The sequence below is a fragment of the Pygoscelis adeliae genome, unplaced genomic scaffold (assembly GCF_000699105.1).
Source record: "Pygoscelis adeliae isolate BGI_AS28 unplaced genomic scaffold, ASM69910v1 Scaffold256, whole genome shotgun sequence".
Classification (NCBI taxonomy): Eukaryota; Metazoa; Chordata; class Aves; order Sphenisciformes; family Spheniscidae; genus Pygoscelis; species Pygoscelis adeliae.
In genome coordinates, this window is record NW_008824996.1 from 698,503 (window position 1) to 770,591 (window position 72,089).

General features: G+C 40.4%; 1 protein-coding gene across 1 annotated transcript; it reads left to right on the forward strand.

The window, feature by feature from the left end:
• The first annotated feature begins 13,160 nt into the window (after positions 1-13,160).
• PTPRC (protein tyrosine phosphatase, receptor type, C) lies at positions 13,161-54,410 on the forward strand. The gene is made up of 33 exons (XM_009326174.1): positions 13,161-13,291; positions 20,600-20,705; positions 21,062-21,215; positions 22,048-22,143; positions 22,502-22,528; positions 22,984-23,121; positions 23,900-23,986; positions 25,360-25,392; positions 26,172-26,384; positions 27,015-27,125; positions 27,971-28,117; positions 29,564-29,689; positions 33,736-33,894; positions 36,824-37,023; positions 39,423-39,483; positions 40,226-40,334; positions 41,561-41,592; positions 42,774-42,889; positions 43,440-43,530; positions 43,627-43,703; positions 43,931-43,967; positions 44,406-44,503; positions 45,475-45,600; positions 47,508-47,665; positions 48,143-48,278; positions 48,961-49,110; positions 49,513-49,603; positions 49,972-50,105; positions 51,126-51,260; positions 51,571-51,693; positions 52,112-52,290; positions 52,973-53,108; positions 53,893-54,410. The coding sequence occupies exons 1-33, from the start codon at positions 13,161-13,163 to the stop codon at positions 54,163-54,165; spliced, it is 3,990 nt and encodes a 1,329-aa protein (XP_009324449.1). The 3' UTR covers positions 54,166-54,410.
• Positions 54,411-72,089: the final 17,679 nt, after the last annotated feature.

The window sequence follows — 72,089 nt, forward strand, 5'->3', positions numbered from 1 at the left end:
GTTAAGATGTCAAGCAAATTTTGTGTTACTGCTGTAATGCCAAGGTAAGAATTAAGTAATAAAAGAAAATATTTTGGTCTCTTTGGGTCATGTTAGGATCCCTGCAGCACAAACTGATTTCAGTCTTTCTGATAGCCACCAGAACTAGTGCAAAGCTTAGCTCTGCTGACGAGTTAGCCACTGCCAACTGATTTGCTGCTTGGTCCCTTGTGTCCTGTCACCAACTCCAAAGCCAGGGAAGAGCTGGATTGGGGGCCCACAGTGGAAGAAACTGTGGAATCTGATAAGATTGTAATTCTGAGCACACTTATAGTCATGGAAATAATGTCCTTCATTTTCTTAGTGATTATATCTGATTCATTTTGAGGGAGAAGCACTAACACTCTTGAACTGATTCATCAAGATAGGTAGCATCTTTGTCTCTATATGAGTATGGAAAATTACCTGACCTTTGATGGATAATTTGATAAAAGCAGACACACAGGCCTAGGCTGAGTTTCCAGGAAGTGTAGGCAGAATACTATCATTCTTCCACTTATAACAAAGATTAAAGGCAATTCTTAAAGGGGAGGGGGAGGAATTCTTGCGTGGAGAAGTCGCTGAGAATGACTCTCTTCTCTAGAGAGTAAGCGTATTGTGCAGAACAAATGTAGAGGGGAAGAAGCAATGTCTAACTAAGAAAAATACATTCTTTTTCCAGTCAGGAAGGCATCTCGTTTGTATCTTAATAATGGTTAGAGCTGCACTACTGCAATGATTATAGTGTCCCTTCAGAAAATTCTTACCTGGAGAAGCTTTCAAACTATGTTTGTGAGAGTTTTGCCTGAGAAAAAATAGCTTGTCTTTAAAATAAATGTTACTAAGATTTTTCTGATTTTACTTATTTAAATCTGTGCCTTCAAGAAAGCAAAGAGTTATTCACTAGTTTAAATTTGAGCAAACTTCAGTGGGATTCTTTATAATGAAAGCAAAATACATGACTGTCAGGCTAGACACACAAAGCTTGATCCCTTAGCCACCCTATAGCCACCATTCAGGATTCCCAAACCATTAATAGGATGACAGTTCTTTATAGCGTGTGGTTTTATGTATGTAAGTAGAAACACAATAACTCTTCCTAAATGCTGAAGGGTTCAGAATAAATTTCTGCATTCAGGAATGTACCTGAACCTTGATTATTTCATACACATATAAGTAGTTTTGAGTGAAACATAATGTCAGTGACTGTCATTTTTATCTTCTAGGTGAGACAAAGAAATGTAATTTCCTTAAAAAAAAAAAAAAGGAACATTTTTCATTACAATATTACCTTGCAAAATGTTTGTGTCATTAAAGGGAAAAGTATGTATTTGCAGAAATCAGACCACGTATTTATTTTAGTAAGTGCTGCTAAACTTTAGTTATTAAAGGAAATGCAAAAGAAAAGAGCCTTGGGACACCTGTTCATCATAGCAAATTGTCACCTTGTAGAGCTGATATAAAATATTTCTGCTTCATAAATGGACTTCAATGCACCTTCATAAATATCTTGCTGTTACACAGAGCTCAAAACACTTTAGCAATGAAAAGTCATTATTCCCAGGTTAAATGGAAACAGATCCAGAGAGTTGACTTCTAAAGGTCACCTGGAAAGTTGTCAGACAAAGAGAAATACTCTGGAACTTTTGCCGAGTAAAAAGCAAAAAAAGGAGGGGGAATGAAGACACAAGAAGGAGCATTTTTTAACTCGAACTTTTGTTTGTTTGTGACTGTTATTTCCTAAAGGAAGTCACATATTTTGTAGCAAACTTGAGCAAAAAGTCATATTGAACAATACAAAACAAGAGGCAAGTGTAACATTGATTGTGCGAAGTAAACCATTCATTTAATGAATCCTGCTAGTCAATCAGCAAAGTGGTAGGAGCCCTGTACATCACCTCAGCTAGTTGCAGAAATCCTGGGTTAACCTTCTGCATAAAGTACTTGTCACCCTACCAAAGGATGGACACAAGAACTTAATCTGATATTCAGCAAAGGCTAGTGGAGGAAGACATGAGGGTATTAATCCTTCTTCCTGGGAGAAGGTTGCTGTCAGCTTCAAAACAAAATTTCTGCCTACTTCCAGGCAGGTGTATCAAGTTGAAGCACAAATAAAAGGGTTGCTTGCACAGTTGGGTAAGATCAAAGAGTGGCACCTTTCAGATGTTCTGGAGCATAAGCAAGAGTAAATCAAAAGCAGGGAAATAACAATAATGCACTAGTAGTTTTGCAGAAGGGCTCAGTACGTTTAGCAGCTGCATTTAATTTTATGATCTGGAATTATTGTGGTACTGCAGGAGGCAAATGCAAATGAGAATTAACATGGTCAGGACTGTAACTATAGGTCTTAGTGAGGCAGATTTCTATAAAAGTTACTATCTACTCTCCTTGTAAAAGAAATCCAAACCCAAAATCAAAACAGTTCAGCCGTGCTGGTGATGCAGACTCCTGATCTATGTCTTAGGTCAGTGACACATCTGAGTCCTGTTTCAATCTGTGCGCGTATAATAGCATTTTCACTGGAGGTGGAAGGTGTTGCAGAGTGCGTGTGGTTGCAGTGTTGGTGCAGTCATAGAGGCAGATGAGAAGTCTCGCTACAGGAAATGTGATCATTAGGGAAATGATCTGTCACGAAATTCATTGTAATGCCACATTTCAGAACAAAAAGTACTTCAAAGCTCTTAGCCCAAAAACAAACTCAAAACCAAATCCCTATGACTTCTTCTCATACTGAGACAGGAGATTTCACTCATAATTAAGAACGCTGGGAATGACTGACAGTGTGTGATGCTGAGTATTTGAAGTGTTGGATGTTGGCTTCTTGTTTGCAGATTCCACCTAGAAGCTTCACAATGCAGTCGCTGGAGAAGAAACCAGTTTGATTGCAAATAGATCCTAGCTTGGTCTCTCTGCTCATTATCTTTATGGTACACTCGCTTTTCATATGCCTGCTGTTGTTATAATATCCAAAATGCTTTCTGAATTTCAGTTCTTTGATGATTCTTTGCTAAAAATAATTAGATTTCATATTATTTAAGTGTCCAGGGCTTACAATCTTACTGGTGCATGTTTTTAATATTGCTTTTGATGCATTTATTAATGTAATGATCAAATTGGTGAGCACCAGCCCAGCTCATGCCTTCTTCGTAGGTGAAGCCTTGCTACAAGATAAATAGAGGAAGTCGAAAAGATTCCTTAGAGTTTCTCAACTCGGACAGGAGTTATCTGCATGCTACAGAAAAAAAATAAGGTTTAAACATCATACAGTACAGATTCTCCAGATCCTGGGGGGTTTCAAAGGATTCTCTAGAGATGCAAGGGTGGTTGTTCTCCTGCAAAACCCAATTCCTGCCACTTTCTTGGCTTACAAGGCCAGAGGCATTTCAAGGACACATCCAGGTTCATTGCACTAGCTTTGTACTGTCAGCAGACTAATAATTAATCAGAATGAACTTTCTGTATTTCTTTATATAAATACACCTTTAATCAGGGTAGGAACCCTTATTTTCAATGGCACTTATGATCTATCAGGGCAACTTTATTGAAATCAACTGATTTTTTGCTGTTCTTTAGTTTTCGTAATTCTGTTAAGGAGACAGAAAGAATTATTTGTTGGGCTTTTTTTAATTTAAATTGAAGAAACTTTGTATTGATAAGAATTTTTCAAAAGCTTAATAATGCAAGCTATGGGAAAGGCGGCACAGCAGTGTAACGGCACAGGGTGTTTGCTTCTGTGAGCAGTGGGGAAGAGAAGAAATGGGACCCATTGCCTTTTTTTGTTTGGTTGTGGTTTTTTTTTTTATGCGTGATTTTCTTTTAGGAAAGAACTCTGCATAAAGCTTGTGAATGTTGTCTTTAGGAAGTAAGCTTCAGAGCTGAATGATGCGGGATTCACCCAAAATTTCTTGAAGGACTTACGAATATGGACTTACAATAAAAATAAAAAACAATTCCCTAAGCATCAGTTGCTATGGTGGAGATAGTCAATGTACTACAGTAATCATCTTTTTAAAGGTGGCTTTTTGGGCTTTAGATCAATGAACCTTCAGTAATTAAAAAATACTTGAAATAGCAATAGCAGAACTAGAAAAGGAAAAATACTTTGGATGTTTGTAGTGGGCAACTCAGATCTTCCTAATCCAGGACAGTCACTGGATTTTCTGTGTACAGTGTAATGCTCGTGGAAGGTAAACTACGAACAGCCTTATTTCTAAGATAATAACTGTCTCATACTGTGATGTACCATGAGGCTTGTGTCATTGTAGAGGCTGCTTGTATAGTGCTTTGTAGCTAAAGCAGCATGCTAAAAATGAAAGATGAGTCACTAGGGCAACTACACTTTCTGGCAGTTTAGTTTTGCAAAACTGTATGTTTTCAAATGATGTAGGCTGAAGTGTTAATATTTTTGTATGTTGCTACTATTCACCTTACCTCACTGAGGAAGTTTTACTCATTTGCGGGTTGACAGGCAGCCTTGCCATGGGAACGGGAAGGTGCTTGCTTACAATGCAATCTGAGAGCTGGTTTGCTAAGTACAGACCAGTGCTCTGCAAAATGGAGATAAAATTAAGGCACCCGCATCCTGTGACACCATATAGTTCTTGCAGGCTGTCATTTACCAGGAAATTGAAAGAAGTCCATTGGTTGCAAACACTGTTAAAACACCAAAATGCTTGAAAAGTTATGCTTGATTTCCCTTATACTCTGTAGAGTTGAAAGCGTGCCTTCTGAGCTAGATCTTCTGCTGATGCAACTCAGCCTCTTCCTGGTGGTGTCAGAGGAGGAGCAAAAATCAGCTTTGGCTACTTGTCTGCCATTTTAGTTTTGCAGGTGAACATGAGTACGTTGCCATAATTCGTAGCTAAGGCAACTCTTCTTGTACATCTATAGTCATTATTTGCTGTTAGTTCCTGTGTCTGTTCTTATCCTTGTTCAAAAAACTTAAATATGCAGCCTTAAATTATTAAAAAAATTCAACTGTGTTCTATTTCTGGAATACGTAGACGTTTCAGATGAAGTTGCAGGCTAGGTGGAAACGGACATTTTATTCTTGTGTTTGACAGGAATAAGGGTAGGAACTTAAATTTTTATTTATTTTTAGCAATAAATATTAAACAGGGCTGACTGGTCTATTTTGGAAATTCCTCTGAAATGAGTAGGTTATCATCTGAAAAGAAACATAAATTTTCATTAAGCTTGCTAGTTTACCTGAAGTCAAACAGTATTCCCCCAGTGAATTCTGGTCAAGACTAGGATGATAAACATAGCGCCATGGTCACGCCACAGGCTTGCTGGACAAGCAGATCTAAATTACTATCTCTGTAGAAGGCTGAACCAATCTCTTTGATCTTGTCACCTCCGAATCTCAGAATTTCTGATCAAGCTGGCAGAGAGATAGCAAACTGTCGAGGCATCCCAGAATAGGCAACCTAGATGGCAATTCTGAAGCAACTGCAAGTTCATAGTGAAACTCTGGTGTAAGAACGGGTCAGCGTTTAGGCTGTGGAGACTGGACACATCTTTTAGATGGGGATATTTGTGCTGTGGAGGCATCACCAGAGTCATGGACCAGTTTCCTGGAGCGTGACATAAGCAGATGCGTGATGATAAGACAATGAACAGAGCCAGGCAGGAAAGGATCAGCCCCTTAGACACGGGACCATTGCACTTTAGAGGTAGGCTGCTGAAACGGCTTCAGAAGAAGCAGAGAATCAGGAACTTCTAACCATCTGGGGGTGGGGGTGGGGCAGGGAAGGCAAAGAAAAAAAAGGCAGGAAGTAGCCAATCACATACGGCTTTTGCAATTTTAGGCTTCCCAGCAGAGTAGCATTGTCTGGTGTGTGCAGAAAGCAGTGGAGCCCTGCAGGACCTGCAGCTAGCCCCAAAACTCTCTTTTAGCCCATTAATGTATCAGCACTGCATCATAAGCTGTTTTAAGCGTCGGCATTAATGCAGAGACATTTTGTTGGACAAAGTTACTACTAGAGACCAAACACATTTAACAACAGTTTTGTTGCTTTTAAGTGTTCAAATAATTCTTCTGCCCCTTCCTAGTGAGGTGGTGGATTGCAGTGGGTTTTATTTACTTTATGTGATATCTCTATATCTCTGCCAAACCAGCATATGAAGAGTAAGCAAAACTTCAGGCTGACTAATGGGTAAACACTAACATTGTCCTCTCAGTTTTGTCCCCTAAGGTCCAAAGGCAGAAACTTAACAAGACAATGAGAACCCTCCCATGGTTAAGCCACTCAAATCTAAACTGAAGTTGATTTATACTGAAATGGGAGTTTGACCATGTGGCTGATTAACTGTAATGACTCATAGCCAAAAAGGACGTGACTACAGGGTACAGCAAAGCAAGACAGAGAGGTCTCTGAACAAGCAGTAACGCAACTAGCTGAAGAAGCAGGATTTTTACATCCACATTTGGTAGCCTAGTGCCAAAGCTCATTAACATTGATGAGGTAAAAAAAGACTTTCATTAGCAACTGCCAATAACTTAAAACTGAAAGACAAAACATGCTTGGCGGTTAAGCCATTTTAGCATTGTGTACCTTTGCACAAGTAAAAGCAAGTGCACTCCTGGCTGGAGAGCAGATGTTCTGGCAAGAGGCCCACGTTCCTCATGTAATGTAGACCCTTGCTTACAGGGAGAAAGCCATGGTCAAATAGATTGTAACTGGTCTAATTTGAGAAGTTCCCCATGATACCAAGTGCAGTGGGATCCCACTTAGCCATCAGCCACTCACCTCTGCAGAGCCAGCTCCTCCGCTACAGCCAGTTTCGCAATCACCCATGATGGGGCGTTGAGCAGGGGGGATGTCAGCTCATGTAGGAGGTGTTAGGGACCTCAGTGTTGTTTCTTGCATTCTTTGGAGAATGCTTTTGTAAAAGTTTCATTTCCGTTCATCAGAGAACGATATTCCTTTGGGGCAGCTAAATGCCCCAGGCATCTGCCAAAATGAATTGACAGCCTTTAATTCAATTGTCTTTTATACCATCTGCCGTGGTCATAGAGGATTGGCTACTCATCCCCTAACAGAAACACATTATGTCCTGGGTAGGGACTTCCATTCCCTGATAACTGTGTTCCTTATTTTCTTGGGAGTTTACAAATCTTTGTAAAGGTTTTCTTTGGCCCTGTCAACCTAAAGGCGGCTGGTGGTTTCCTGCCTTATCTTTCACTACGCTATTTCAGATAGCTTTACACCGTCATTGCTGCAGGTGCTGTTTGCCTGTCCTTAATTACTTTGGGTCTTGGTTATGTAAATGTGCATAACAAACATAATTTATTTCCAAAAGGAAAAAGAGACATGGCATTGTGTTTACAATGCACAATCGATTGATTTTGCAGCAGACTTTACAATGAGCAGAGCATGATACACGCTTGACCATGGAATTTCCTACAAAGCAATCTTGTGCAGCAAAGTGGGAATCCAGAAGCTAAAATTTTACTTTTTTATAGATCTTTTTCAAACTTTCTGGATGTGAGGGTAATTTTGAAAATCCTAACTGAAATGCTGCAGCCTGTTTGAGTCTTTGGGTATAGTGGTCTCAATTGCCTGGCTAATGCTGGGCACCATTATAAATTGACTTTCATAATTTTCATATGAATGAAACTGCCTTTAAATTTTCAGTTTGCAGCATGACATGTTATAAAAACAGACAAATTGACAGAGTTTGGCTGTGGGTGCTTTAGACTGTGCAGAGTTTTGATCATAGTTCAGTTTATCCAAGTACTCCTAACAGCATACATGTCGGTGCAGAGCAGCCCATGGAAAGCCTGGTGATTCCACACTGGAGCTGGTCTACGTGCACCAAGTGGCAGGCAGAGAAAAGGCTCACGTGCCTTCCTGAGCCAGCAGAGCTGAATGCTGAATTAAGCACTGTCAGTCCCCACTTCCTATTTGTGTATGTTGCTGGGGTGATATTAGAGATCTGTTATGTGCTTACACGCTGGACCCTGTAGCAGTCCTGATTCAGAACATCATCTTAATTCAAAGTATGAGCTTAATTCCTACTGAAGTCAATGACAAATCTATGTGCAGAAGTGCTTTCTTGAACACCTGCCAGAACTTGTTGTCTTTTTTGGTTTGTTCATATTACCAAATTTGTGCGGCATACGTATGAAATGTGGTATAGGTGCTAAATAACATCTCCAAGTGTCTTAATCTACACAACTTAAAAATTTCTGATATATTTCCATAGTTAAAAATGAAAGAGCAGTTAATTTTACCAGGTCACGTGGTCATAAATTAATCAGCATTTCAACCAAATGCTGTTAAAGTATAAACCTTGAAAGAATAAAATCTTACCCACATTTGCACATACTGTGTCTTTCTGCTTCAGTTTTTCCATCTGTCCTCACAGAAGACATTACACATGCTACTTCCAAACTGCTCTGTCTATGTGTATACAAACTGATACTTGTTTCACAGATCAAATCGGGTTTCTGATCAAGAAGAAACTTTCCCACTTTCAAGTGGGAGTTGTTCTTGCTATTGTCATAAGATGTGTAATGCCACTATATACATCTTTCTTATTATTAGACATCAGAAATGTTTACAGGTCTGCTGAATTTCCTGGCTTGTGCGTTGCTGTGCCTATATTAAGAGTGTAAAATTATTTGGAGCATGAAATTGGATGTTCTCTTAGCTTTGGCCTGACGGCTTTCCCTGGGTCCCTATACTTTGAAAGGTCCATAAAATTCTTTTCCTAAATAAATTCTTGTCTGGCATCTTTATCTAGTATCTTTGATTTTACTTTTCTTTCTCAGACTGCTCACTTAATATTTTTAAAATAAAAAAGTATAATAAAAAGGAAAATATTTATGAAATGCTAATGAAAATTGCTTGCCACCTACAAAAGATGGAAGCATAGACTGTTTATGTTCCTTTTGCCTTGAATTATTTAAAGCGATACTGAAATTAGTCTTGTTCAAATCCTGAGGAACATGAGCTTTAGATTTCTCAGGTCCTTTGCTGGGATATGGGGCACCACAATGCCTGTGAGCAGGGTGGAGTCCTTCCGTTCTGAGCCTTTATTTTCATCTCCTGGAATATTAAGCATACACTGTCTTTCAGAAAAGAATGGTCAACACAGGATTTAAAGCACAGTCAGATGAAGTGTTTTCCGCTCTTTTTGCTTACAGTTATCAGATAGATTGTTAGTTAAACTCAGGGCTCACATCTCATGTTTCTTATAATGAAAATAGCAAATAGAGAAAGAGTAAAAAAAGGACACATTTAAAATGCAGGTAATTGCCCAGAGTTGGGCACCAAAATTGATGATCTGATTTTAAAAAAAATAAATAAAGAAGGAAAGGGGATTGAGAAACCACTTTCACTCAATGCTTTTATTGAATTCAGGAGGAGTTGTGTGTGCTCAGCTCTCTTCTGAAATCTGTTCATTGTTGCTTCTGGCATGACACGAAGTACAGGTCCCTTCTTGATAGCACTGGCTCAGCTTCCCTGAAGGGGCAGAGCCCAGGTTTTGCAATCCAGATTTTGAGCTTGTGAGAGGCTTTTGTATGTGTGTCCACGGCATTCTGGGGAGCTCGAGTTCTAGGAGTTTCTCGTTGCAGCCCTACGACTGTTCCTGTTTATGCAATCAGACAGATGTGAGCGTTTTTTTTTTTTTAATAGCACTTTCAGATCCCTTGTCCGCAAACTTCATAATTTTTAATGAATTTCTAATTGCAATATGCCAGTTTAGTAGAATAGTGCCATTATGTCCACTGTGCAGGGGATGTTACAGAGGCACAGAGATAGGGAGGGTACATCCGACCACTCACGGAGTAGTAAAATGTGGAATCCCTGGGTAGGACTTAATCACAGTCCCAACTTTCCTCATGCTGGCTGAGTACAAGATGGATTTCAGGTTATATCAAATATAGGAAATTTTGATTAATGTAAATACTGGTAATTTTTGCTTTTAAATAAAAAATGAATGATTCCATATTAGTTTATATAGGAAATATGTATAAATAATTTTTAACAGGCAGTCTTCCAAAAGATATTGATATGCTTCACTGAATGATTTACTTTTCAAACGATTTTTGCATGAGTAATGGTGGTAGAATCTGACCCTTATGATGCTTCCTATCAACATTTTATGTGTAGATTTTACTGTGTTTTAAATTGCACCCTAACAAATATATAGCTGATTTAGCTGTTAATCAGTGAATACTGTTTGTCACAATATTTTATGAACAATAAAAATGTTATTCAGTAGCATATTTGATGAATGATATTCAATTCTGATCATTTCTGGCCTGAATGTCTGGAGGAAAAAAAAGTCAGGATAGTAACCAAGTAAAATCACTCTCCCTTGAAACAAAAAGAGTTTGCTGGCTGCAGCGGGCAGCCCCGGGAGGGCGAGGAAGCTGCCCAGAAGGCAGAGTTGGTATGGGGACGGTTCTCCACTGAGCTGGCTGATTTTTTTTTTTTTCCTTCTGTACTCTCTATCCTTTTAGGAAACGGAAGCTAGATGTCTATCAGCCAGTGCTGGTTAGGATCTTCTCTTAATGCTGAAAGAAATCTGGGTCTTGGGAGATGACTGAGACTAGCAGGATAATTTAGGTGTTACTGCTTGGAGATGTGAGGCTGGGACTTTGGCTGATGGAGCAGAGGGACTGCTGAGGGTCCCATTAAGCTTGGAGCAAGAAGCTGTAAAAATACAAATACAAATGACAAATCACTGGAAAATGAAATTTTTGTGGAGGGTTTGCTATAACCCTTTGCTTTATTCTGATTTGTGCCCCTCTGCTGTAGTTAAGGATCTTTAAAAGGCTGGGGCTGTGCAGGCAGAGTAACAGCACAGTAAAACCCAGCGCTGTGCACTGGAGGTACAGAACAATGGCACGTGCATTACTTTGCTGTGAAATAAGGCAGCTAGCTTTCTTTAAGGCTGAACTGCACAATCATCAGAGAATTCAATTAAACAGTCATATCATTCTTGTGAGTACATAAAGTCAGATCCTCACTCTGACTCCAGCATGCTCATCTGAACCACGGGACCTGTTCTCATCAAAGACAGGAGCTGACTCCCCCCAGCCCCAGCCTTGGGCTCTGTAACAGGGATGCTTCAGTAGCAGCAAACATCACTGCAGTCCTCAGATCACCACTCCTGTGAGCCACTTGGCATCTCCTGCAAGTGTGAGAAATTTTGTATTCAGGGCACTATCTGAAATGTGTGATTTTTGCAGCAATGCTGAATTACTGGGAACTTCACCTTGGTGATGGAAAGAACTGTCCTGTGGGAACAGCGCAGCTAATGCCTGTGTGTTTACCTGTGTCACTAAACCAGAGGTATTCTGTGACTGCAGCTTTGGAAAGACTTGTCGGGCTCTGGGCTGTTCCTGTCCGCAGCCCCTACTGCCGAGGGTCTCGATAGCCAGGTGCTGCCAGAGTGTCAGAGCAGCCCCCAGGAACACCCCACTACACCCTTGCAGCAGTATTGAGTGTTGCGCTCTGGTGGAGTGTTGCTCTGTGGTTCATCACACTCTGGTCTCACTGGCATGAGGCTGTTTGCCACCACTCAGCCCTGCTTTCCCTGCCCTCAGCCCTTGGCCAAGGTGAAGCCATGGCACTCCTGTGGCACCTTTATATCCTTTTTCATTAAAAAAAAAATCTGCAATGCATAAAAAACAAGGAAGTGGTTTGTTAAGGACTAGCCATTTGTGATGATAAAAGGATGGATTTGTGAGTTTACATAGCACTAGACTGTTGTTTGGGGATCCTGTTTGTAGCATAGACTTTTTCTAAGAATTTGTGAATACCTGTCTCAAGTTTTGTGGTTGGCTGGTTTATTTGTTTTTTAATCTTAATATTCCCTTTGTAACACTGGAAATGTTCCTTTCCTTTTCTCCATCTTGTCTGACTGAAACCTTTCCAGGCATAAGTTGTCTTATACAGCATCCATAGAACATACCACCAAGCAGTTATGGCTGGGATTGAGGAATACTGATATTTCTGCATTATAAATAAAATTAAATTAAGAGGAAGCAACCTCACCTTGAAAGTCAGACTTCCATCTAAAACTTTTTACTGGCTCAGAATACAATGTGCATCTGAGGTTACAAAAAAAAAAAAGAAGAAAAAGATTAAAGGAAATGTTATGGTCTCTTTTCAGAGCCTATGTGTTTTCTTTCCATTTTTGATTGTGCTTTGATCCTATTTTGTAGGAAAGCTAAGTATTTGCAAACCCAGGTGATGTCAGTTGGAGACATAGATGTTCAGAGCACCTGAATACCAACTATCTATCTCTGTCATCTGCACTCCTCCCTCATCTCCCCTAGGCCAGTTAGCTATTTTTGTTTGGGTCTGTAACATGGCAATGGATCAGAGAAAAATGTTATTACATAAAGGAAAAGCTCATAGACAGATGTCATTTCTTGAAAGAAATGTTCATTTCTTTTTAAAAATCACTGACTGCATCTTTTTGAAAATCACTGATTAGAGTCCCCACTGATGTAATGCTCCCAGCAGGTACAGAGCTGTTGATCCAAGGACTTCATGCTAATAGATCTCTACCAAACAGAAGATATTTCTGAATTCAACAGGCTTTATATTACCAGTGGCTAAAATGCTGCTATTCATACAGCACTAAACTGTTCATAGTTTGACATTTGAGCTGATTAAAGATAGTTTAGAGAAATATTTCCAAGTTGTTTCTGTTTTGCACAGTAAAGGACCCATTTTCTATTGCTGGCAAAATTATGTAAAAAGTAATGTGCAGTCAGGAAGGGATCTACAATACCAGATAATGCTTTTATTTTGAAGGAACTCAGAGGTAGACAGAGAAGCAAGTCAGATATTTAAATAAATATCTGACTATCTTATGGTCCAATGAGATAGTCTGAGGTGAAGAAGTTTGCCCCTACCTCACACTCGCACCAATAGTCAGTCAGTTCTTGGCTGCAGCCTCCTTTTCTGGTCAAAATTCTCGAGAACTGAGCTGCCTTCAGCTGTGCTCAGTAGCTCCCCAGGACTAATAGAGGTGGCAATTGCAAAAACGTGGGAGTAGGAGTTGAGAGGACAGTGTAATAGCTGCATGTTCTTTCCTCCTCCTGCTTGCTGTAAACAATATGCATTCAGCAAATCCAGAACCAGCCTGTCGGTATCATTACGCAGAGCAATATGGAGCAAGTGTTTCTGTTCGTGGTAGATGTGGGAAAGGAAGATCAAGGAAGGTACAGCGGGGCTAGAAAAGTCGTAAGTAAAGTTAGGGACTGGCCCTTGACAACAGACAAGTTTAGCATGGTGTCAAGGTGAGTCCGCCTCTTGACTTCATACATGCACAAATACTGAAAACAGACAAAAGGCAAAGTAAACATTAACACAGTTTTTCTTTTGCACGTAGCACAAAACTGCCAAGCAAATATCACAGTCAGTCTTCCATTCCTCATGTATAGGTGTTTCTTAATGACTCTGTATAGTAGCTAGCGTTTCACAGTTGAAGTAACTTACATCAGGGTTTGATATTCTTCCCTCTTGCAGACAGTTCACATGGTGACAAGTACTCCCTGCAAAGCAGCCTGGACTGTATCCCAAAGATTGCCACCCCCCACTGTATCATAGTAATGAACCTGTACAACTAAAAATAATTACAAATGCAAATTTGGTGAAAAGGACTTTAATAGGGAAATTTCATGACTGCACTAGAGAAGTTGTGGTTTAGCACTAAGATAGGTCTGACTGCTTGAGCATGTGGGTACTATGGTAACTGAGTTTCACCATTTGGAAGCACTTAAGCTCTAAACCACAGTATGCTGCACCCTCTTCCTTTTGAGTAGGGTTCTGTAGAAGAAAAACAGAAGTAAACAGCATGAGAGAAACCACAGAGCAGCAAAGGCCTCGTTAGCTGTAGTCGTACAAGTGGGTTACTGTAGTTAAAGTCCTCCTAGGAAGACTGAGGATGTCATTTAAAGTGCAGTGCAATTGATAGAAATGCCTTACTTCTGCCTGCTAAATACACAATATTCCCGGATATTTATTTTAGGTTTGAAAGAACTGTGTAGATGGCAAAAAGTATTTGAATTGCTGCTTTTAGTTTTTGTTCTACTTCAGGTTTATGGTTTTGAGAAATTCTAGGTATCATTGGTAACAAATGTTGTTTTCATGAAATTAATATTTCTTGAGGGAAATTTATGTTTTTCTCTGTGTTTTTATTTTTCTCTGGAAAAATTAGACTCTTAAATTTATTTTGCATCATCAGAATCAGAAAATTCCTTTTTTTAAATGGTCAGAAATATTTCATTTGATTTCAGGTTAGTTGAGGAAAAAATATTATTTCAGTATTTTTCTTGTGCTTTTCTTCTCATCCTTTCCTTAAGACAGGCTCTGTATGTTAGCAGAAGTTATGCTTGGTATTAACTTGCTTTAGCTGACGAATGTTGACAAACTTTGATGTTCTTACTTCCTCCTCTTTCCTGAGCCTGCAACATTGTGTTCCTCCTTGTATCTGGCAGCTATAAATTCTTCTTAATTCCATTTCTTTCTTCTGGCTCTGCCCTTGCACTTGATTGCTGGTTGATTTGCATTTTTCACCTTCTCCAATGCTGTAACTGCTGCTTAATGCTTACAGTTGACTCTGAAATTGAGGAGGAGAGAGACAACTCCCATCCTGGAAGCTGGACAGCAAGGAGAGGGTCGTAGATGTTGGGATATCACCCACATCTACCACAAGCATTAATTTCAAAGGTCAATTTTCATTAAAAAAATAATACCACGTCCCGTCATATTTAGCTGTAGTGTAGGCCTGCACTTACGCTTGAGATGTGGTTTGCAGGAAGACTAGGCCTTCCACAATGCAATTCAGGTCTGAGCACTGGTAAGTGTCTCAGGAATGAAAAAGCCTTTGGCTCCCCGGGTACATACTTTAACCAAAGATTAAAGGTGGTAGGAAAGAGTCACAGGATCAGTCTCTTAGGCGATGACTGCAGTATGTTAAGGAGCCACTATGGGGGGCAGTTATTAATGAACTTGTATAAAAGGAAATATTTTGAGAAACTCAAATGGAAACGATTTCAATTATAATTTTGGAGAGTCAGAATGAATGTTACATCCTGATGCAAAAAGGAAACAATTGGCATTTCTCAATCAAAACATTACAGAATTTCAGTTAAATTAAAATTTATAGTTTCAACTTCTTATCCCTAATTTCTGGTGAAAATAAATATTGTAAATATTGCCTGTAGGAATAGAAATTCTAATATTTATTTCATTTTAATTCTCAGCTACAGTAAACATATAGCTTTCCTATGATTGCTGTAGGGCTATGAAGATTTTTACCAGTTAGATTATGGATTACTTTGAAGTCATTTTGTGGCTGCATCTTCGATGACCAAAAGCGTAGGCTTTTTTTTTAGGACCCTCTGAAATGTCCCAGTTACCTGAGAAGTTTCTACATGTTAAACTCAAATGAGTAATTCGATTTTTTGACTCAGAGCATGCAAAATTTCACATATTTTTAATGTGAACTTTATATGGCATTCTTTTAATCAATTTTCAAAAGCAACAGTTTGTCCAGAAACCGGGAACAATGTTGGTTTTTTTTTCTTCCCCAGAGTTAGTGATAAAGAATAAAGTGTAATTCTGTAGTCTGTGATTATGAAAGCACTTCATCACACATGATCCCACCTATAAAATTTGAGGGGTCCTCTGTGGTATAGTATTACTCAGATGTTTAAGTGTTTGCTAGCCTATTCATAGGTCTGCCCAGATTTATTTATAAAGTAGCAATGGATCCCTTTATTTCCTGTTTGCAGCAAAAAGAAGCAGTAACATCTCTGGCCCTGATGCTCATTTACTTTAAGGTCCCTTTAGCTGGTTCTGGAAGCACAAGGGAGCCTTAAAGTAGGTGTGAATTACATCCTATCCCACTTGAAGTTTAAAAATAAATCAAAGAAGGGCAACTGGCAGTATTTTGTAAGGCTCCTTGCCTTACTCACCCTTCACCTCCCACCAGGAACTGTTCTTTTATTGCAATTTAGTATTGGCTTGCAGTGGAGCTGACTAATGTCTGTGCTGTTTGCTAGAAGACCCCCTCAAAGAGCTTTACTCCATCTGAACAAGTAGACCACATCCTGTTGCTTTCTGTGCAGATGTGAAGAGCCCTGACCCCGCTGAAGCAGTGCCGTTCAGCTGTAAAAAGAGGGAAGACAGAATCTGGACCTACACTAGCTGCTTTGTGTGAAGTGCTGCTTGGCGGGGGTTGCTGGGGTCTGTCCACTGTGCCGAAGGGTGGAGAGATCCTGGGAAAAGGGCAGCAGCTCTGCAGAATCACTAAGCATTTTTCCTGGCAGAAAAACCCGGCTGCCAATGGTTTTGCAGACACGAGGCTGAGAGGAAGGATTACTTCCTCTGCCCCCTCCCCAGGTCTGGCAAAGACAGGCGGAGTGCAGCTGGATGTGAAGAGCCAGCTGGCATGGTACCACGCTAGATAAAACACCAAATGCACTATTAGCAGAAAGGGGTCCTCCTTTCCACATTTCTCTATGCTGTGTGCATCAAGGAATGCAGTACTGCAGCACTCCTGTGCGCAGAGGGGACAGCCTGAGCGCCTGGCATGCAAGCGCAGTCCCCTGCTCAGCCCGGCAGGAAATACAACACGGGGCCCATTTCACCCACTGTGCAAATTCAGCAGCAGAATGGAGTTAAAAGTTGTGTTCCCTGTCATCAGCTAATGTATTTTTGCCCGTATAAACATGATAATATTTTTAGGCTCTTAATGCAGATTCAACAGTATCTCCATCTTATCGGCTGAGTTTCCTTTAATAACACACGCTCACAGGAAATGTTTGCTGGTGCTTCCTTCTGCTTGAGAAGACCAGACCCTGGACTTACTTGGAACACAGTGTCTTTTAACATATCCTAGGTCTGAGTTGTTTTCTGTTGAGTCGCTTGGTCCTTGCCAAGTGGAAAGCATTTTGACATTATTCTGCTTTTCCTGAGAGGACAGCAGCGAGGAGTAACTTCTTATACGGGTGCGACCACAGTTCACTGCAGCAAGTGCAGGAGTAACTACTGCAGCAGCGATATAGCAGCTCCTGTACCTCCAAATGCGACCCGCACAGCCTGCTGTCCTTGGGGTTTGAAGTGTTCGGCTTTTTTTTGTGGCCTGGTTTCTTTCACAGTTTTTCCGTTTACTCTTCTGTTGAACATTGAAATGTTTCTTCAAAATACAGTAGTCCCATGTTTCACTCCCAGGGCCTGTACATCTTTGAGCTTTCAGGAGAAAGGGTGGCCAGCCCATCTGTTTTAGGTGTATGTCATTGACAGCCTATCATCCCATTTAAAACCTTTCTTTCAAGCAGCAGCTGCACTCTGTCTGCCAACTGGTAGCCAGGGAGGAAAGGGAATGAAAGCTATTAGCCAAGCTCCCGTCTCCCCGTGGGATGTGCTGGTTGTATCTTTCTGCAAGGCACCCGACTAAGGCCAGATCTGCTCAAACGCTACTGATGGGTTGCAAATCTTTTAGGTAAGTCAGTAGGAACCAACCGATGGCCAAATCGAGAGAAGGGAAAGGGAAGCTTAGGAAAGTTCCTTCGGTAGTAGGAACTTTTCGTATACTTTGATTCTTCCACTTACATTATCTGAGCCTATCCTATGCATATTATCTTAAAAATGTCTTACAGCTGGGTGCAGTTTAAGATTTGAGAAAAGGTTTGGGATAGTTTCTGTTTAAACCCAGACCAACTTGCTTAGTTTGGTAATCATAAGGCTTTCATGCCACACAGCGTGGTTTTTTGGGGTTGGGCATCCTTACTAAATTTTTAAAGATATTCTTAGATTTCAGCCTTCAAGATTCCGGAGATATGTTTTAGAACATAAACATGAGCAGAGAGTTTTGACTTTGAGGTTAACTTTGTTAACCCAAGGTTAGCTCAGACGTATTTGTTAGCTGTGGAAATTTTTGGGAAAAATAAATTAATTGTAGAAAAATGCCTGTTAATATTGCAGTAACAGTGTGGTGTGTTGGGATCCTTCTTTATCTTCCTTCAGTTTACCTAGTATCTCTCAGTAAGGTTATATGGGGAAATGTATCTGCTCTGCTGTTGGAGAGGAGTTTCTTTAGTGTTCTGGTGCCACCTATTGGATTCTTTTCAACCGCGTCCTATTTCATTGCTATAATAAATCATATAATAGACTAGAACCAGAAGAGCAGGAGACCTTTAAAATGCTTAGAAGGACATAAAACGGCCATGGAATTCTGCTAAAATGCCGGTGCTTATTTGGAGGGGAAAAAGGGCAATCTAGGACTATCATTTTCCAAACTGTTTTAAGAAGTGATCTGCTCTAGTTGATGCTGGCCTGAGCAGGGCAGTTGGACTAGACGATCTCTTGAGGTCACTTCCAACCTCGAGTTCTGTGATTGCGTGTAACTTTTAGCATCTGTCACCGTGAGTGGGCAATAAACTTCACGCTATATTTAAGCTAGTAGCATTATTCCTAACTTTACAAGGGAGAGGATGGGGAAAATTACTTTCATGGGAATCTTAAGGAAGTGAATGAGGCAACCAGAAATACAACATTATGACAACCTTATGAGCCCTCTTTTGCTCATATTATCTTACTTCACTTGGAAGAGGGAATCCTGAAGTATATATTTTTGTCTCCATCATGTTTGCATTAGAGATCAGTAAATAGCTTGGAAAGTATTTCTGAATGTTTCACTAATGTCTGAGTGGAGTTGCATTTAGGACTTTTCCCACAACTCCTTTTATTCTTTTCTTGGAAACAGTTATCTAAGTGAAAGTTGATCTGTGTATATATGCTCACAGAAAGTTAATTTTGGGCTTGAGGTATATTTAATGTGCTGAACCAAAGTATGATTTGAGAAGGAGGGGGGCACAATTGATTCTTCAGCTGATAAGCCAGTTGAGAAAGAAATATCATATTACGGAATTTAGAGTGACCAACTGCCTGCTTTCAAACACTGAATTTAAAAAACATGAGGATACATTGAAAATGAATTGCCTATGGCAAATATGAATGAATATACATGTTAGCTTTTACAAGGTTCCTTGGCAGTTTAATGTATACAGGTAGATGATACAATTGCTGTTAATAAACGTTCCAGTCCTTACTGGAGATTTCAGATGCTGAAGATATATTGATAGTTCAAAAGATCATCTGTATTTTTGTTTCTTATCTGTAACATCTCTCAGGTTAGGAAGCTTCATCTGCTAACATTCTGTAGCTCTGAAAAGTATACGTGGTCCCGTGTTTCAATGGGAATGTGTGTAGATAAATGGGTTAACATACTAGAGCTGTTAATATAGTGGCTTCTAAACCCATCTTATTCAGTCTGTTGTCAGTCTACTACATTTTTTACAGATTATATTCTTACAATTAAGAGCAATTTTATTTTGACATATTTCATATGATTTCAGACAAACTATAGGCGGGTCCATATCTTCATCTCATGGACCAGATTTTAGGCAACACACCTCCCCACTTCTATAAATTAAGAATGAAGTAGCTAGCTCTGCATTACTATTTTTAGCTGAGCTTCATTTGACTTCTGTTGATTCTTTTTCTTTAAAATATCAGATTACTGTCTTTTTCCAAATTTTAATTTGTAGGAAGAGATCTTGAATAATGTACAGTCCACAACAAATTCAGCTGCTCACTAGGAAAGTACTTCCAAGATTTTAGGGTTTTTTGCATTCATTGCATGAGTGTTTACATTCATTTATATATCATGGCTTATGCACATTTCATGACAGTTCTGAGCATAAAGAAATTGGTCACTCTCCACAGGTGACTTTGTCGTCACTGGTCGTGTTTTTTTAATGGCTGTTGTCAGTCTTCTGAACTGTCCATGTGGGGTGCAGAGTCCATGGTGGCTGTTGAGCAGCCAACTCGTGTGCTGTTGCTTCCTGGATCGATGAGGAGAAAATCTTTGGAGTCCTGGGAGATCTACCTATGCTGAGCTTCTGTGTCAGAGATGAGAGACATGGTTTTGACCCTGGCACATGAACAGGGCAACAGAACATGTATCCTTCATAAGTAATGCAGTTTTTCGCATAAATCTGGATTTTTGTTTTAAAGGTTGAAGGAGTTTATTTTCAAAAGAGTAGAGCTACAACAGTTGTGAAGTACCATGTGGGGAAGCTGAAGGAACAGGGAAATTATAAACAGTGAAGTACTATCTGAAAAACACACATGCCAAAAAAAAAAAGAAATCCAGGAAAGAAACATAGTGGGAAAGAACTAGTAGAAAAAGGGAAAGAAATGAAGAGCCAAACGAGCGGATGAAAGTTTGTGGACAGTCACAGCAAGGAATGTGTGAACAAGTGCAAATTTGTTCCTTGCTGAAAGCATAGTAGGCTGTGTTAGAGAGAGACGTCTTGAGGGAACAGGCATGCTTTCAGGATTCTTATGTCAAAGTGGAAGCTTCTAATCCTCAGAATGAGTAAAAGATATAGTGATGAGAACAAACTCATGGTTCCAGCCATTGCCATTTATTTTTGTCTCTCTTTCTTGCAACAGAAATTTTACATTACACAAATACAAAATGTTTCGGGTCAGGATTTCAAAGCAGAGTGTAAAACTGAGGCTTGTTTTTATAGGTGTGAAAAGATCGTAGCTGCCAGCTCAAGTCAGGATGTAATTCATAACCTGGAGATAAGAGTTATTGGAGAGATTCTTAAATACCAGCAGGATGGTCCAGGAAGGGTGCTGCCATTCAGAAATTCATATTAGGGAAAGTAAATGGCCTTCAGGAATGACGAGGCTTTTCTTTCCAGGTCTTTTATAGTGAGGATTACAGACAGGTAGGACTTTTCTTGACGACAGAATTGGTGTTGGTATCTCTTCTTAGCAGTAAACTCATTCTTCATTCAGCAAAAAGTCACCCTCTATTTGTTGACATTGCTTGTACTTGTATACACAAGATTTTGAGGGTTTTAGCTTTTGGTATTGCAAAATACATTGTTAAACATGAAAACATTTAAGTATCCCCCAGTCAAATCTGTATTGAGAAACGTGATTCAGAGAAAGCCGTACAATCCATTGGCCTTTTTCTACTATAGATTAACTTCTCACCTTCATGCATTGCTCACCTGGTGATATCTTTTCCCCACTGTGCAGCAGGAGATGAAAATCTGTCAACTGCCAGCTCTCCCTCCCTTATGTCACCTCCACCTGCACGCTCCACATCACTCTCACCTCCAGGCACCACTGAAGGTAACAGTGAATTCAGGACCACGGCATTGCTGCTCTTCTCCCGTTTTAGCTGAACTGGCATCTACTTCTATCATACATTGGTTAACTCCATCACTGTTAAAGCAATCTGGTGATTTATGTTGTCTGAGGTCAATTATATTACAGCAAAATTTGTTAATGTGATGAGGACGTATTTAGTTTTTTTATTTTAATTAAATCAAAGGTGGGGATTTGAAACATGCTTTTCAAAGAAAGCGATTAGAATTCAAGCTATAACATGCTGTTGTTATGAGTACGTGTTTTCCTTACGGACACCCCTTCCCCTTGAACTCTCAGATGAGAGTTTCATGCTGAGCTGTCACAGTGGCACTTTCCTGCAATTCATGCAGAGCTCCTCGGGCACCACAGCAGTATCTGATGATTGTGGGAAGAGGGTCCTTCCTGGGTCAACAGCACAAAACAAGAACACCCCAATCAGTCTGGGATTTTTGCAAGCTGCATGTTAATTCACCCCCTTCAGCTGGTGTTTTCAAACACCCGAAATCAGTGCATCCCCCACACCTTGCTAAGGGATGATCAAATCTCTCTGCCACAAAGGCATCCCGGACGAATTGGTGGGAATTTGGAATTAGTGGTCTTGCGGACCTAATTGCAAGCCATGCTTTTGTAATAAATCCAAACAGATGTGTTGCACAGCCTGTGCAGGAACTGGAGAGCAATGGAAATGTGTTCTTTTGGCCAGTGCTGGAGGGAGAAATATAATTCAGAGAGCAGCTGGCAGCCTTTCTGCTTGCAACGAGCTTCTCGCTTTCATGCATTGCTCACCTGGTGATATCTTTTCCCCACTGTGCAGCAGGACATGAAAATCTGGCAAATGCCAGCTCTCCCTCCATTATGTCACCTCCACCTGCACGCTCCACATCACTCTCACCTCCAGGCACCACTGAAGGTAATGGTGAATTCGGGACCACGGCATTGCTGCTCTTCTGTTTCAGCTGAACTGGCACCCACCGCAGCCTTCCTGATGCTGTCTCCACCCCTCAGGCTGCACAGCACAGACTCCTGGCTCAAGGAAGAGAGATTTTTAATGTGGACAATATCAGTCCACATTTCATATGCTTGATATTTTGGGGGTCTGGTTGTTGCTACATGCCACTAAATATTACTTAAGAATGTGTAATTCCCTGGGGACAGCTCAGCTGATAGTTGGGAGGAAGGTATGTTTCTTTTTATATTTTTGGCATATGATTGTATTTAATTCCTTGAAAGTTTAATTTACACTTTCTCTCTCTCTTTCTGTTTTTAAGGAGTTGAGTCAGCAGTGACTACACCTGGTAAGAAACTTTAAATTTACATGACAGATCTGCGTTGATGGTTTTTTCTGATAAGTTCTTCTTTACTTTTCCTGCGCACAGTTATCTTGCAGAGTGTGTAATGCCTTTTCATTCAGCCCAATGAAATGAAACACACTGTCCTAAGAGGCAAGAATATCAGACAAGTCTGGTTTTGAGTCATGAATTTGGGTATATTTTAAAACACAACATTTAGCATGAAAGAGGTGCAGTCAGTGCCAAAAAGGATTATACTTACTGGATGTTCAGCTGACACCTGTTGGACCCCCCTAACACGTTGAGCGTTCGGTGTGCCTTTGCTTGCTAACAAATTCACAGTGCCTCAGTACGAGATCGCTCCTGCACAGCAGTCCTGTGCTGTGTGCAGCTTTGTGTCCCCCCTCCTTGACCGGGCAGCCTCTGAAGCGTTAATGAAACTGCTGTACCTCTCACCACAGGTGTGTCTCCTGCAGACAGCACATACCTCTCCACGCATGCAGGCTCCGTCCCTGCCATGGGACTCAGCAACCCACCACGCAGCAGCACTGCTGCCCTCACCACACACAGTCCCATTGCCTTCAAGAATGCTTCATCAGGTTTGCCGTCTTCCTTTAGATGCCACTCACTGCTCTCTGAACTGTAGGGGAAAATGAAGTAATTCAGCCTCAGGGTAGCATTTTCCAGCTTATGGTTCATCAAAAGGGAAAGGTATCTGCAATTTGGCATGGTGGCAATACCAGATTTCCAGGATCTGGTATCTGATGGCCAAGTCTTGTAGTCATCACAGTAGTATCAAAATGCCAGCTGCTGTCAACAAGCCTATTGCCAAAGCAAGAGCAATAGGAATGGACCTGAAAGAGAATGTAGATACCTGTCAGTAGTTTATAAGCAGGGAGATAAATACTGAGATACAGTAAGTAATATAGTGAGCAAGGTATGTGATCTGGCAAATGAACACTACTGGAGTGCTTGTTTCTGAAAGAGCACAAGCACTATTCATAATTGTGTTTTACTGCAAGAACACAGCAAAATGTTCTAGTTTTTCCCAGTTCACAATTATTAACACCATTTTTATGTTGACTCCATCCTGGATTATGCCTAAATAATGACAAAAAAAAAATTGTCTGTACATTGCAAAATTCATTAGTAAGTGGTATATTCCTAAAAGCTTGCTTTCTATTTAAATACTCATTTTCTGTTTTATTGGATATATTAACATGATTTTTCTTTCGGCACTTTTCTCTAAATTACAAAAATCCTGGAAGGAAAAAAAAAGCGGAGAAGGGCTGTAGTGTAAGACATTACTGATGACAGAGCCATGTGAAATAATGAATTTTACTTTTTAATGCTGATATGTTGTTTATTTCCTTACAGATGATTACAATTCAACATCCTTGCACAGCACCATCTCACCAGTCAGCACGCGAGCAAACACTGGGATCATCCCCACTCACACAATAGGTGACAAACTTGCACACAGTTACCGCAATTATGATACTGCAAGCACAGAAAATGTGTTAGAATGAGGGAATTCGTTTTGAATTTCTTTTATCAAACTTAAGCATACAAATTAGGCATACAACTGCATTAAACTTAAGGGTGTTTTTAGGAATCTTATTAATAGTTTGTGAGTAATATTAAAGATACCAGATTTCCTACTTGTCAAGCAAGTGAAAAATAGACATTATTTCCACACAGTGGCATAGTAGGAGGGTAAATCTGTCAATTCCTGTGTCAGTACTCCTCTTGATATTCACAGAAATTTGCCCAAGCAGCAAAAAAGTATGAATACATCCACAGATCTGTGTGCTTCTCTGTTTTCTGGTGGCTTCCTTTTTGTTTCACTCAGCATTAACATTTTCTTGGGATCTAACACTGCAAGCACTTACACACATTATTATTGCAATTGGGCTGTAAGGAACTACTCAGGTCAGTAAAATACATGTGTGTGTTTGAGCAAAGTACATCCAGGAGTTGGACTCTTACCATCTTTGTAACTGCCCTTCAAGTAGCTGTAGGCTGCTGTCAGTTCTTTGACAAACTGAGCTTAGCTTTTACTTGTGGGTCTTCTGCCCCTAACCATCTTGGTAACACTCCCCCGGACCCTCTCAGTTTACCCTCTCATTAGGGGCACTGCTCAGCCAGATGACTCCCAGCCTGGAGGGATGCAAATCTAGGGCCTATCTTCTATGAACAAAATTGGCTATCAGTCTCTTTTGGTAATACTTATACCTTACCATATTTTAAGTAATTGTTTTCAGGATGAAGTTCTTTGCTCAAGCTTCCGTACAGGTTTTCTAAATACCAGCTGATAATTTCTTTTGGGTATTTCAGTGTAAAAATAGTTGTAAAACGATCTGTACTGTTGCATAAATCTCTTTCCAAAGGTAAGAGTAGCTGTGCAAAAAAGTAGGTAAATTTTGTTTCTTTAGTGACATTGGATACTGTTCAGTTAGCCATTCCACAGCCTATGTATCCTGGGAAGCTGCTATAGCTTATCATACGGCTATGAGAATGTGTGACTTTGGCATATCCTTGTGTAACTTTGTATGCAGAAATGTTATTAATAACCAGTTTGATTTGTAGTCAGTGGTGGCATTGGAAAATGATGAAAGACACATGATCCCTAAAATAACTAGTTAAAAAATGGGGTTATATGTAGCTGATGTTTTCTTCCCTTTTTCAAATGTGAGTGGAATGATAAATACAATTACTTGTATTGAATATATTGAATGAAGAGTTTTGGGCAGTACCAGTCACCCTCCTGCAATGCTGTGTCAAAAAAACCCCAAACCTGCTGAGCTACACATTAATTTTGTTTTCTTTTCTTACAGAAGCTCCCATAGTGACAACTGAAGAGCCTTGTGGTAAGAACCAAAGCCTTATTTTTCTCAGTCCTGAAATTTGACCAAATCAGTAAACTGAAATACAGAAAACTGATCAGTAAGCATCTCAGGTTATTTTATAAACTGCCTTCCAATTCTGGAAGAGGAGGATTAAAGTTACTAAGATTTCTGGTCTTCTCATCTCCATTTACAGTTCTGTTAAATTGCCCTGCACTAGGCTGTTGATACCAGGGCTGCAGAAAAGATCTGCCTTCATTCCACTAGGCCCTCTCTAATTTTTCCCCGTCATGCTGATAATCACATGCTGCAAACTGCAATTCATAACTAAAGTTTGGACATCGGTTTCACTCGATTCAGAATTCGACCTCTCCTCTCTAATTTTCAGGAATAGACTATAGCCATTGTTTACTAGATGGTTATGAAATGCTTTGAATAGGAAAATTTGAAATTTCTGTTCAACCAAATGATTCAATGTGCCAAAACAAAGTATTTCACTTTGAACTGACATTTTAAATTAAAGCAAATCTGGTTCTGGAATGTTCATCCTTTTAATTCTTTAGTTTTCCTAACTAGAGAATTATTTAAAAGAATATTTTCCTAAGGAAATTTTCTGTTTTGACTAAACAATTTTTTGAAGTAAAAGATAAATAAAAAATAAAAATAAAGAACAAGGGGCAGCTAATTTTGCTGTATGTTATGATTCTTAAAACACATATGGTGCTGGGAATGCCATAAAACATATAATGGTTCTTAAAAATTGCCATAAAATCATTGTTTGCTCTTTTATCTTTTTCTTTTAGATAGTGATATTAAGTACAGCATAAAAAGTGTAAACGATACGAATAACGTGGCTGAAGTTACACTGGAAAATCTCAGAGAAACTGGAAAATATGTTATTTTGGAGGCTAACATCAGTGTGGATTCCAGCAACTCTACAGTACGACTTCAGAGATGCATGAGATACAGAGTTAGATTTAAAAATTGCACAGAGAATTATCTTACTATTCCACCTGGTAGGTATAGAAGTGTTTTAGTAGTTTCTTCTTTCTTTTTTTTCCTTCTTCTTTTTCTTTTTTTTTTCTTCTTTTTTTTTTCTTTTTTTTTTTTTTTTTTTTTTCATGCAGTAATTCAGCTTTCCTGGATTTCTTAGTCTATTCTTGTCTCTTTTCAGAGAATCAGACAGAAGATTTTCATACTTTGTGCTTGGTTTGCAAGATATTTTGCATTTTGAAGTTGTATTTTAAAACCTTTCAGTATTTTCTTATAGTAGGATGTAAAAAATGTAATTTTCTCATTGTAAAGGAAAAAAGGGAACTTTAACTACATTGGCCATATGCAGCATGGTTAGCAATAGCAAGACCAGCCAGCACTTGAAAGCTACTGTTTATGCTGGATGTTTTGTTCACTAGAGAGATTGTTGGATTAAAAGTTTCATTTATTATTTGAGTACCAGCATTGTCTTTATTTCACGTAGGCTTTTTCAATTTTTCCGTTCCATTTCTTGTTAAATTCTTGGTATATTATTCTGTGCCACTCGTATCTTCATATTGCAGAACAAGTCAACAAATATAAAAGAACAAATTGCTATTTAAAGAATCAATATAGCCAATGTCACAGTGACATGTAATATTAATCCTTTTCAGACAGCGGCACGAATCCTTTCAGAGTTGAGGATGAAACCAGCACGTCTGCAAGGTTATGTTGGAACAAGTCACTTGCCTGTGCTAATGTGACTGCGACTGTTAGCTGCACAGGTAAGACATGTCTAAGATATTTTAGAAGTTGATTATTTATTTATTTATTTATTTATAAAAGCAGTGTTGATGTCTTTTGATGAGAGACTGGCAGATTTAAATTAATTGTGCAAGTTTGAGGGAAGGGCTGTTTAGAATTTCCGGGTTGGGGACTACCACCCCCATGCACTGCAGATCTAGGGAAAGTTCAAACCCAGAGCGCTCATTTCCTGAGCTTACCAGCTTCACAAATTGCAGACTTCCGAAGATTTTAGGGTTCTGCTTGATGGTCTGAAGGGGAGCTGAGGGTTTGGAAATCCTGCAATCTGTGGGTCTGCTGTGAGCTGATCCTTTACAGACTACTCGGGCAGCTGGCTCTGCAGGCTCCCGGATGGCGAGAGTCCAGGCTCTTTGCTCTTGGAGCCGGCCAGCATGAAGAGATGCTGGCTCAAAGGCAGCTAGTGTGGTAGGGAAGATAATGGATGCTGGATGTCCCCGAAAAATGCATGATGAATGTCCGGGGCTGGAGATTTCACGTTTCAGGGAGCTGAAGAGCTAAGAAGCCGCTCCAGGGTTCTGCCAGACTCCCATGAAATGTTTTGATTTCTGTGGGAAAACTGTTTTCTTAGAAAGTCAAATCATAGTGATTTGATGATGAAAAGTAAAGATCTCTGCAAACTAAGTTAGTATAAAAGAGCCTAAAACCTAGTAATTGGATTAGGTTGTACACTTTTCTGTTTCGAATATTTTGATAGTTTATTACAGATTATATTGAATAAGTATGGTAGAGAAAATCCCAGTTAAAGTGGTACCATGTACTTCTGGAGTTGTGAAAACTATTGATAAAACTCTTTTTGTGTCTACAGGTTTACTAGACTTTCCAACTTTAGAAAGTACTTGTGAAGAGCTGAACCCTTTATCACCCAACCATAAATACAACTGCACTGGTAGTGTACGTTTTTTTGAAAAAGAGTTTGTCAAGCAAAGCTTCATCATAGTAACAGATTATGGTGGTAAGTGTAATGCTTATTTTTGCTTTATGTTCCACATATTTCTGGAAAACCCTACTATGAATCCCACTATCTGTGTTTCCTGGGGTTGAAGATATATTTTGAGCAGCATGCTCAGCCACTCTCAGATTCCCCTCCAGCTCCTCCTGCCTGGTCTCCTGCCCTTGTGGTTGTTCTTTGACTGCAGTCACAGTCTTCCTTTCCCTCTCCAGCCCCAGTCTCAGTCTTCCAGTGTGATGCCTTACTCTCCTTCTTTCAGAGTTCTTTTTTTTTTTTTTTTGAGGGTGAGAACATCGCCAAATGTAAGAATGTTTGAATGAAGACCAAAAAAAACCCAAAACAAAACAAAAGTGCAGGCCTAGTCAAAAACAAGTGTTAAATTCTTGATTTGAAGAAAGATGTGGTAGAATAATTGCAAAGAATGTCTCCAGATAAAATGATGTGTTTTTCCAAAACATTGTCCTTGGAAATAGCTTAGCTTTTTTTTCTGAATTAAAAAGGAAATCAACCTAAATCAAGTAACCTGCAAATAAAAATTCAGGCCAAACATTTAAAGTTTGTTAAAATTATAAGGAAATCAAAACAATGTATAGTATTTGGAAATGTTGGACAATTTGAGTAATATGTATCCTGGTTTCGGCAGGGATAGGGTTAATTTCCTTCCTAGTAGCTGGTACAGTGCTGTGTTTTGGATTTAGGATGAGAATAATGTTGATAACACACCGATGTTGTAGTTGTTGCTGAGCAGTGCTTACACTAGTCAAGGACTTTTCAGCTTCCCATGCTCTACCGACTGAGAAGGCTGGAGGTGCACAAGAAGCTGGGAGGGGGCACAGCCAGGACAGCTGACCCCAACTGGCCAAAGGGACATTCCATACCATGGGACGTCATGCTCAGTACATAAACTGGGGAAAGCTGGCCGGGGGGGCCGCTGCTCGGGGACTGGCTGGGCATCGGTCGGCAGGTGGTGAGCAATTCCACTGTGCATCACTTGCTTTGTATATTAGTCTTATTGTTATTACTATTATTATTAGTAGTAGTATTTTATTTCAATTATTACACTGGTTTTATCTCAACCCACGAGTTTTCTCACTTTTACTCTTCCAATTCTCTCCCCCATCCCATTGGGGGGGGAGTGAGCGAGTGGCTGTGTGGTGCTCAGTTGCCGACTGAGGTTAAATCACGACAATGTGATATTGCTCTATTCAGCTTGTCCTGAATTAATTAAATTTATGAAATTACTCTAATATGATGCTTTTACATATACCGAGTTTACACTTATGTATAATTTCTTTGAATGAAATAGACTACGAAAAATATTACATGTTGTTGGTATCTTGCTTTAGTATCCAATGAAATTTAATTTAATCAAAGTGGGTAAAGAGAGGAATATTTTTCATTTTCATTCAAACATTTCCTTCCCTCCCCGTTATTTTTCTTTTACAACAGCTCCAGAAGCACTAGAAGACTTTAAAGTAGCTTACGATGCCAGAAATGTATCAGTGACATGGAAAAAACCTAGCAACGTTTCAAAGGGTCCTATAGATGGCTATATGGTGCGATGGGGTAAGACAGGTAAGTATATGCCCCTTCAGTATTGAATAATTCATTGCACGTTTTAATATTTAGAGAGCACCAAGCATGATGCACTGTCAAACCATATTGGAATCTTTTCAGTCACCTCATCAGGTTGTAGCATGGTGCTCTGTGTCAGAAAATGCTGCTATAGCTGGTTAATATATTCTCTGAGAAGACAGGGACCTGCCTTCTGAGTAACAACAATGTATGTAAAAGTCAGGGGTCCTAAGTACAGCAGTTACCATATACATGTTTAGACAGGTAAAGCCAGGTGGTTGTCTTCTACTAAACGGTCACTCCTTTCAGATATGCTGTTTTAGACCACCTTACATTTAGATGGATAAGTCTGTATCTGTTATACTGGGACTGTGTTTTCCAGGTGTTAGCTTTTCTTCATAACAAGGACTGGAAAATGAAGAGGAAATTCAAAAATTTCATTTTGAAAATGAAGAGCTTGATATGTGATTCCAGGAAATATATGTCAGGTTTAAGCTAGTCCTGGGTTAGTTCATTCTTTCTGTTCACATACTGCATGTTTTGTAAACCTGGACTGCCACAGAAACCAAAGGCTGTCATGCTCATGTGCTCCCCAGGTACAAATAATCTCTCCCATTCTCCATCCTCAAATTTGACCACTACCCAAAAGGGTGGCAGCCCCATGCACCAGTTTCTGTGGCTGGTCTGGTTTGGCCAGTGTAGGAGACCGAGGTAGGCAGGTCACCTCGGAATTAGCCAGAAGGAAACATGGAAAGGCCATTGTTCCCCGGTTCCCCAAGCCACCAAAGCCCCAGCTGCAATGTGGGCAATACCTTCACTCATGTTGCTTCTCGTGCAATTCCTTTCTGCCCTGCTTACCACTACTGAAAGCACACGACGTCTCTCACATCGTACCAGAACAGACTTGCCCAGTGTTCAGAGTGACTTTTGACATCTGTCTACTAACCCCTTCCCAAGCTGAACACAGAAGAAAGTATCAACCTCTTTGTCAATGCGCTTTATGTTAGTTTTTAGTGACACCAATTTAAATGACATACTGAGAAAGTAAAAAACAAAACAGAACAAAACCTCAACTTTCTACCTTTTTGGTTGGGGAATATATTTCATATATTCCGGGAGAGATAGGACTTAGTCGCCATCACAGAAACATGGTGGGGTGACTCTCACGATTGGAGTGCTGCAATGGATGGCTATAGACTCTTCAGAAGGGACAGGCGAGGAAGGAGAGGCGGCGGGGTGGCTCTGTATGTTAGGGAGTGTTTTGATTGTATAGAGCTCAACGATTGTGGTGGTGATACGGTTGAGTGTTTATGGGTAAGGATGAGGGGGAAGGCCAATGAGGCAGATATCCTGCTGGGAGTCTGTTATAGACCACCCAACCAGGATGACGAGGCCGATGAAGCGTTCTACAAGCGGCTGGCAGAGGTCTCTCGATCGCTGGCCCTTGTTCTCGTGGGGGACTTCAACTTCCCGGACATCTGCTGGAAATACAACACGGCAGAGAGGAAGCAGTCTAGGAGGTTCCTGGAGTGTGTGGAAGACAACTTCCTGACACAGCTGGTAAGTGAGCCTACCAGGGGAGGTGCCTCGCTCGACCTGCTGTTCACAAACAGAGAAGGACTGGTGGGAGATGTGGTGGTCGGAGGCCGTCTGGGGCTTAGCGACCATGAAATGGTAGAATTCTCAATTCTCGGTGAAGTAAGGAGGGGAGGCAGCAAAATTGCTACCATGGACTTCCGGAGGGCGGACTTTGGCCTGTTCAGGACGCTGGTTGAGAGAGTCCCTTGGGAGACCATCCTGAAGGGCAAAGGGGTCCAGGAAGGCTGGACGATCTTCAAGAAGGAAGTCTTAAAGGCGCAGGAGCAGGCTGTCCCTGTACGCCGCAAGAAGAACGGGCGGAGAAGACGACCGGCCTGGCTGAACGGGGAGCTTTTGCTGGGACTCAGGAAAAAAAGGAGAGTTTATCACTTGTGGAAGAAGGGGCAGGCGACTCAAGAAGAGTACAGGGATCTCGTTAGGTCGTGCAGAGAGGAAATGAGAAAGGCAAAAGCCCAGCTAGAACGCAACCTGGCCGCTGTCGTTAAAGACAACAAAAAAAGTTTTTACAAATACATTAATGACAAGAAGAGAGCCAAGGAGAATCTCCATCCTTTATTGGATGCGGGGGGGAACATTGTCACCGAGGATGAGGAAAAGGCTGAGGTACTTAATGCCTTCTTTGCCTCAGTCTTTAGCAATCAGACTAGTTACCCTCAGGGTACTCGGCGCCCTGAGCTGGAAAACAGGGATGGCGAGCAGGATGAACCCCCCATAATCCAAGAGGAAGCGGTCAACGACCTGCTACGTCATCTGGATACTCACAAGTCTATGGGGCCGGATGGGATCCACCCGAGAGTGCTGAGAGAGCTGGCGGAGGAGCTAGCCAAGCTGCTCTCCATCATCTATCAGCAGTCCTGGTTAACGGGGGAGGTCCCGGACGACTGGAGGCTGGCCAATGTGACGCCCATCTACAAGAAGGGCCGGAAGGAGGATCCGGGGAACTACAGGCCTGTTAGCCTGACCTCAGTGCCGGGGAAGATCATGGAGCGGATCATCTTGAGGGCGCTCACAAGGCAGGTGCGGGACAACCAGGGCATCAGGCCCAGCCAGCACGGGTTTATGGAAGGCAGGTCCTGCTTGACCAACCTGATCTCCTTCTATGACCAGGTGACCCGCCTAGTGGACAAGGGAAAGGCTGTGGATGTGGTCTACCTGGACTTCAGTAAGGCCTTTGACACCGTCTCCCACAGCATTCTCCTAGAGAAGCTGGCGGCTCACGGCTTAGACAGGTGTACTCTGCGCTGGGTCAAAAACTGGCTGGACGGCCGGGCCCAGAGAGTTGTGGTAAATGGAGTTCAATCCAGTTGGCGGCCGGTCACGAGCGGTGTTCCCCAGGGCTCAGTATTGGGGCCAGTTCTGTTTAATATCTTTATCAATGATCTGGATGAGGGGATCGAGTGCACCCTCAGTAAGTTTGCAGACGACACCAAGTTGGGCGGCAGTGTTGATCTGCTCGAGGGTAGGAAGGCTCTGCAGAGGGACCTGGACAGGCTGGATCGATGGGCCCAGGCCAACTGTATGAGATTCAACAAGGCCAAGTGCCGGGTCCTGCACTTTGGCCACAACAACCCCATGCAGCGCTACAGGCTTGGGGAAGAGTGGCTGGAAACCAACTAATATATAGCACTTGTTTGTCATCGTTATTACTCAAAGTGCTTTGCACACTGAGCCGGCAGTGTGCCCAGGCGGCTAAGAAGGCCAATGGCATCCTGGCCTGTATCAGAAATAGTGTGGCCAGCAGGAGTAGGGAAGTGATTGTGCCCCTGTACTCGGCACTGGTGCGGCCGCACCTCGAATACTGTGTTCAGTTTTGGGCCCCTCACTACAAGAAGGACGTTGAGGTGCTGGAGCGTGTCCAGAGAAGGGCAACGAGGCTGGTGAGGGGTCTGGAGAACAAGTCTGATGAGGAGCGGCTGAGGGAGCTGGGGTTGTTTAGCCTAGAGAAAAGGAGGCTGAGGGGAGACCTCATTGCTCTCTACAACTACCTGAAAGGAGGTTGTAGCGAGGTGGGTGTCGGTCTCTTCTCCCAAGTAACTGGCGAAAGGACGAGAGGAAATGGCCTCAAGTTGCGCCAGGGGAGGTTTAGATAAAGAGTGGTTAAAGATTGGAACAGGCTGCCCAGGGAAGGGGGTGAGTCACCATCCCTGGAAGTATTTAAAAGACGGGTAGATGAGGCGCTTAGTAGGCATGGTGGCGTTGGGTTGACAGTTGGACTCGATGATCTTGGAGGTCTCTTCCAACCTTAATGATTCTATGATTCTATGATTCATCCTCTTCCTGAGCCTTCACTTAGCATTAGTAAGCAAGACAAACCAACCAAGTACAAGGTAATTAAAATAGAAGTACACATGTCAGTGGTTTCAGGTAGCTCTGATGAAGAGTTCCTGTGCTCCTAACATAAATTCCATTTATTTCATTAATTAATTTCATTTTTCATTTTTTCTTAGAGAAAGAATTTAACACCACGAATACCTCTGTTTGCCGTGAATTTGAACCTTATACCACAAGTTCTGTATCCGTGACTCCATATACAAAGAGCAAATATAATAATAACACCACATATATGGGAAAAACTGAAGAACGTAACTTTACAACAGAATCAGCAGGTAAGTCTCTTGTTTGCTAACTGTTACGAACAAGGCTGATAGTAGTACAGGGAATATGTACTTTCTTACTGTACTTCATTATAGTTTATGTGTTATTACTATTAGCCAAGAAACTGATTAACATTAAAAGACTTTTATTGACATTCATATCATTAGTGCTTCTTTTTTAATTACTTGATGTTAACCTCTTTTTAATTATGCATTTAGTATTAGTATTCTTCTTATGTATACTAGATTTTTTTTAAAAAAAAACTGCATTCATTTGAAATTCTTGATAAGATTTTAGAAGGTATTATGTCCCAATCTAAAGAAAAGATTCAAATTAAACAAAAAGAGAATGAAAAACATTTGTCTTTTTCTTTGTGGCATGAAAGGTACAAAGATGTGCAGGAAGTACCTTCTGTTCTGTAGTTGCCTGTTTGCTCAAAGCAGAGCTGCATTACCCGGGCTACACCAATACTGATGTGGGTACCGGGTTTCGGTTAGTTTGGATGTACATGTACACAGTCGGCTTCTAAGAGTCCACATTAGGTTAAAGCCAAATGTGTGCCAACCCTTGTGCTGTCAGAAAGATCTGTGCACCTTTTTGGGGCTATACTTTCAAAAGCTCACCCCTGTGGTCCTGATTCTTTGTTTGCCATACGTGTTCAATTGATAGAACTACAAGAAAAGCTAAAAAAAAAAAAACAAAAACAAAACCCAACAGACTTTGCAGATATTTTCCTGATGCAGACAAGGTGTAATAGAGACGCAGTCCTTTCTATTTTGTTGGGTGGCTTTTTCCCCTTTTAATCTTCAGATGTAGAGCCTCGTACTGTTTTAATTCCTTCTTTGAGAGAAAATAAAAACAAACCACAAAACCAAAACCACCCAAACCCCCATGTTTATCTAATTTCTTCCAGTACTTATTTAGATCTAGTTCCACCACCTCCAGACTCAGCTAATATAGAGATACAGCTATAGGGAAACTATGGTGGTTTATACCTGGTAAGATACTAAATTAATATTTCCTTTAATTTCACTGAATAAGCAAAAGATTATATTTTTTTAGTGAAAAAAGAAATATTATTCTTGTGCTAGTGATGTAATGATAGTTTAAAGTGGTGATTTTTTTTTTCCCTAATAGCAGGAATAATTAAATCTTTTGTTGCTTTTAGCGCTCCTGAAAAGTATGTAGAAATAGATATATAAGAACATTAAACCCGACTGCTGTTTTTATTAAATGTGTTTCTGTAGAGAAATACAGGGGCTTCTGGCAGACTATTGTTCTGAATTTGAATCCTATCTCTCTGCAGAATATACAGAGCTTTTGTATCCAGTTTTGTAGACAATCCATAAAAACATTGGAATCTCCCTACTCTGGGTCACGGAGCTACCAAATTTTAGTTTCTAGTTGGAAGAATACAGGGATCAAAATTATCACCTGAAGACCCATGGAAAAAAAAAAGCTGATAAAGGAATTGATTGATAATGTAAACCATTTGATCTGAGACTTAACTGTAACAGAAATTGAAAAATGTCTTTAATTTTTAGACAGCCCTAATTTGAGCATGATCATGATTTTCCTCTCCATGATAATCGAGTTTGAGCATATTGTATTTTGGAGCCCCCACTTTCTGGGGCTCCACTCATATTTTAATAACTCAGGTGAAGATTACAGTCCACAATATAAGTTTATGGGTCTGGAAAACAACCTCAGTTCCCTTATTTTTTGAGAAAGTAACAAGTTGCTTGCCTTCATGAATTAATGGTATTTATTAAACCTTTTCCAACTGTTACAACAGCTGATAACATGATCAAGCAGATAGTGGAAGAGTTTTATGGCTTCTTGAACAAGAGAATGTATCAGTAGAGCACAACTCCTTGGAAGTAGAAAAAGCCTACATTTTATAAAATATGTTTTCATCTTCAATAAACACATTGCCTCCAGAAATATTCACTTTCTCCTTGTCACAGCTCTTTCAGTAGTATGCTGAATAGGCTGTTAGGAATCTAACAAATCTGCCCTGTAGATAAAATTGAGCAGATACGTCGTAACCGCACACTCAGCCACATAAAATATCCTGCCACTCCCCACATGGGATATTTGATCTGCTCATAAAGCCTCACACATCTTAGCTCTTCATATGAAGAAAACTGCAACTGCCTTTTACCTTTTTGGGGTTTGGTGTTTTGGGTTTTTTTTTTCAAATATGCTAGCTTGCAAATTGAAGTGATTTTGAAGAAAATTTCCATGGTGGTGTTCTACTGAAATGTGACTAATGGAGCTGCCTTACGCCGAAGGTTATTTACTTTCTGAAAGGTTTTATAAGCTCTCAATGAAAGGTCCCTTGGGCTGTGCCCCCAGTCTGAAACCCATTTGCTACAACATACAAAATTAGAGTTAGAAAACGCAGATTAGACTTAACAGATTCCTTATCATTAAAAAGTAGCAAGTTTTTGTAGTTTTAGGCCAGCTTTAAGACAATGTGACACTTCAAGCAAAAGGATACTGTTCCAAATATTAAAATATGCTAGTAACTCCTGATAGGAAATTTCATTTACACAAGTTTTGAAACATACACTCATGCAGAAAACTGTTTGTTCCCCTGTCTCGTCTGTTGTCCCATGTTCCTCAAATGAGAAAGTGATGTCAAATGCAGGAGAGTGAGTTGCCATCATACTGTCTTTGCAGTCTGACTGTCAGTAGAGCTCTGATCTTCCCAGCCTTTTCAGTTCCACTTCACATCTTTTCCAGTTCAGATAAGCCTATGGTTAACTCAAAATCGATTTTATTTATCTTGTTAAATTGGGACTGAAATTTTTAAGGCAGAAAATGTATGAAATTATTGAGAGAGAAGATAACAAACAGACATGAACATATACAGCTGTTGAAATGTTTGGTTTGAAATGATGAGGATAGAACCAGTAACACTTCTTTTGTGAACAGAACCAGAGCCAGTGATTGATGTAAATGCAAGATTGACAGCTGATAATGCTGTCCAAATTAAGTGCAAAAGTCAAAAAGTGTATGGAGCAAAAACAGTATTTGAATTGACTTGGGAAAATGATGGAACAAGGGACACCAGTGGCAATCATTGTGATTTTAGAAAAGAAAATCTCTCGTACTTGACAAATTATACATTTACGGTAAGTAGGCTTATTAAATTAAATACATAAAATATCACTGTATTTTCATTGTTTAAGCATATTATACTTGATTTTAGGGAAAAAGGCAAATATAGTGGCAGAGGAGTTAATCTGTGGATCTGTAGGCCACAGATGTAAAGAAGTAGCTATTACTTTGGAAATAAAATGCATAAGTGCCTAGCCTATCAATCAGTCCCTTGTGTGCTATTCCACATAGGTTCTGACAGCGTGAAAAATACAAGCTGAATTGATTGTTTGTACTTGGGACAGAGAGAAATTTGGGGTTTCCATAAGTTTTAAAATAGTTTCTGAAGTATAATTGATATTTTAGTGTTTAAAACACACTTCATTTAATGAATGTGTGACTGTCATTTCAATCAAAGGATAAATATGGGATTCAAGTCTCGAGATAATTGCTCAGAAATAAATTGTTCAGAATTTTTCACTGTGAAGATTTTTGATGCTTCAGGGACTAGTTAGCGTAAAGCAGTTCAGAACTTTTTGCATGTCCTTACATCAGCCTTTTACAAGCCAGTCCTCGTTTCCATACAAAATATATCATACTCTGTTTACAAGCTTCACTTTCCTGAAGACCTCCTGCTATTTTCTCTTCTTTCGGGCATTTCAGCCTTTTGGCTGCTTGCAAAGGCAATGGTCTTGTGTGATCCCCTTAATGTGGCGAGTAGGAATATGTTTTTATATCCTGATAGCTCCTCTCAGTAAAGTTTAGGTAAGAAAGTAACCAGTAGGAATGACGGAGTTTTATTACTTTTAGGAACCAGTTTCACTCATTTTCCACAATCTTTTCCTCTTTTCTCTGTATCTTCCTGAGGAAATGCAGTATCAGAGAACTTGAGTAGTCTAGAATTTGTTCCAAGGCTTCATCAGTGTTTTTCCGACAGATTCTGCTCAGAAAGCTTTGTATTTGGAAAATAAAGGCAAGGTCCTGTAGGAGCAAAAGATGCCTGCATTGCCCCTGCACTCTTGTAAGCTTTTTGTACGCTGCCTGCAGTGAGCAGTTCGCCTTACAGAAGAAATCAGCTTCTGCTTGGCTCTAAACCCTGGCTTCTGCTTCAAACTTATTTTGTCCAATTCTTACTGGAAAAACAGAGAAAGCCTTATGGCCTTAACTAGTAATGAAAGGATTCTGGGTCAAGTTATGGAAGGCTCAAGAAAAAAACCCAGATCACCTGTGAGAGCTGGCAGATGTCACGATTCTATCTGCACACTGAGTTGTTCAGGGAATAAACAGAAGCTTACCAAGCATACTTTCTGGTTTAGTGACGTTTTGACCCCAACTGCTGCGCTAGGTTTCTGGCTTTCACTATTTGAGAAGATTCTTGCTTGTTTTCTCTGTCACCTCTGCTACTCCTCTGGATGTTGTCACCTACCATGGCTTTCTTCCCAGCCGCAGAATTCGGAAACCACCAACCCCCTGAACACATCGGCCTTTTAGAGCAGTGTGGGAGCTGGGTCACAGTCCTCTGAGTCTTCGGGAGAGGTTTCTCTTAAGGGATCGGGTAGGCTCTCAGCCTGCAGTCAGCAATGGTGCTGAAAGCCCATCTCCTCCCCTTTTGGATAATTTGCAGCAGGAGAATACTACTATTAAAATGGCTGTTATTCAGTCCTGTTTGTATTCTCCACTGTTTAGTATTAAATTTTTAAGTTTAACCGTAAGATTAATTTTTCTTTGCAAGAAAAGTGTGAAATACTTGATGTACAAACTTCAAGCTGTCTATTAGATCTGATAGGAATTTCTATTAAGGAAATTTAAAACATCGGATAAATGTAAAATATATTATGAAATATAAACACATCTAAACAAAGTTAGTATCTTAACACCAGTTAAAGTACCCAAAAGTTAATGTTGCAAGAAAGCAGCTTATTTAAAAGTTTATTCTGCCTTCTATAATTTAACCTTTTATGAGTTATGTCCCATACAGGAACTTGTATTAAATATATCCAATTCAGTTGACTATTTGTATATTTAGTGTTGAAGCAAATAAAATAATGATGTTTTATGACATATTGCATGGTTATTTTTCAGATTTTAGAGATTTGATTTTGATTTGATAAGAGATAAATTTGATTTTTTTCTTTGAGATGCATCTGATTTTGATTTTGTAAAACGTGTCTCCTATTTCACTAACTTTTTTTTCCAGTCGTCCACATATTTTTGGATCCAGATCTTGCTGTAACTTAGGTGGAAACCTGAGCTGCACTATAAATGGCTATACAAAGATTGACAGCAGATCCTGCTGTCAATGAGGTTGATTCATTGAAAATAGATGGATGTATTTTGAATATCCATTGTGCTTTGCTCTTTAAAAAAAAAATTATGCAGAAATTTTTACTTGTTATATCTTAACATCTCTATTATCCTCACCCACTGCATGCAGATCTTAGTGTTTAATGGAGAACATAGAGGGCAGCCGGTAAAGAAGAGTATAAGAACCAGTTGTAAGTAAATATATACAGCATTTTTACTTTTAGACTTTAGCATAGTATAGAGTAATAGTGTAAATTGTGAATTCTGTTACAATTGCTCCTAATTAAAAATCCAAACTGCCAGTTTTTATAGTTAATAGTTGATCTGCATTTGAAAAAATATCCTCATTCAGCATTAATGTAACAGATCATGTTGACGAGTCATTGACTGTAATTCAGAATTATTACACAGCTGTGGTTTCATCAGGAAACATTCGAATGCAACTCGAAATTCATTTCTCTAACTCAAATTATTCACTTTAGGATTATTTTCCTGTGTTCAGATCCTGCGTTTCAGGAGCTGAACATCTATGACTTGTCAGGGATTCCCAACTCCCAGATCAGGAGCAGCTGAGAGCTCCACTGCTCAGATGTACAGGTCACACAGAGCAGGAGACAACCATGGTAATGCCGAACCAGTGAGTGGGTGGTAGCATTTTGACAGGTAGACGTGGAGAGATTAAGTGAAAGTTTTCTTAATGAAGAAATAAAATTCCCTCCCTTTCTGTGAAGTTAAAAGTTTTTGGCTCTTTGGAATAACAAACTTCAACTAAACACTTAAAAATAATTGTTTAGTTCTTTTCACAAAAAAGAATCAATAAGCCCTGGTTCTAGGAAGTATACAGAATTAGAAAAAAAGGGAAAAAAAGTAATTTTAAAATGCCATTAATTATGTGTTCAAGAAATAATAAATGTATTCTTTTTCTGTGGCTAGATAATTCTAAAGCCCTGATTATATTCTTGGCGTTCTTGATCGTTGTGACATCAATTGCTTTACTACTGGTTATGTACAAAATCTATGATCTTCACAAAAAAAAGCTTGGGTAAGCTTCGTGTTTCTCTCCCCCTCTTATATAAACAGGGGGCGGGGGGAGGCTTTCTATTTTTCCACAAGATTTCCCAACGGGTAGTGCAAAAATGTTACAAGTTTGGTGTTTCATTAATACTGGGAAAAGACATCCTTTTACCTTTTAATCCTTTCAAAAGAAACTCAATTTTTGGTGATTTGTCTGGCAATGCAAATACAATGAAATAGATTTAAAATCTCTCTGCTATACCCTTTCTCAGGGCACAGAAGGACTGATCTGCTAGAACAAAATGTTTTGTCACTAGTTTTATGAAAAAACATTCACAAAATCTGGAAAACCTTTCCTTCGTGATTTAAGTTAAAAGTAATGAAAATAGTACATGCTTTCTTGCAACTCTTTCAAGTGGTTGTTCACCTGAAACAATATTTCAGGGAGGCTTTGTTTATTATAGCCATCTCTAGGTGACTTGACAGTTCTGTAGGACAGCGGATGGCAATAGAAGAAGGGTCATTGCCTTCCCTGACGACTGTGCCAGAGCCCTGGAAAGCCAGGCTGACTGCTGCTATTGCTCTGAAGGGAGGTGCTGCAACGTGTGAGGGGGCATTTGTTGCTGGTAGAGATGGAGGAGTTAGGGAAATTTCTTCAGAAACCTCTCAGCCCTCTGGCAACAGCAGAACTTGGGGACTCATCTCTTCCAACCCCTTTCCCCCCCAGCTTTTCCCCTTAGGGGGACAGGGAGCTGCTCTTGCTCAGATGCGAACTTTTATGCTTAGGGAAGCAGAACTAATTTTTGCTTGTACAGCTCCAGAGAGTCTGGCTTGTTCTTCGCTACTTAGCGTTTAAACTTAATTTCATTATATTTTATGTATGTGTTAGTTTTTTGTCACTTATTTAGCAAGAGAAACAAAGATGGTGTGAGCAGCCACTCCAGTGAAGAAATTAAAGAAATGTTTGCTGCAGGTGATATGGACAAAATTATGCAAGCGGTAAAGTTGTTTGATGTGGTTCCCTTGTTTCTCCCCCGCAGTAGTGCTCAGAGTAGGAAGACAAGGATCCCAACCACCTCTGAGTAGGGCCTGTAAGTCCCAGTTGTAGCACTCTTGTTTCACAGAGAGCTTTCAATGCGGTCTGCTGGTTATGAACAGTCTTGGTGTTCACATACAAACCTGCTTTTATTTAACTCATTATCATATATGTGTCTTACTAGTCAAAGCATTTACAGATGCTTTTGCTTCTTACAGCAATTCTTCTGAAGGCGTGAACCTTGTTGCAGGTGAGTATCTTTATATATTTAGCAAGTGGAAATAAAGTTAGTCACATGTCTTGCTGCCACCTTTGGATTTTTTTACATTCTAGGTTGTATACATAGATTACAGATATCAATAAGATAACACCTCATTTGGAGGAAAAAAGCCCAACTTCAATAAATACACAACAGAAGTATTTATACTTAAATGAACTGAAAGTTTATCAGTGTTTGAAAAACTCTTATTTGTTATTTAATTACAAACCCAATTTTGTTATCCCAGACAACAGTTGTGATAGGTTTAACCCTGAGAGTAAGTCAAGAATCAAATACAACTTCAACCAGAATTTCCCTTTCCTGTGCACCTTTTTCAAAGCAAGAATTTAAACATAAGCCAGTTGTTTTTTACTGCAAAATTTTGAAGGCTTTCAAATCCCAAAGACTGAAACCGAACATTACGTACAACTTTTTGCACAAGATTTCAAAGCCTATGAAGCAAGACAGAATCAGACAATACCAGAAAGCTTCAAGGAAAAAAAATTATGACATTCAAGCCCACAGAAATTAACTACATTAAATGGGAAGTAATACTGTGTTGATATTCAAACCCATTTGCTTAGACACACAGTTGTTAAAAAAAAATATTTTCAATGTAAATGAAAAATGAATAAAAGTCTAGTTAGAGGCGTTAAAACTTGTTCAGTCATTACTTTATCAAGATGATACTACAGATTATTGCAACTCAGAGAATAAGTTGGAGAAAATTTGAAAAAGGAGGCAATACTTGTTGTTACGTTGGTAGGTTGTTCGCACAGTAATCCATTTTACCACTGACGATAAATGATCAGAATTGAAGTAGAGGGCAAGGCCATGTAACTGTTGTGGGTGTTGGGGCTGTTGCTGTGACCTGAACGTGACAATGACCGCTTTGTACAAAAGTGCTGTTAATGCAACAGCCCTGCACGTGGCCTCCTCCTGAGACGTCTCCTGTTAGGTGGCAGAGCTGAACAAGTTCTGTTATTCCCGGGGCCTGTTTGCTTACAGCTGCCTCAGGTGACACAATTTTTTTTTAAAAAGAAACATGCTCAGTTAAAATACAGGGGTTTGTCCTTTTGTTAATTTATCTGACAATTCGAGAATCACATTTACTGAAATGTAATTTACATTTTCAAAGTCAGTAACGATAAATATTCAACGTATTTACACAGTTAAAGATGATGACAGGCAACTTCTGAACATAGAGCCAATACCTTCGGAGCAATTGCTGGACACATACAAGAGGAAGATTGCTGATGAAGGAAGACTTTTCTTAGATGAATTTCAGGTTTGTCGTTGGCTCAAAATATACCACACATTTGTAGCCAGGTGGTTGGAAGAATTCTGTTCAAGAGCATGTTTGAAGTATAGGCACTGGTTATAAATAAATAAGAAAAAAAAAAAGAATCTAGAGAATTGAGTGAATTCTCATCTAAGGTCAAATAGCCTTCAGTTAATTTTGCTACCAAGCTCTCCTCATTGTAAGATGATGGTACTTTTTTTTTCCCCAAAGGTGTTTTTCAGCAGAAGTATAAAATACACAGTCTAAATACTTCTCATTCTAAAGTACCTTTTAATGCATATTTTTAATACTCTCTCTTACTGCATAGCCATGGGGATATAAATAATATATAATTGTGGAGATATATATTATTTATATTAAGGGAAAAGAAATTTGTTTATTTTAGATATAAAAAATACATGAAGTAGTATCGTGTGAAACAGAATGTTATCTTCCAGACTCAGTAGTACCAAATTTTTTCCATATGCATTTGACTGTAAGTAGAAGCTATTTTAAACATAGGCTTACCTAATAAAAGAAACTTTGTATTTTACAGAGTATTCCTAGAGTTTTCACTAAATTTTCAATAAAGGAGGCCAAAAAAAGCCATAATCAGAACAAAAACCGTTACATTGATATCCTTCCATGTGAGTATTTGTTAAAATTTTCGCATGTTTTATAAATATTTGTTTTCTTAGTGCCTTGAGATAATATCATTATTTTGTTTTAAATTATTTAAACAGATGATCATAACCGTGTTGAGCTCTCAGAGATCCCAGGAGACCCAGGATCAGACTATATCAATGCAAGTTACATTGATGTGAGTGACTTCTACTTAAAATGTCTTAGGCACTATTGACGAAATTCTGTAGTCTGTACCTTTCATGCATCAAAGACCTTTGAGGATTTCCATTTGAGTTCTTTCCATCTTTGTAGTGTGTTTGGTATTATTGGACTGTTGCATACTGAATTTGTTTTTAAAGTTGCAAATCTTTTAAATTGTTCATGCTTCCTTTCTAAAAGTTGATAACGTTGTACTTCTTATAGGGCTTCAAAGAACCAAGAAAATACATTGCTGCACAAGGTAATTTTTAACTTTAAAAGAATATGCTTTCTTTATTTACCCATTTTTTTGTTAGAGAGTAGTAAAAAAGTATTAGTAAATTTGAAGAAAAATTGAAAATCTGACATTTGAAATTAAATATGACAATGTTGCCAATGAGTTTTTGCTTAGGAAATTTTGTGAAGATGAATAAATTGTACTTCAAAGGCAGATTTCTCACGATGTATAATTTTACACCAAAAGTTTTCAGATTTCACAGCTATGCATTAAAGATATATATGAGACTTTTAAAATGTTGTAGCCTAATGGCAGCAGTCATAATGAAATCAAGTGTGTGGCTGTTGTTTGCATGATCTCTGGTTAGCTTTTCAGACTGCATGGCTAAGCATGTCAAGAAGGCAAGTGTTTTTTCCTGTAGCTACACTCTTTGAAAAACTCCCTTAAAATATCTCCTGCTAGGTCCCAAGGATGAAACCACGGATGATTTCTGGAGAATGATCTGGGAACAGAAGGCAACAATTATTGTCATGGTGACTCGCTGTGAGGAAGGAAAGAGGGTGAGAAATAATCCATCCATCCATCCATGCATCCATCCATCCATCCATCTTTCTGTCCTTCTTTTGTCTGAAAACAGAAAGGGTTGCTGTGCTGGTGTGTGAATTACATTTCCTTCTTAGTACTTTGTTTTCATTCTTTGCTGTTCTCTCGTTGTGGCGGAACCTATGTTGGAAAGCATGCCAAAACAGTGTTGCCTTATGGAATTACCAGTCTTATCAGAAAATGTCACTTTAGTCACAGCTGTAAGTAGCAGAGGGTAAGCCTCCAAATTACAGCTAATAAATCCAGAAAAGGGCTCAAGGTAGAATTCTAGCTCCTCACAGGCTTGTCATAAAAGGTATGGTTTGTATTTTTCTCCTGTCTATTACTTTCTGATATCCTGGCAATGCTCTCAGTAAATCCTAGACAGAGTATTTTTTTTATCCATTCTCTTTGCCTTTCCTTTAACTGGAAGGTTGGGTGCTTCTGGCTCGCTTTTGTGGCTTATTCCAGGTGGAGCAGGAAGAAGGGGAACTGCTGTTTTAACTGTTTTTAAAGATGAAAAAGTTGGCAGCATGCAGATTTACAGCATCCCCAAGTTAATGTTATAGGCAGGCAGGAGCAACGTCCCTCACTAAAGACTGGAAAAGAAGCCGTAGAAGTAGCTGCAAAATTTTCTACCGCCTTCAGGCAACAGCAAGAGTAGCTGTTCACTTTTTCAACTAGTGTACAGGATTTTTTCCCCACTTTATGTTCCATGATAAATTCCATGGACATAAACTTCAGGTCAGAGACCTAAATTGTTGGATATTTGGAATTACTTAGCGCTGACATCCTAAGCAGTGACAGCCTTTTCAGGAGAAGACAAGACCTGTGAGAAGTTGGAAAAATTATACTGAGTTGCCATCTATTTTAAAACAGACTTTCTTCTAGCTCTCAGCTCTCTGCCACTTTGCTGTCATGCTGCTCACCTAACTTCATATCTTCATAGAACAAATGTGCCCAGTACTGGCCGTCAATGGAGAATGGCTCTGCAACGTATGGGGACATCATTGTGAAGATCAATGAAAGTAAAACGTGTCCAGACTATGTCATTCAGAAACTACACATCACAAACGTAAGTTGATTCAAAAGTGTAAGACTGACTGGAATTGGAATGTCTATTTGGAGTCTGTAGGTATCGTTGAGAGATCCTTTTAAGAGGAGAAGAGTCAGCTGTCAATGAAAGATGCTTTGCTGTTTTTCCCTAAGCAACAAATAGTTTAAGAGAAAACTTCTTAGATGTAGGTGTCATTCCTTACAAGAAATATAGACATAGATTTCCCAACGTCAAAATATATTTTCCTTAGTACTCTGGAATCTACGTTTAAGAGGAAATTGTTAATATGCTGTTAAGTATGTAAAACTTAACACACTCTTGTTTCCTTAGATATTTAGTTTGTTCTTTAACACATAGATTTTACTCGTTTATGTGTATCTCAGCATAACCTTCTGCAAGTAAAATCAATGTGACTCATAGAGCACCGTTATCTACCCTCGTGATAATTGTGCAGTGGGACACTTACCAATTCTGGTAATCTCAAGTGCATTTATAAACATAAGTGTTTTAAAATTACCATTTGGCTACATGTAGAATCATTAAGGCTGGTTAATTGCTCTCTTTTATACATCTGAAATCACATTAGTTGCTCTGCGTGTAATTGGGAACAAAATTTGCCATCTAAGGCTAAATGCTTCTCTCAGGCCCTTTGTGAAAATATTTCAGCGAGGGTAAACGGAACGTAAGTCATAGCTAAAAGCATTAAGACTCAACGAGTAAATATGCTGACAGATCTTCAGCAAAATAGTCAAGCAACAGACTCCACCCATCCTGATCCATGATTACAGCTGGAAGTTCCTATTCTGCTGTCTTATGTTGCATTAAAATTTACTCCGGAAGCAGACTGATTAAAAGAAAGTTGTAACTTAGTGTGAATATGGTGAAAATATCAGGATGTTAAGAATTAACTATTAACAAGGACATTGCTCTGTGACTAGAACAATCTGACATTAGAGATGAGAGATTGCTGCAGACTGAGGACTGATTTTTATATGTCTGCTCTCTGTTCCACTGACATCATATTAATATAGATAAAACTGATATTGGTTGTGGAATTTAAGAGTGGTCCCTGGCGAGAAAGTGGAGACTTCTGCAGTTCTGGTGGAATAGTGATGTATAAGTACTGAAACAATGGAAAATAACTGTATGAATAACCATGCCACAACTGGATAATTCAACTTTGAGTAAGACTTTGGGGGTTAATTACTGGGGAAATGCCCGTATAGCCATACTAAATCTTGGCCAGTAAAAGAACGCCATTGAGATCTTTCTCATTTTGTTTTATAATCATGGTTATCAAAATGTATTCCTCTCTTTTAATCTAGCAGCAACATATGAAAGTAGGACTCAAGACTTGACATGCTTTAATCTTTAATCAAGTGACTTGAGAGTCAGTCTCATTGAAAATCATAGGTTTTCTTGTATCTATTTCTGAACAGTAGAAGTCTGAGTTACAGTTTGTTTCTTTTCTTCTTTTCTTTTCTTTTTTTTTTTTAAATTCTGTTGTATCTGCAGTAGGCTACTCCTAGGAGACATAAAAGACTTACCAACCTGTACCCCTTGAAGTAAGCAGAGCTATACACTGGCCAAGTTGTTTATGAGTGGGGAGACATATTATACTCTGAATCATAGGCTAACCTGAGAAAAAAGTATTTTTAGCAACACTTTGAACCTCCTGCTTGTCCTCTGTTGGAGTCGTGTATTCCTGATCCATAGATATTTTTAAATTAAACTTGAATATGAAAAATGTCATAACCTGAGAGACAATTGGGGTTACAACATTACGGCACACAGTTTGAAATTTCTATTTAAACATTTGATAGCTGTTGCCTTTATTTTTCTTCTGCTTTGTATGTCTGCACTTGATTTTGGCTTTGTGTGTGTATATATATATTTTTAAAAAACTCACACTTCACTTTGTCTAGGCAAGAGAAAGGACAGCTGGAAGAGATGTCACTCATATTCAGTTCACAAGCTGGCCAGACCATGGAGTCCCTGAGGATCCGCATCTCCTTCTCAAACTCCGACGCAGAGTTAATGCTCTCAGCAACTTTTTTAGTGGCCCAATAGTGGTTCATTGCAGGTAAATATATATATGTTTTTTTTTTTTAAATTATGTTAATGTTAAATGAACATGACGTGAAGCTATTCAGACAAGGGAGCTGGCAAAGGTGTTTGGCTGATCCCAAATTTTGTGATGATTACTTGAAAGTGAAGCAGCCAAAGATGCATAAAAAGGCCTGTTTTCTGAAGGATATTCAGGTCGATAAAATCTGAGGATACGTAGACTTTTGGAAAGCAGCCAGATAAATGTCGGGCTACTCTGGCTATAAGCACCACGTTTGGCAATATTGGCCTTACATTCATTAAAAGATATTTAAAGTACAAACTCATCATTGTTTGTGTTGCCAATTAATTTACAGCAAGAACTGTTTTCAGTTGCTTCATATCCCGTTGTTACACATTTTCACTTTCGCTCTCTCACTGACTGCTCCCCTCTCAGAGCGGGACTGGGACATGCCATTCCCTCGTGATAACCAAATCCCTTTGTGCTTTGCAGTGCCGGTGTTGGGCGCACCGGGACATATATAGGAATCGATGCCATGCTGGAGGGGCTGGATGCAGAAGGCAGAGTGGATGTTTACGGCTATGTTGTGAAGCTGCGTCGGCAGCGGTGCCTCATGGTTCAAGTAGAGGTATCTCGTTAAAACTCCTGTCACTTAGAACTCTCCTTCGCTAGGGCTTCATCAGTATTTCTCAGAAGTGCGCTGCTCAGTCGTGGGTACTGCTACAGTTCAGTTGAAGTTGTTCATAGAAAATGTAGCTCTGAAAAATATTAAGAGAGAGAAAAACTTCCAGCGTAGTTTTTCAGTTTTAGAAACTTCAACTTTTTAAGTTTAGGCTGTAAAAAAAGAAGCCAAGAAGAACATTTTAGATTTGATAATCCAGCTTTTGGCATACAATTCACAAATGTAAAATTGAGCTTGCATAGTCAAACACAATTTTCAAATTCTAAAAACTGTCTAGGTGGGATTTTCAGATGAGTTGAGAGTACAACAAAAGTTATAGACTGATGCAATGCATGTTTTTAACTTATTTAAGCGTTTTGCAGATCTTTCAAATCTCAATTGCATGTTTCTTGAATGACATTACATTTATTTGCAAAACACTTTTCATCCAACACACTAAATGTGCTCCAAAATGTCTAATTTGATTTTTAATACTTGTATTTAATGCCTATTTGATGTTAATGCTTAATATTATTAACACTAATAACATCATGGGAGTAATAGTTTCTTATAATGGTTTTAAAAATGTTTTTTTTTTTTTAACTCTTTAATAACTTCATTTTTAAACTCTTCAAATGGGAAACACCAGTCACAGTACATCCTTATCCATCAAGCCCTAGTGGAATACAATCAGTATGGAGAAACAGAGGTCAGTCTCTCAGAACTACATTCCTATCTTAACAATCTGAAAAGAAAAGATCCTCCGAGTGATCCTTCTCTGCTGGAGGCAGAGTTTCAGGTAAATAAGCATTGCATTCTAGTGCCCTTACCTCCCACTTACATTAGAAAGTGCCTTGCACAATAGTCATGAGATGGAGATACCATACATGACAACATGATAGATTGCTTCTGTGCTATTTTATTTCTCTGGCACAGAAACAGTTTCTTTACCTTCATGAAAAAAGCTGTAAATTAATGAAATTTTATTCCTGTACTTGTGTCTACGTGCATGATTTTCTGTGCCATTGTACATGGTATAATAGGCATTTTTAAACTATAGTCGACATGTGACCAAAATTTAAAGAATTAAAGCAAGAAGTGAGGCACTAGGGCATGAAGACTGGGTGTGGATGTCCAGAGGGGACAATGATCCCAGGAACCATTTTAATCAAGCGTAATACCAAACATCCTCTTTCTTTAGAGATTACCTTCCTATAAGGGGTGGCGGACACAGAACACTGGGCATCGGGAGGAAAATAAAAGCAAAAATAGGAATGCCACCATAATTCCATGTAAGTATTTTCCATGAAACTTCCCTTATTTTATCTGTTATCTTCTGTAAGAAAACCTACTAAATTTTGAAAAAATGAGGACAGTAAATTACCTTACTGAGATGTATTTGATTGATTAATTTTCTCAACACTGTAAAATTAGAAACTTCTCATAGTGTTTTAAAAAAGAAGAGACGAGTTTTTAAAAATGTGAATTATTGGGAGTGTTTAAGTTTATTTCAAATAAAGTGGCCTTTGTTCTGCAGTCTGTTGTGAAAGGACTGGCCTTTTTCTGTCTATTTCCCCCCCTGCACATGTGGGGACACCCCCCCTCTAATGCTATACCTGACCAGCAGTGTGGCGTGACGGTGACACTGTGTCTCATGCAGATGACTTTAACCGAGTGCCGATCAGGCACGAAGATGAATGCGGTAAGGAGGGTGAACACGATTCAGATGTTTCCTCAGATGAGGACAGCGACTGTGAGGAATCAAGCAAATACATCAATGCTTCCTTCATAACTGTATGTATTTAGAGGATCCACTATAAGTATTTCACAAGCTTTCAGCTAAAACTATATTCTAGCTTGAGCTCTTACTCTCTTATTGGCTTCACAAATAGAATAGGATTTACCTGAATAAGGGAGAAAGATCTGACAGTCGATTGGCAAATCCATTTATAGTTTTAATCATGAAAATAATTTTGCTGCAGTAATAAGATGAATCTTTTTCCCTTACATGGTTTTAGACTGTGCAATCTCAAATAGTGAGGCCAAATGTAGAAACACTATTTTTTTTTGCGTGTGTGTTTGTTATGTTTAAAACCACTAGCTTTCAGACTGGCCTCATGATAACATGTATTTCTGTTAGTGGGCATCTGCCTGTGTACACGCTGATCCGTATTAATATTTTCCCTGTTAGTGAAATGCAAGTATAGTTATTCGCATATGCAAAACCCTACTAGTGAAAATTGGGGCCGTCAGTTTTTTGGCATCATATATACCTCCAAAAGGAGGAGAGCAGTTACTGGTCACTAATGAAGTAACTGATTTTAACGGAATTACTAGCTAAATTCGATTTATCTGAATGCTTTAAAATGCTGCACAGTTAGGATATATATTCAGAGTAAATGTATTTTCACTTTTGGGTAGCTCAGTGTGAACTGACTGGTGCACCAACCTTGTGTGGTATAAACTCAATTTCTTGGTGGTCAAATTAAAGAGCTGTGTAGAATTAAATGTTTTAGCCCTTAAAAATATGCTTTGCAGAAAATGGCAGGGTGAGGTTTCACCCACTGCAGCATGAGTATACCTTGCTGTCAATCTGGAAGTGATACTGTTGTTATGAGGATTGAGTTTAATGTCATTTGGCTTGTACAATTCCTGTAAGACCATTACCTACTGTGATAGGCATATTTTCCCTATAAACAAAAGGCTTCATTAGTTTATTTCACTGGGTATTCTTTAAATGACAATGAGTTCTGTTGCTTGACAATCACATTTCAAATGAATTTAAGAAAAAAATATTAAAAATTTCTTTTATAGGGTTACTGGGGTCCAAAAGCCATGATTGCAACACAGGGACCACTGCAGGAAACCATCTCTGACTTCTGGCAAATGGTCTTCCAAAGAAAAGTCAGAGTCATTGTTATGCTGACAGAGCTGAAGGAAGGAGATCAGGTGAGGGGATCATCTTCACACTGACATACTAGGGGTCCTCTATATGCAAAGAAAACACCGGACTGCACTCTCTTATTCCCTTTCTCCAGTTAAGCGTGTTTCATAGGATGAGGAATTTGGATTTCCAATATAATTTGTTCTGTTATTTACCTCCATAATTTACTTTCTACTGAATTTTTGAGGGCTGTATTTTAAAATGCAATGACACTCCCACTACTTTAAAGTCAATACATTCTGTAAGTGCATATGGAAGATAAAATAGAAGGAGGTTTGAATGGTAAGCACTGACTTGTCCTTTTATCCATTTTAGGAACTCTGTGCACAGTACTGGGGAGAAGGAAAACAAACGTATGGTGGCATAGAGGTTCAAATGACAGATGTCAACTGTTGTCCTAGCTATACCATACGTGCATTTGATGTTACACATCTGAAGGTAAAAGTTTCTTCGCAAATTATAAAAGGAAGTTTTAAATTTGTTTCCCTGTTATAAACTTAGCCTAAAGAAAGAGAAGGGACAGTTCCCACTGCGCTTACCTCCTGCTCTAAGAAATGGAAATATTTTTCTCTTCCAGACCAGCAGCCAATCATGATAAATGCTATCAATTAGCTCAGATTTCCCATTTAGTGAATTGCTGAGATGGTGATAGTGGAGTCTCAGGAGGTCAGCTGTCTTTTGTACAGTGAGCAAAGCTTGGATGTCTACCTACCTCATATTCATGAAGTAGAACTCACATCACCATGCAGTTCCTCAGGAATGTAATTTTTCTTTTGTAAATCAGCTGCAATAGATGTACTACGTGAATCTTTATTTTAACCTGAACGTTGCCTACATCTCCACTGCTGTTTTTCAGACGAAAGAAACACAGAAGGTGTATCAGTATCAGTATCACAAGTGGAGCGGCTTGGATGTTCCAGAAAACCCCAAAGATTTAGTCAGCATGATTCTCAACCTTAAACAAAAAGTCCCAGCCAGACCAGTCACTGAGGACAACAGGAGTACCCGCAGCGTCCCGCTCGTTGTCCACTGCCGGTGGGTCTGAGTTCAGCACATACCTTAACCTAGCTCTAAGTTCTGGATATACGTAGCAACCACAGTTTTGGGATGCCTACCTTTTCCCACAAGCCTTTCCATGTGTCTGGAGACTCAGCTCTCCCTAGAAGATTCCTTGAATTGCTCAAGCTTGACCTTTTTGATTGTAGTGCTGGAAAGTGAGCACACTTCTCTTCAGCAAGCATGGGCATGGAGTAGGTGGTCAGAGCTAGCTGCTCTTGCCTGGTATGCATATTTTGAGAAGAAATGCTAGGTCAGAGTGCTCTTGTAGCATACTACTAATGAGGATCCAGCAGAGTGTTTAGGTTCACCTCTCGCTCCAGTACATAAGCCCACTTTTTTAGGACCATTTCCAGGAATAGCCTTGCATACCATCTAAAACAGAGGATAATCCTGCTAACAATTCTCGAGACTGTAAGTCTGAAGCTTCTAATTTCTTTCTTACCCCTTAAGTGGCCACACAAGATGCAGGTAGCCTCTAGATAAACCATGTCTTGTGCGTGTCCTACAGATATTTTTAATTGTAACTATTTCAGTGCAGTAAAAAATGTTTTGGAAATGTAATTCATTATGTAGACTTTGAATTAAATCTAACATTTAGTCAGAGGACTTGCTGATTTTACATTTTAAATGTACGTGTACATTTTACATCATCTTCTAGTGATGGATCACAGCAGACTGGTGTATTTTGCGCTTTAATGACCCTCTTGGAAAGTGCAGAAATAGAAGAAGTAATAGATATTTTCCAAGTAGTAAAAGCTCTTCGTCGCACCAGGCTGGGAGTGGTCTCCACCTTTGTAAGTAAATCTTATGAATTACTGGAAAAAATTATGAGATTACTTATCGTGGTCACTAATATCCTCGTAACCTTACGCATCATTTCTGCATAGGGAACCCTAATTCTGATCAGGACATTCACGGCCACTCACCGCTACTTGGGAATTGGCCATTAATGATGAGAATGAAGGAGTGTGTGAGATGTCCAGAGCTGCAATTCTATAACACCTTTGTGGAAGGGTGCATATTATAAAATTACAAATTGCATAAACTGATGTTTCTGCAGTTGCTTCAGGAATGTACGTGCACAGTGTCCCTTAACTTCTGCAGAGTTAGGAGGCTAACTCCGTTTCACAGGCTAGCAGCCATCAACTTGTTTTGTTTAAATCGCTCCAGAGGAATTGTGTCTTTGTGGCATATGCTGTGCGTTTACCAACAAACCAGACCTCGGTGGCATCGATATGGGACAGGTTATTAGATGACTTTCCTAGACTCCTTACAATGCATGTTGTTTACGACTTAGGTACTCTTAAAAACATATTTTTGGGACTTTGTGAACCAAGAGGGTACTGGGTGACTCAGCGTGGAACATCTGATGCAGGCAGTTACAGAGACATTACATACACACGAAATCAGAATAAACCATAGTAGCAACATCCTGTATGCCAAAAACTGTGGAAGATGCTTCATATGCAGTCTTGCATGTTCAACTGCATGTTACATTTCTAAAATTTAAAAAAACAGAGAAAGAATGGGTTTATTGGGCTCTGAGCATTCCATTCACACTAACTTCTTCTCTTTAAGGAACAGTACCAATTCCTGTATGACACCATTGCCAGTACCTACCCTGCACAGAATGGACAAATAAAGAAGAACAGCCAGCAGGAAGATAAAGTTGAATTTTGCAATGAAGTAGAAAAAACAGATCAGGAAACTGATTTGATTGCTATTGATCTTACCCCATCAACGCCACAGGAAAATGAGCTTTCTGAAGTATGTGATGATTCTAAGGCTGCAGATAGCACTAAGGGAACAGAAAGCTCTACAAATGGCCCCACAACTCCAGTTCTGACTTAGAGCCTCTACTAAAAAAAAGTGCTTTTTCATGTGCAAAAGATTTTAAACGAAATAAGAAGTATAAGATTTCTTCCTCTTCCCACCTTTTTTTTGGAAAACTTTTACTGTTATATCAGTTTTTCAAATGTACAAATTTAAAGGAATACTTGAAACTTGTAGAGAGTAACAAAGAACTGTGAAAGTTTAACTTTTGTGTAGATTTGCATTTAATACTTCTTCAGTACTTTTTTTTTATACTTTTTTTTTTTAAATATGTACAGTGTAATACTATGCTGAGTAGTGGGCAGGAAATTTTTTTACTTCTGTAACAGGGAGAAAAGCAACTCAGAACAACAAGATCAGGGTGTTGCAAAACCAGGTCTGTCTTCAAAACTATTAGCAAGTAAATTAACCTAACTGGTAAGCATATATTCTAGCATTTCAGGAGTGCTGACCAAGCATTGCCTTAATAATACTCTGTGGAACTTGCAGGACTTTGCCAAACAGCTTTAAGAGCTTATAATTTACATCATGTGGCAATTCACGGGGAATCTGTAAGTCCTCCCATATCAACGTGGAACAGAAATGTTTGCATTTTTCTAACTTGCCTCAAGGTGTCCTTGTTGCTCCACGTATATAAATCTGAGATTTCAATCTTAGACTCAAAGAAGAGTTTGGAGATTGGTATTTGAATGATTGCCACGATTCTGATAGAAAACACATTCTGTTTACTCTTAGAGCTTAAAATACTGCGTGCTTGCACATCTATTTCTTATGCTTACTGTTATTTAAAGGGACTGCACCCGTGAATGCATCTGACCTGTTGTCAGAATTGGAAAATACTTGGATATTTTTCCTCCAAAACTTGTAGATTTTAATTGGTACAGGATTTTTTTCTTTTTTTTTGTTATGAGGTTTTGTGTGTTACAGTTGTGATATTTTTACTATTTCTTGCTGGATTTTACCCTACTGTTTTTAGAACAAATAAAAAAGATAATTAATAGTTGACGAGGTGGAAATTATTTTGTTCTATTGGACTCTGCAAACTGATAATTTTCTTCTAAATGCACAAAATCTTGTGCTATCCCATACGTGGATAAAATTTACAAATTTCCGCAGGAAACCACACCATTTAATTCTTATAAAACGGTGTGTGAACCCAGGTAAGTGTCATGATTCTCTCATTACAGAGGAAGGAAACTTCATTTTTTTGTGCTTGAAGTCATTAAAGGAACAGTCACTCAACAGATTCAGTGCTCCTAGTTTATCGCTCCATGGTCCCAACCTCTCCTTACAACACATAATTGAAAATACTTCGGGAGCCGTGTAAACGACACCTACAGTCACACTTGGCTAACACATTAATTTAATTTTGCTGTTACTCTAGATCAAATATTTCATTCGCAATTATCAGCTCAGACAAGTGCTTCCTGGCAGTCTGGCTCGAGTACGTGGCAGCAAACAGTCGCAGAGGCAGTGGGATTCCCCGACTGTCGGCCGAACTGCCTTTTCAGCTGACGTTGTGCCAGGCGATAAGCTGACAAAGCTGAGGGGGTCACCTGTGGAGAAAAAGATCTTGAGACTAAGTGTGAAGATAATCTAAAAAAACTGTAGGCCCAAAGCCTGTTGGCTATTTTTAGAGGAGCATGCCAAAATTGCAAATTCAGCATACCTCTGAAGATCGAAGGGATAAAGAGCCTCGGATGCAGATCGACTCGCTGGTGCTCGTTGGATGGCAAAGAACACTCAATTTCTTTTTCTTCTTCTTCTAAGATTTGGCCACTGTAAAGTCTCTCTAGCTAGTTCAGGTAGTAAAATAAAAGAGGTCAGTGCAGCTACCTATTGTAAGAGTGTGGAGGCAGAGACTAGTCACACTTTTAGGAATAACTGAAAATGTTTCCCAAATCAAAAATTAGGCCCAAATTTTCCTTTCGTGTAAATGTGAGGGCACTCATACACTTCAATTCCTTCTGCCGCTTTTTAAGCTCCTGCAGCACCTGGGCTGTAAAAATGCTGGAGGGTTTTGTTTTGCTTAAATTGTTTTCTAGAATGGTTTCAACGTTCTTTTGACTGCTTTTTTTTTTAAATGCATGCCAGCTTAACACTTGATTTGTGCATGTATTTTGAAAGAAAAGTGCTGAGCTATGTTAAATTTTTCCTCATGCGTGTCTTCATTATTAGCCTAATCGGAGAAACAGAGGCTTACGTTAAAACCGCCCTCATGTGCCTAGTGTAAACCACTTTTGGAGTAAAGGTCCTTACAGTCACAAGGGGATAAACTGAGCTCTTGGCTTTTAATTATTTTCAAATTAAATAACACTCCGTACAATTAAATCTCATTAAATCCCAGTGTGACACCTGAGGGAGCCTGTCTCAACACAGTTTAGAAGTTCTGATTGCTTCTAGGAACTCTCTCTGTGTGTACCAGGGATGGTTTTTTGCCTTCTTTATTGTCATCTGAATTTCAAAAATCCACGAGGTGGTGACACAGAGCTTGTGGAAGGCGGCCTTTATGCTGGATGCTCCATAGTCACTTGGCTGATTCACTCGTAGGCTTAATTTTATGTCTCCCAGGAAGACGGTGAAGCATATTACAGGCGAGGCATGAAGCCCAAGCTAATAAGCTCTGCTAGGAAACTGCTCTGGCTTTGTTAGGGCAAGAACAACATCGTAGCGGGCTGGAGACTTGGCGTAGCCTGAAAGCTGAGAAACAAACGTGCAAAGAAAGATGCAAAACATTTATTTTCTCAAGTAGGGCTAAGCTGCATGAAGACTGCTAACCACTGCCTCAAGCTATGAGTTAGCTTTGTTGGAAAGTGTTTTATAATCTGAAGTCCGGGATAAAAATAACTAAGCAACAGATCAGCTGGGAGAGGACTTTGAGCAACAAACGAGAGTAACCAAGAGCTTATGTGACCAAAGGGACTGGATTTCTCCCACAATTTGCCGGGTAGAAGCTGATAGAAAAGTGGGTATGGAGAGGTGACAGTGCTGTGTCAGCGGAGTCCCGCGCGGGAAGATGGGGGAGAGGAAGGATCCCAGAGTCCCCACTAGATTCTGCTTGGCCAGGTAACCGCAGTGGGGAATGCACTGCGTGTTGGCTTTTGTTTAGGGTTTTATATGTTTCTGGTGCTCTGCAATGAACGAGGTAGTTACATTAAAATCTTTTTCAGAGACTGTACATTATGGACATCAGCCACGTTGTGATTCTTGAGATAAGTGTAATACAACACAAAAACCAGCCGGCGCGCTGGGCCGTGGCGGTCAGGGGTGCCGTTCAAGGAGGCGACAAAAGCCCTGTCGCTTTCCCCCACCCCAGCTTCCACTGCTGCGTTTGGGCTCTTGCGGGGTACGTTTGTGCCTGCTCCTTTTCCCACCCATACTTGCAGCCGGTGTCCATGAACTCACCCTCTCCGCTTCTGAGCCAGCTGATGCTGCCAGGGCCCGCGGCCCCGGGCGGCAGGGAGCTCGCTCCCCGCTGGGGAAGGGAGCGCTTTCTTCCCCTTGCTCTAAACTGATCTGCTGGGAAGGAGCTGGTGGCCACATGCAGGAGCCCGAGGGGCTGGACCAGTCCGGGAGGGTCCCCCCCCGACCCTGCCACTGCCCCACCTCTCACTGCTACAGCTAGGACCTCCACTCTCGGGGGGGGCGACATCACCTGTCGGGGGGGAAGTTTGCCGGAGGAGTGAAGAAAGCAGTGGGTTTCGAGCCTTGCTGCAAAACAGGGAACCTAAGTTAAATCTTGTGTGAGAGGCACAAGCGGAGCCGGATAGCGAGTCTGTGGCACAGTGTTGAAGCTGGGAGCTACAGAGGCAAGTAAAACACTGACATCGCGAGCCGTTTGTTTGTGTGAGATAACAGAGAAAGTAAGGAGAATAGCGGCTCAAGACAGGTGTCTCATTAAGCTGGAAATTATATCCTTTATTTAACATTCCTCAGAAAAGCTCTCCAGTAGCAATGCTTATCTCTCCGACAATGCGTCTTGCTTTTGTAAAGGCCCAGTTTTTTTGACGTTGTACATTCTCCAGATTGCCTCTAAAAGAATATCAGAAATTTCCCGAGGGCTCTGCACAGCTGCACCACAGCTATTTTTCCATACATAAAGCAACTGTTTGCCTAGAACCAGTGTGCTGTTTTAGACTAGGGAAAACCAAAATAGAAGAAAAGGAAAGTTTCAGTTACGGAGTACAGCGCATTTCTATATGCATCAGCTCTGCTTCAGAAAAAACGTAAGTCTTCTTCAGAAGAACAGAATCCAATAATTTTAAAGGTACAGCAACACAAACAAAGTTTTGCACAGAAGCTTTATAAGTCAATCTTTCTTTTCAATGCAAATGAAAGGAAGATGATGGCTACAAAAGTACTAAGCAAGTTTATACTAAAAGATCTCCTTTCTAGGGACAAAAAAAGAATTACTTAGGAAGGATACTTAGTACAAGTTACTGTAAAATATTAGTCTCATTGTTTTAACCTTGGTGAAAAACCGGGTTTTATTAAATAGTTACGTCCTCGGACTCAGGATTGTCAGCATCAGCAATGCATAATGTTACTGACTTTTTGAAATTAACATAATAAACCTTTTTCAGAGGAATAGGCATGTGACTATTTACAGCAGGTTGTCTCTTGAATCCCACAGCTGCACACCGCTGTGGCTGGCAGTGGTCACGCAGTCGTAAGTGTGACTGTCTTAACATACAGAGGGAAAAATAAAAAGGAGGTTTACTTTGGACCAATTTTAGCGCTCGGTATCAAATTTTTGGTTTTGGAGATGAAACCTCACGATAGCCTGGCCTTGCCTGGCAGTTAGCTGGGACCCAGAGCTCACACACCACAGTGCTCCACAGAGCCCTTGGGGTGGACCTGGTGTATTTTCAGAGCTTACCCGCCAGGCTGTGCTGAAACTCTTCAGACGCCTTTTGCTCTGTTCGGGACACTCCTGCAGTGCGTTCAGCCTGCTCCATTTCAGCAACGTGGAGCCATTTGAGGTGACGAAGATGACATTTGTTTATACAGCACTGCAGAGGTGGTGTCTATCCAAGAACAAGCACTAGTTCAGAGTGAGTGTGCGTGTGCATGCGTGTGCGCGCGCGTGTCGTTCATAGCCTTAAGTGTGGGATGACATTCCCAACCTGAAATCGATGAGTTGTTGACTTGGCAGCTGCTTGGCTTAAAAAAAGAAAAATAGGAGAAACAGGGATGACGTGGTGGGCCCGTGCTAACTGTTTTGTGGGGCCACGCAGCACTGAGACAATCTTGGATTGTGGCTGATGGGCTTTGTAAGAGTCGTTTTCAAAAATGAATTTGCAAAAAATAAACTACAGGTGCGGTACAGGAGACTGCATGCATACAGAGCGCTCATGCTGTCACAGACTAAATCGGTGCTGGCACCAGTGGCTACTAAAAAATTATTTGTCAGCTTTCCTGGTGTTGCAATAGAAGTCAAGGTGCGTGTTCTTCAACTGCAGAGAAAAATGGTAAAAAGAACGACGATAGAAAGTTACCACTGGAAGATGGAGTTCTTGCCAAATGTCTGCATTTGGCAAGAAGTGTCAATTTTTATTTTTTTTTTTTGAAGAAAGAAATAATGAATCATTTTCATCCTATTTTACTAACGTTAATGTCATTTTGAGAATAACAACATTTTATTCTAAGTTTAGCAATGTACTTCCTTTTACTCCTGCTCTTTTCTGAAATATTTATATATATTATTTTTAATATATCATTATGTCATTGAAACCATTTCAAGACTAGAACAGTTCAGTATCATTAAGTGTTTCCTTCTTCTATGCTGCTTTCTTAATATAATTTCTATTTAGCAATAAAATGAAATTCTGACTTCATGTATTGATTTAGCATAAATAAAATTCTCACAGAACAGGCATTCAATTTCCTAAATGGCATTAATGAATTATTCCATTCCAAAGAGAGCGAGGCATTTCCACTGCCAAATAACGCCTTGCCCCACTCCAGTCACAGCGGAAAGACTCTTTCTGTGCGGTGCAGGGAGGGCAGGGCTCGCAGCTCTCCCCCAGCGGATAGCCCTGCTCTCATCTCCACAGTCCGATTAGCCGAAGTCTCTGCCTTCTTCTTTTGCAGCTCCTGCTTTAGTTACTGAACGGTGGCCTCGTCTTGTTTGAATATTTGTATCAACTTTCTAGGTTTTCTCCTCATTTGGGATGTTCGGCATTTCACTGACTTGAAGAGCTATCTGTTTTCTGCAACAGCCTTCCTCTCCCACTCCAGTCCCTGTCCCCATCCTCCCACCCCTTCTCCCCCACCCCGGCTGCCAGGGAGCAGCAAGAGCCAGCCGCCCTGCCAGGGGAGCGGAACCCAGCTCCAGGGTGAATCAAGGCAGGCGGGGGGGGGACGGCGCCACGTGGGCACAGTCCCAGGCTGCCCGCTTAGGGTGAGCAGAGCAGGTCTGGTGACAGTAACCAGCTTCAGACAGCAGTCCGCTGCTCGCCAGGCAAGCGCAAAGCGATGAGGCAGGTCTGAGGCCGAGGAGCCACGGTGGTGAGCCACGCTCAGCACGGCCAGGAGCAGGTAGACCTGCACAGCAAGTCTGGGCGGGGCTCCTTACCTTAATGCCCCTCGCTTCCTGGCCTGCGCCAAGATACGAATTTCTGTTACATCCTCTTTCCTCGTGGTCCTGGACTCCACTGTGGAGTTGCTGGCTGTGTAAAGTGCCCGTGCCACCTGGCTAGACATTGCGGAGGTTGGTTACTCGTCGTAGTGTGGCATTTGTTGGAGCCTGTGACATACTGACTCACGAAGACGTCATGCCAGGTTGGTAAGGTGGGAGATGTCAGCACGGCATCTCAGCAGCTGAGCTGTTGTACGACGGTGCACAATCCCGTCGGCTCTGCTTTATCGTTTCTGAAGACTGCTGATATTTTAGGTCTTACATGTATAGGTGATAGGAAAACCATTGACCCTTGTAAAATCAATGCCACAGGCTGAGTGCCAACTGAATATTTGGACTAAAACTTGAAACTTTGTTGATAAAAAGTATTAGTTTATGACGATGGTGCAGAATTTAGAGTTAAGAGGTAAATATATAGTGGCGAGAGAAAAGCAAGTTAGCCGAGTTCGTGGACTTACAGATAGGATGCTCATGTATATTTTCATTGAAGGCCCATTTCTACTCTGCGAGCTGCATCTGCATCTTCTGCGTCCTAAGTGAATCCTCCCATCATCTGGTCGGCTGAGGTTTTACTTTGAAAGTTCATCTTAGACAAGGTAGGAAAGAAATAGCCACAAACCAGGTATCTTGCTCTCAACATACCCATCTCGCAAGAACAGTTTTCTGACAGTGTTTTGTGAGAGTCACAGTTTCAAGCTTGCTAATTCTGAATTCCTAATTCAGTACTCCTTGAAGTCATGAACCGTGCGCTGCTGCACAGAAATGTATTAACAAGCACCACAGCTCATTTTCTGGTCTCTTGTTGAAGGACAAAGCTATATGATGTGCTGCATAATTGCTGTTGTTTTCTGAGAGAGCCGTCTCTCTCTTTTTGTTTTTAACAAATGAGAGAGTTGGGATACCACTCACTCCTCTTTTCTCACCTATGCCCAAACAAGGAGGAAAAGCTTCCTTGTCCCAACAGATGTATGTATCCAGACAACATCACAACTCATGATGGGCTACAGTACAAACAGGTGGTTAGGTTTTTGGCTACCGTAATTTTCTGGTCTTAGCCGTCTTGAGTTTTGAAGACCTTGAAGCCCGGGCCGCTGCGCTAGTCTAATGCATAGGTGACAGCCACGATTACGAACTGACCATGTGTGTGGAACGGTGGTCTCAGTCCTGTGCACACGGGAAAAGCCTCTTTCACTCTTAGGGCAATACCAGCACTGTGCAAATTAAACCGCTTGCCATACACGCAAATGGACAAAAATGAATGTAGAGTGGCTTCAAGAATATCGGGGCCCGTTGAATAGGTTTTGTACACTTGTCAATGTCACCTTTGGTGCACAGACTCCATGGCCTTCCTGCAGGCTCCTCTTCGCAGTGAGGAGCTTCACTGAGCCAAAACAGAGGAGACATGAAGCCAGCAGAGGTGCCAGCTGCATGGCAGGACGCTTCTAGCAGGAGGCACTCTTGGGGAAGGAGTAAGGCAGCTTGAACTGAGGTGGCCCCACACTCGCATGCTCTTTGTATGAAGAAATGCTCAGGAGTCATCAAATGAACGCCATTCAACAGCCATTTCAACCTCTTCTCCCTTTTCTCCTCCAAAGTGTTTGGATGGAGCAGGTGGGTATGTCTTTCCTTATATTTATGGACTTTTCTTTTGCTTTGGTTCCTTTCTGCACTGCATGTTTTTAAATTGCATCTAGCACTCTATTACTTAACTTCAAGCTTTTGCTTGTAGCTAAAAATATAAATAAATCAAGAGTTTGTTTAGTTTAATTCCTGGTGCTGCGATTTTTTTCATCCAACTGTCATTATGAATTAGTCATTTCTTTGCTCAAAACCATCAAGTACAACAGCATCCAAGGTAAATACTTCAATAAATCAAGTTTGATAAATTAAATAGTTATAACTTCAAAAATCTAAGATAAATAGGAAGAAGAGAATATTTTTATAAGGTTTATTCAGGTTTCCTTGGCAAGAGCTTGATCTACAGTAGACAACCCAGCCAGTACTTTCCCCTGCAACCTGACACTCTTGGCTGAGAGACATCACAAACACAAACGAGTGACCGTGTGATGGTAACTGCTCTGAACAGCTACAACTGTGTGCCGGTGGCTCCTCTGAAGTGGTTCGCAGGCAGAGATCACATGTAAAGGGCTGTTAGAAGGCACAATGAGTAACCCAGTCCAGAAGCTAGAACAGGATATGCCTCCGCGGCAGGGAGGCGGGCTGTATGCAAGAAATAAATGCAGGTGTCCGGCTGTTCTGCTGGACTTCTAAATTGGAAAAGGGCACACCAGATTTAGGGAGGAAGATTATTTTTTTTTTAGCCAATTATATAACTTTATAGCAGCATTTAAGGGAAAAATTGCAGTGTGCACTAATAATTTCTACAGCAAATTAATAAAATCATGTGATAGGAAGGAACACGTTCACTCCCTTTGCTCCCTCATACTGGTTCCCTACTTCTTGTCCTGTAAAACTGAAGCATACGTATTCTGTAAGGCTGCCCCGATCCTCAAATGATCAAGGCAGCTTCCTCACGGAGGACTGAACTATGCAGGGCCAGCAGTGCATGTTATAACAAGTATCTGAGCATCCATTGTTTATCAAGGACTAAGGAGAGTAGAAGGTTATACTGAAGAAGAAAAGAGCAAATTTTCCTGCTACGAGTCCGTGGAGGTAAAGGACGAGCCCAGTGTGTCAGAGTTCAGCACTAGAAAGGAGAGCTCTGGAAACTGAGGATGTCTTTCTCTGCCCGAAGAGGGGATGCTGTGACAGTTAGTGTCTCATCTTAGTCCTCTGTTAAAGAGCATTTCTGATGACGTTAACCAGACTTTGGAGGGCAGCTGTTATGAAGTGCAGCTCAAGAAACTGTGCTGCCTCAAGGCCTTGGAGTAGCCTTTTTGCTTTTATGTCTTCGCTAATGAACAGACTGCCCTTTAGCATCTGTTGTATAAGCCGAGAGGTTTTTAAGTCCAATGCATTTCACATTTTCTTGAAAAACATAATTTCTGACCCAATAGGATAATGCGTAAGCGATTCCCTGAGTTATAGCCTTCCCTGACTTTTCCCAGTGTGGTTTTTTTACTACACAAAGCACATTATGAGCATGGGGAAAGCAGTTCCACGGACAAACTGCTTTTGCAATGTTGCTTAAAAGTGTCCAGTGGTGTCAATACGATCACACCATTCCTCTGAGCCAGGACTCTGTCCTATATCAACTGAAATTAGTGGGATTATTTCCAATGACTTTGCTGTGCAGTAAGTTGGGGCTTAAATAAGAGAAGCAAGTATGAATAGATTACATTCAATGTATTTTTTTTTTTTGCCCTTCAGTACCAGAGATACTGACGCTCACAAATACTGCCTCTACACAGAAATTTTCCCTCCTGTAATAAGCTCTTTCTTCTCCCCCAAAACAAGGGGAAAACAGAGGTCATCTACATAAAAATGTGCATTTGGCACAACACTGTGCCTCGAAACAATTCAGTTCTTGGATTCTGCTGCCCTGTAAGTGGAGAACAGCACAGGGTACGTTTGTGGCAGACTCAGTATTAACTTTCACATTCTGCTTCTTTAAGAAAAAAAAGGTACAAATAATCTGTTTTAAGTTTTACCTGGAGCCCACTGTTAAATTGGTCCTCGGCCAACAGCAATCTAAGAATATGCTTTCCTGCTAATTGGGTTCAGCGATAACATCCCTGCCAGCTGTATATAGTGGGGAAACTGTATGTGGTTAGCCTTGATTCCCTGGCAAACAGGCACGCAATTTAAACAGCAAGTGGGAAATTCCTATTGACCTGGTTATACTGTTTTTCAGAGCCTTACACCTGTTTCTTTTCCAAATGCTCTCTTCCTCTGCATCAGTTCTTTCCTGGTTTTTTGCGTGCGTGTAAAAGATCAAAGCAAGAGGCAGCATGAATTTGCCTTTAGAAGTGGCTTCTGTTATATCAAGATTCAGTCCAGTAGATTAAAAATTGGCACGTAATTAAAAAAATCCCCCAAACCATCATCACAGATACACCTTCTGCCACCTCATGGTTTATTTTTGGATGGGGCCAATTACATGAGCATAGCTGGAGGACACACAAGTACCTGTTACAGTGTCAGGGAAGTGTAATTAAGTGTGCTGTTCTGGTGGGCTTGAAACCTATTTGCAATCAAGAAAACCATTGAGCTTTTCAGCAGATTTGGCACTCTCCCCTCAGAAGAGGTCCAGTATTGGGACAGCAGCCATGTTTCACTGCCACTCCTGACTGAGGTGCATTGACAGAGACACGTGTGGGAGTTTACACAGGGTCCGCTTGCACCAAACCTTGCTCTGGCCAGGATTAGTGTCTCATTTTTATGAGCACTAAATTTCACCAACATTTACCCCCAAATTAAAAGCCTAACAAAAACGTATTACTAAAGCAAATAGACATTGCTTTTTCTGCATAAATAAAGCGGAGTCTTATTTAATCTTTGTTGCCTTGGATGAGGAGAACATGGTATTAGGTGCCAAACCTTCCATGGCCTCCTGGATGTACCTGAAACTCTTTGAGAGGAAAATGGAAGTGATGAGTCACACATTGGTTTGCAGTTTCTTTTTATCTCCCGTATAACTAGGGCAAAACTGTCAAAAGCTTGAATGTTATTAAGAGGCTATGTACAAGGTTATGTTCACCGAAATGCGGGTATCTGAAGGCGTTGTACCGTGGAGCGCAGCATAGGAGCTCCTCAACGAATGCTGAACCAGTGAGCTTGAAGCCGTGAATCAGATGCAGCGCAGCAATGTTATTCCAGCAGTCTCATCAGAATTAATTAGCCTGGCTGAGAGGCAGGACAGATTTGCCTGGGCAGACTGCAAAGACAGAGCAGCTATAGTGCCTGGTACCTAAGTGAGTTTATTTGGAGCAACACGGAAGTGCTGTCGGTGCTGGGGAAGTTGTACTGACTTAAATGGGTGCCAGATCACACTGTTTATTAGATCAGTTGTCTCAAAGACACATGCACAAGGCTGTGTCTAAAACAAATAGTTTTGCTCCTATGCTTTTCCTTTTTGGTATAGCTTCAAGAGAAGGAAGAGTCTGAGTATGCTTGCTTGAAAAGCCATTCTCTATGAATTCAGCAAAAAAGGTTAAGTAGTAATAAAGCAGTTCCCTTTCCCGTCTCATATGCACATACAAATATTAAGAATGGAAACAGAAGTAGGAACACATAGATATATGACAAAGTATCAAAGTCCAGATCTCCTCTAAGATTGATCCGTACACTCACTAATCTATAACAATTAGATTTTACTTCAGTAGAATCCTTTAAATGAATGTTTGGCAAACATTATGTATTTTATTTCTGAAGTCTAAATAGATAAGTAATAGTTAAGCATATAAACTCACATGCATTAGCTTCCAGGAGAAAGGAATTTGGGAACATAATCTGATGTTAAGTCCTTTCCAGGTAACGTGAGCTTTTAATCTAATGGGGTTCTCTTGGATCAGAGCCGTTATTGCCAGGCACTGTACTCCAGCTTCGAGGAAAGACGACTAACCTGGAGAGATGTATACCCACCAGGGAACACTGACGGAGGCTTAGCTCCTTCCTCTGCCCTAGTCTTCCTGCGTGATTCTGGGCAAGTCACTCTGGGAAATAAGACACAAAGGCTGTTTGGAAAGTGAGGAATATAATACTTTGAAATAGTGTTAAGTTATTGTGAGATAAAAAAGCATTGAAAGACTGTGAAGTTATCTTCACTAATGGGGAACGAACAAGCATTTTAGAAAAAAAAATACTGTTATGTGGCTTGTTTTTATGGGAATCAAAGCAGAAGCAGGACATAAATGTGAGTAAGACAGTGTTTTATATACACATACCTATAACTGATAGGATCAGTCAAGAGGAGTTGCTCTGGCAGGCTAATCCCTGCCCATATCCTTTACATTGTACAGTTACATCTTGATCCTACAACAAAGCCTGTGTTTCATAGGTGAGACTTCTGTATAGCTATATGTGCCATGCAGCTGCTGCTGTACTATAAAGCACTCAGGGCTAGATGCTGCGGTAGTTTGGCAGAGTGAGTACAGAATAGGAATGAGGACTTTCAGAGCTACCCATTAAATTTACATGTCCATTTCAATTCAGTTAATGGAATAAAAATCCAAGACTGAAGATCTCAACCAGGAATCTCTGGAGAAATACAAGGTAAGATTTAGGTAGCTCAGAAAATAGCAGATAATGTCCCCGTTTTGCTGTGCAAAAATGTGCTGTACACATTCTGTGTTAAAAAAAAAAAAAAAGAAAAACCCAAACATTTTTACAAGAAGCAACACTAATGCGGAGATATGTTAACAGGAGTGCTGATTCATATCATTAATGTGGGCAGGCAGGAATTGTGGAGAGTGAAAGAGCTGTTGGAACATGCTTTTCTTGAGAACACACCTAAATTAAGAGGCTGTCAGAGACATGTGTTTCATAGTGTTGGCAACCCAGGTGTAACAAATTTCCAAGATGACTATTAGTGAGTACTAACAGCTAAAAAAGCATTTCTAATTTCTTGCTGAATATGAAGACTTAAGTGTCAAGAGGAACAGGGGACTGTAAGCAGAAGTGAAAGTCAGTTGGGATACACATGCAAAGTAATGCCCATTAGCAGGGAAAACATAAACGACTTCCAGACATGATGGGGTTCAAATCAAGTGATTTGATTTAAGAAAAAGACCCAGGAATGGAGAGAGTGGAAAGATCATCTCATACTTTCCTAGTGCAGAATTTTTTTGCTTTCCATGTCAAGCTTTTTGTCTTGGACAGTGAATCTTGGATCTGGTTTGGTGTGGCAATTCCTATCTGCCTGTATTTGCTTTTCTTTTGATATATTTAGAATAATGTTAATTGCACTGGGAAAAAACATACTCTCCTATTATTTTTCTTTTCTGAGTGCTACGTTGTTTTTCAGCTGTGGATCAGTTTCTTACTGAAATGGAACCAAAGAGATGTTAGGATTTTCTTTCCTGAACGTGATTGATCAATGCCTGAGGAAATTACTTTTTTATTTCACTGGGGCCATTTTGCAGAACAGAAGCAGGAATTAAGCATGACTTTCAAGAATTTTTGTCAACTTTACTACTCTGCTCCTTTCAGTTAGTGGCCAATGATCTGCAGTGGTAGAATATTTAGGCACATGACATAAAGGAAACTAGATCTTGTGCATTTTTAATAAATTTAGGTAATTTGCTAGTAAAACATTCATTTGTTTCATGTTTGATTTTTCTTTTTTTCCTTCTCATTTTTTTTCACCTGGAAGTTCTCACTGAATTTTAAATAAGGGTTGAAGAGAAAAGTTAGAACTTTTGATGCCAAACATTAAGACAGGATTCAACGATGTATATTTTACCTGTTGACTTATTATTGGCAATGTTTATTATGAAAAGGTTAAAATGGCACTTAGTTTGGCTACTTTCTGTCCAACAGGCACTGTCGGTGCACTCCCAGCTGCATCTATGGCATCTAAAGATATGAGATTCGTGCTACTGATTTTTGAAAAAACATTTTCTTGCATATTAAAGAAGTATTTTTGCTGATAATTATAAAGTGCTGACCCATTCACAAAGCAGGGCATCAAAGCCAGTGAAAATGGTCACACTCAGACCTCAAAAATAGAAGGTCCCCAGATCACATCTGAAATATCTGGAGTGCTTTTTCCAGAAACCACTCTGTAAATCACTGGTGCTGGTACCAGAACTCTGGCCAGCCAGGCAGATCAGGTAACGTAGCTCCATGTTAATCAGGCTTGAATGCTGGTGGTTTGTTTTGTTTTGTTTTGTTTTTTTAACAATCATTCTGTACTCCACACTTATGTAATTCTAGAAGTTTTATTGATTTATTAATCTGATTTATAGTGTTAATTAAAATTGTGTCTGGGAACACTTTAGAAATGCATGTTATTTAGGACCTGTGTGAAAAACCTCTGAAGGACAAGGGAGTGTTCATTCCCATGAGTTTTCCATCTGTCTTTCACGTGATGGCTTGCAATGTGCAATAAGTTTCAGCAGGTATTTGAGCAATACTTGGAATCTGTATCTGTGGTGTTTTCTGGGGAAGAGATGGCATCAGAAATGAAATTACAGTCTACTATGTGTCTCTGACCACTTAAATAAAAAGAATTTGCCAATGTTGTCTCAGCTAGATAGACAGTAGAGGACTTGCGGGTCCTAATCTTTCCTCTAATATACTTCCTAGATAATGCTTGTCATGAGTGACTGTTTCTGGTGTCCGTGTCAGGCTCACAGAACCTCATGATCCCATGGCTGTTCTTTTAGATGTATGCACAAATCATGGTGTGACAGAAAAACCTTATTTTCTGCCCTAGGATACAGTTTTATGTTGTGTCTGCCCTGCCCATCTCACAGAAGCTTTCCTCAGAAAAAATGCCTTTGCTATTCACGGTGTTTTGAACTTGAACTGCTGTTGGGCACAGCAAGTGGTGAAGCGCTGGCCCAGGTTGCCCAGAGAGGTGGTGGATGCCCCGTCCCTGGAAACATTCCAGGTCAGGCTGGACGGGGCTCTGAGCAACCTGATCTGGTTGAAGATGTCCCTGCCCATGGCAGGGGGGTTGGACTAGACGGCCTTTAGAGGTCCCTTCCAACCCAAACGATTCTATGATTCTAAGAATAATTAGCTGGAAAAGGAGGCAAAAGGCAGGCAGGGTAATGGCTGCTGTGTGCCCTTTCAAGCAGTCTGGGCAGCCCAAAATGAAGGAGAGCCCTCACCTGCCTGTGAGTAAGGAAAGCAAAAGTACATGGCCCTAGACAAAAGTAAAAGCTTTTGGCTATTGCCAGGAAGTTTATATCACTTGCTGATCAGTGTTATGTCTGTTGATTCTTTGCCCTAGGACCTTAGCTCCAGGATTTATCCCTGACACAGAGACGACAGCTACCAAGTAGCTGCACCAGCCTTTGCAACATTCACCTCTGCAGGCACAGGTATTCGGAGAGGGCTGGCAGGGCATGCAGCCCCTGTTCCTGGGCAAAAAGGGGTCAGCAGGCAACATTTAAGTCAGGCAGGGGTCAGGAGATGAGTCGGGATCAAGTCAAAGACTAGAAAAGCTTATGCAGGCTGACTGTGGAGCAAACACCGTGCCTGATGTTCCCAGTGTGGATGTGTTTAGGATGCCCTAAGGCTCTGGACTCAAAAGTATTTTAAAGGGATTGTATGATATATCCCTTCTAGTATTTTATGAAGCTATTTATAATAGTTGAATGTCAGGAGTTTGGGATTTTTTTAAAAACAAAGTGATTATTGAAGTAGCCTTTCTTTTCTTCAATCTTGTGTTTTTATGGCAGAGGGATAACATGGAGTAGTCATATTACTATTTCAAATTGGCATGTTCTATTAAAAATGAGTTGGGAGCTACCCTGTAATGTCTCCTGAATCCAACAGAGCTAATGCAGATTTACACTAACATTACTGAGAGGAGAAATTGGCCATTTTTTGACATCAACATTTTCTAAACAAAGGGATATGTTGTATCTCCACTAAAGCTTCAGAACCCCTCATTAATAGGATTTATGGAACTTGAAGAGAAAATGGACTGCTGGTTAACAACTTTATTCTTTGCAATCTGTGCAAGCTAGTGATACACACCTTTTATATTTAATAACAAAATACCTGCCCAGAGCACCTCTTACACTTTTGCTTGCATGTGCATTGTGTCCGAGTATTTTATTTCTATTTATATCAGATAGCTATACCATCTGTAATATAATGTTATACATGAAGAGTTTTTACAGTGCTTAGTAAAGTTCTGTCTCCCTCAAATTGGATTTTGGAGTTCTCAAGTAGGGCATTCTCTGCAATAACTTTCCATCATCCCTTCCAACATTCTTTCTCTCTTTTGAAAATCATGGCTGATTAAAAGTCTAATGCAACAGCTGTTTGTGATCATATGATTGATATGTTTTCTAGGCAGATGCTGAGTATTAGAAGCAGAAACATTCCGAATTCTTTGCAGTGCTCAAAAAATTTTGAATTGATACTTTTTAAAGTCACAGTAGGACAGAGCTGCCAGACAAAGCAGATTCTTTACGTACTTAAGAATTGGTGCAACTCAAAAGATTGATCACATCACACACACAAAAAAAAACCATAGGCATGACTTTAGGAGGTGAAATTCTTTGTCTGCATGAATCAAAAAGCGTTCTGAAAACTTTTAACAACTCACTATACCCATAGACTACTGTACTATTTTTTTTGCTGTTTAATATCAGAAGTGAAGTCCCCTTGTGAAAATGCATACTCGTTAACTAGCATTAGCTGACCACTGCGTAACAGCTAGCTGGAGGGTGGTGAAACCAGCAGAAGTTGCAGGAGGAGCGCAGGTAGTGATATGGCATTTAAACAATTTGCAGTACGGAAGACGTTAGGCTTTGCAATTGCTTTTAAAAAATCATAACCCTTGCGGTCAATCAAGGGCAGAAACATTCCCAATGTCATTTTTGCTCAGTCTCTGAAGAGTAAGCAAGCCCGCAGAGGCAGCGCCGTGCTCCCACCCCTTCGGTGACACCTCCCCAGTTAGGTGAAGCGCACGGACCCGTCCCAAAGGCTGGCAGAGCAAGCAGCTTCGCCAGAGGCCTGTGCCGGGCACTTTCCCCTCCCAGCTGGCTGTACGTTCAGGAGGGCGGCGGCTCAGCGGGTCCCTGCAGACAGTTTCACCTTTAGGCACTTCAGGCAAACGGCCTAATGCCACTCTCTGTCTTTCCCCCTCACAACCGCCCTCTGGCCAGGCGCTGACAGGAGCCATCTCCCTGCAGCCGCTGTGGGGAGGGGAGGCCTCACACAGCATACCCTAACTGCCTGCTGCCTTGAGGCGCGGCATACCCTAACTGCCTGCTGCCTTGAGGCGCGGCATACCCTAACTGCCTGCTGCCCTGGTCGCCCCAGGACGGGGAGGCATTTCAGAGCGCCAATCCTCATCCAAACCCACACCGTGAGCCTGGCGCTGAGGCACTCCCTGCTGCCGAGAGTGACGCCTCAGAGAGCCCGCACCAGCGCCCACCCAGCATGCCTGCCTGGTGCTGCCTACAGCTTTGTCACCCTGTACTGTAGCTCACAGAGCAACTCCCTCCAGGCCTTATCCCCCATGCGAGGAAGCCGGAGCAGTAGCTTCAGCGAAGGTTTGCGACAGGGCAGGGCCCTGAGGGCACAGCGGCTCTGTGGACACCTCCACCCGGGCTGATGTGCAGCACCTGGGCCCTGAGGGGTGGCACCTGGGCCCTGAGGGGTGGCACCTGGGCCCGGGCTGAGGGGCTGCACCTGGGCCCAGCCCAGGCCCAGC

Excerpts from the sequence above, each read along its gene's own strand:
- PTPRC (XM_009326174.1), top strand. The coding sequence starts at position 13,161 with ATGGAGCAAGTGTTTCTGTTCGTGGTAGATGTGGGAAAGGAAGATCAA. Across the intron at positions 20,706-21,061 it reads AGCAGGATGGTCCAGGAAGG|ATTAACTTCTCACCTTCATG; the intron begins GTGCTGCCATTC and ends TTTCTACTATAG. Across the intron at positions 53,109-53,892 it reads TGGGAGTGGTCTCCACCTTT|GAACAGTACCAATTCCTGTA; the intron begins GTAAGTAAATCT and ends CTTCTCTTTAAG.